This window comes from Procambarus clarkii, chromosome 34 (genome assembly GCF_040958095.1).
Source record: "Procambarus clarkii isolate CNS0578487 chromosome 34, FALCON_Pclarkii_2.0, whole genome shotgun sequence".
Classification (NCBI taxonomy): domain Eukaryota; kingdom Metazoa; phylum Arthropoda; class Malacostraca; order Decapoda; family Cambaridae; genus Procambarus; species Procambarus clarkii.
The window spans coordinates 12,939,614-13,011,702 of NC_091183.1; positions in this window are offsets into that span (position 1 = coordinate 12,939,614).

The window sequence follows — 72,089 nt, forward strand, 5'->3', positions numbered from 1 at the left end:
AGGTACTAGGTGTCGAATGGAACACGACAACATATCAGTAGACAATCAAGTCGGTGGAGCCAGATACCACTAACTTAACAATGAGAAAATTGCTATCAGAAGTCAGCAAACCCTTCGACCCATTAGGACTATTAAGTCCAATCTTAATTAATGGGAAGTTGATAATACAGGAATGTTGGCAACAAAAGATAGGCTGGGATGATCTTCTAACACCTACCTTACAAGAAAAATGGCAAGGGCTAGTAAAAAATTTAAGTATCCTAGAGTTTGTCAAGTTCCCTCAGAACACAGTAGTAAATGAAAGAGAACCAATTAAGCTACATGTATTTTGTGATGCCTCAGGAAAGGCTTATGGCACAGTAGCTTACCTGGTCTCAAATGGGCAAGCCAATTTGCTCACATCAAAGACCAGAGTGGTACCTTTAAAGAAAATATCATTGCCACAACTGGAATTAACAGCCTTACTGTTAGGTGTAAGATTGGCTCATTATCTGATCAAGGCCTTAAGCCACATCCACTTTGAAGAAACAGTAGTATGGTCAGATAATGAGGCAGTGCTACAGTGGGTTAAAAACAATAACAGTAAGAATCCTTACGTGAGTAACCGCGTTAAGGAAAATACGAGAGTTGTCAGCAGGGTATAAACTAAGATATGAACCCACCAAAGAGAATCCAGCTGACTATCTCTCCCGAGGTCTGACTTTACGGCAATTAACAAAGGCAGAGATGTGGTTCAATGGACCTCAGTGGCAAATCAGCGACCAGTGGCCTGAACAAAAGCCACAAGTCATTGTGACCAATGTCACTGTTCCCACTGAGAACCCAGAACTACCTCGGACTTTGGTAATTGATCCTACTCGGTACTCTGAACTGAGCAAACTTATAGGTGTCACCTAAGTAGTGTTTGATTTTCTAAAGAAAATAGGAATCAAGCATAAATTCCCTAGTGCCCTAAGGTACTGGGTCAAAAGTGCTCAGATAGACACATTCGGGACAGAATTTGACAATGTTCCTAAGAAGCTACAACATGATCTGGGTCTCTGGTTAGACACTGACAATTATAACATAATCAGATGCGGAGGCCGCTTACAGCATGCTGACATAGATCTGGAAGCAAAAAATCCAATATTGCTCCCTCGTCACCACATAGTAAGCAAACTAATTGTGTTACATATACATAAATACAGCACTCTGCATGGTGGGGTATTAGATACTCTCACGGACTTAAGACAACAGTACTGGCTACCCCAAGGTAGGCAGACAGTAAAATCCATAATAAAATCCTGTGTTATTTGCCGGAGATATGATGCCACAGTGTGCCCATATCCCAGCCCTCCTCCACTTCCGAAGGAGCGAGTTGTACATATTCGTCCCTTTGAGACTACAGGAGTAGATTTCACAGGAGCACTAACACTAACAGGCACTGAGGACAAGAAACCACTAAAAGCCTATATCTGTCTTTTTACTTGTGCCACAACAAGGGCAGTCCATGTAGAAGTGACTCCCAATATGAGTGCCGAAGCATTCTTACAGGATTTCCGCAGGTTTGCTTCACGTAGATCCTGTCCTAAGTTATTGATCTCAGACAATGGGTCTAACTTAGTGGCAGGAGAAGCATGTCTGAGGAAAATCTGGAGACACCCAAAGGTACGCACAGCCCTAAATCAAAGGCAGTGGCAATGGAAATTCATACCTCCCAGAGCACCATGGCACGAAGGCTTCTATGTACGCATGATTGGTACGGTGAAACGTTCTCTACGGAAAACCCTACACCATCAAAAGATTGACCTATAGGAGCTTCAAACTGTAGTCATAGAGATAGAAGCACGAGTTAATAACCGACCACCTACCTACCTCTCTGATGATGTTTTGCAGCATGAACCATTAAGTCCAGCTCATCTGATGTATGGGAGACCTCTCAAAACACTTGTGTCCTTACGGACGAGGAACCAGAGGATCCTTCATATGTCCAAGAGAGTGATTTGGTTCAACGTTTCAAACATCTATCGGGGGTGATAAGTCGGTGGAATGACGTATGGACTCAAGAATACCTTACAGCTCTGAGGGAGTATCATTACAGGGCAAACAACCCCTATAACAGAATTAACTTGAACCCTGGTGACATAGTTCTGGCGGATAGTGATGGGCCTCGCTCAGAGTGGCCTATAGGTCAAATAGTCTCTGTTCATCCAGATAGCCAGGGCATCTTGAGAATAGTGAAAGTCAAATGCTGAGGCAACACTACTCTCAAAACTTTAGAGAAATTAGTTCCTTTAGAACTGGCAGGAAAGGAGGACCTTCAACGACTTCCAGCACCCGATACACGAGTATGGGACATACGTCCAAAAGAACTGCAACACAACAATATAAACTCAAATTAAAGCAGCACTATGATTCTGAAGGAGAAGAATAAAGTGATCGCAGTCCTTACCGGGACTTCGACTCGTGTTCTTCCCCCCGGAATTATGTCGGAAATCTGACACACATAATAACATAGTATTCCCTTTGAGTATCCCATAAAGAATAGAGAATGGGTGACTCTGTGACATCAGAGACGACACGTATATTTACATTATCTAAATTCTATTTATATAGCAGTCTCGTGTCTAAATTGAATAAAAAGGAGTTCAATAAGACTGAATATAATTACTAACACCAAAATATAGCTTGACTCCCTTGTTATTGTAAAATTAACTTTAGAAGTGGAAACATCCCATCAGGGGCATCGGTCGTGCAGAGCATCACCTTACAAAAAAAACACATCAACAACAAACACGCTGAGAGCTCCAGAAGCTGATTTAACTCCCTAGACACCAAAATTACGTGTCAACAACCAGCAACACAGCCTCTCAACAACCACAGCAACGACCGTATCCGTCTTACCAAGTATTTGTAGATTAAATCTGTGCACAATTTAGTTACAATAGGTAGATGGTTAAGTTGTTTGAAGAACCCCAACAAGACGTATGTGTACACCATTTAACACCCTCATATTCCATGTCATACCTGTAATTATATGTTTAGGGAACTTTATTAATTCCTGGCATCCCATACAGGTAATTGTGATTTGGAGTAGCAAGAAGCTGGGCAGCCAGTTGGACCTTACACATAATTTACCTAGCTGTATGCCAAGCCTTGTAGCCTCCAGCCGCCATTACGTGGCACTCAGAGGCACAGGGCCACACCCATCTTTGATGCTACAATTACACAGTCTTAGCAGGCCCCTTCAACAGGAACAGCTAAGCCCTCTTTAGTTACTGTAGAAGTAGTACTCATAATTAGTAATTATTACTATAATAATAAATTAGACCACCATATCTGGTATGATATAATTATATTGAAAAGTAAACAATTTGTGGTTTAAGAAGGAGCCATCTTAAAGTTGTTTTAGCTACAAATTGTCCCCGCAATTATGTGAGATAATTTCAGGCAGTTTTAACATGTATATACAGTTCACTCAATTAATTACTTATTCACTAAGAAAATAAATAAGATAACTTTATCTTATTAAAGTCAATTTAAAAAAGAGAATATCTGCCTGGAGTTTTTCCCCACAAAAATGCTTTTGATACAGTACTGCACAGGAGACTTCTATTCATTCTTGAAAGTAAGCGGAAAAGCCCTGGCCTGAGTGAGGAATTACTTAAAAGGCAGGAGCCAGAGAGTAACATTCAGGGGCGAGAAGTCAGATTGGCGAACCATAACGGGTAGAGTACCACAAGGATCAGTGCTTGGACCAGTTCTATTTCTGATATACGTGAACGACATGTCTGCAGGAGTCGAGTCATATATGTCAATGTTTGCAAACGACGCTAAATTAATGAGACGAATTGTGACAGATGAGGACTATAGGATCCTCCAAGAGGACTTGAACAAGCTGCAGAGATGGTCAAAGAAATGGCTAATGGAGTTAAACACGAGCAAGTTTAAATTTATGGAAATGGGACTAGGTGACAGGAGACCAAAGGGTCAGTACACAATGAAGGAAACTACCTACATGTGACGATTCGAGAAATGTACCTGGGAGTGGACATAACACCAAATGTAACTCCTGGGGCACATTTAAATCAGATAACGACAGCAGCGTACTCTACGCCAGCCAAATTTAGAGGGTTATTCAGAAATGTAAGTAATGAGGCATTTCTCAGGAATGTCAAACTGAGGGTCCCATGAAGGCCATATGGGTCACACTTGTGTTGCCATGAGGGCCCCACACGACAACTAATTGAAGTCATTTAATACAAATTATTGCAGAACATTTTTATTACTTAAACTAAGAAACATTCAATGTGCATTCAAATGGTTTAGCGGCTAGCCACATTCATAAATACAAAGTAATGAAGTAGTTTAACAAGAATAAAAACACGAAATTTTGAGCAGCAACATAGGCTTCAATGCAACAGCAACAAATACATTGTTAAGAAATTACAACAGTTCAAAATTAACATTTATTTACGACTATTCAATCATATTTAGTGTTTTGTCCTGTGGCTTGATCCTCTTTCTAATGACAATTTGTGTAAATGTGTAATTTGTGTAATGACAATATTTTCAGCGTTTTGTAACATGACAACGGTGGTTGAGAGCACGGCCATTGATACTGTTCCCTGTTTTTTGTGATCAAACAAAGCACATAATCCTATTTTAGAATCTTTGAACACTAATTTTGGTGATGAATAATGCAGTGAGACTGTGCAAAATAATGAATCTGGATGCGAGTTTCCTATTTTTGTTTGTTAGTTGGCAGCAACACCGTTATGTCTGTCATCCATATTTTCAGCACCGTCGGGAGATAAGCATGCAGAACCTGCTCGACTTTCTCAAAGATGTCCTGGCTTCTTGTAGTGTCATGCATGGGGATCAGTCCAAGCAGTTCTTCAAAAATATTAAATGTCAAAGGGCCCTGATGAAGACCACAAGCTGTGGTCCACAGAAACATTTGTCAAATATTGTCGAGGCGGCCTTCAACTGTTGCTTCATATCACCTGATATTTCATCAATACGTTCAACAACAGTGCTCATGGTTGATTAAATTTTTGGAATAACTGTGCTTTCTCTGGACTGTTTTTGAGCCGTTTTTCTCAAAAACCATTTCTGCTCTATAAACAAAACAAAAACGTTTCTATTAACGTTCTTTATTTGAACAGTTTTTACAAGGCATTGCTCTACAAAATCTCCTTCACTCATTTGCCACTCATAGCGATCATTCAGCCGAGTTCATAGCTTGCAGTAACAGAAGTCACGCTCTCTTTCTCAATTTTCGTAAAAGAAGTCTCTTGCTGTATCAAGTTAGCCTTCAACTGAAACACGCATCGTGCGGCTTCATTTTTATCTTAAGATCGGTGATTCGTTTTTTAATATTTCAGGTTGTACTCTTTTTGCGTGGCAATGCTGTTGTTGCAAATTAAACAATGTACCTTGTTATTTACTGTTGTGCAAAAATACTGTAATTCCAATTTTCTTGAAACACTCGCCCTTCTGCGTTCAGTTTACATTTTCTCTTAGCTGGAGGAGCACTAGCAATTTTAAAGATGATGTGGAATCTGAAAAATAAAAAATAAAATTAAAAATAAAATCACCGATTAAAAAAACTGAAACAAAATTTTGGCCAACAGCTTAACAGTTAACATCATATCAATTTCGAGAAGTCTTAACTCGCTTGCCTCACAGCTGCATTCGTGTTTCATTTGTGCTTTTGAAATATATTAAAAGGTGAAGTTTAATAATAAAAACTGCAATTATGGCCGTTAAATTACCAAATTATAGTATCTTATGTGCGGGCCGCAGGTGTGCTTGCCAAGGGCAATATGTTTGACATACATGATTTCGAGTGCTTTACTCTACCTCTGTATGTTTCTCTGCAGCCCCATCGTGTAGCCCCATCTACAAAGGCAAATTAGAAAACTGGAAAAAAGATTCAGAAATTTGCGACGAGGCTAGTCCCACAGTTGCATGGGATGGGATATGAAGAGCAATTGTAATAACTGAACATGATGACGTTAGAAAAAAGGAGGAAGTGAGAAGATATGAAACAGCAAATAAAATATTTAGGAGAATTGACAGAGTGGAAATGGACGAAATATTCACACGGAATTCAAACAGAACAAGATAATTTGGGTGGAAGCTGGAAACTCAGATGAGTTATAAAGATGTTAGAAAGTTTTCATTTAGCGAGAGCGTAGTGGGAAAATAGAATGAACTAAATGGGCAGTTGTGAAAGCAAACACTATTCATAGTTTTAAACCTAGATATGATGGGGAAGTATGACAGGAGTCATTGCTTTAAACAACCGGCAGCTAGAAAGGCGGGATCCGGGAGCTAATACTCGATCCTGCAGGCACAAATAGGTGAACACACACACACACACTCGCTACTCAGTCAACAGCGCTCGGGGGGTCGTAGTCCTAACGGCCCGGGTTCGATCCTCGGCGGTGGCGGAAACAAATGGGCAGAGTTTTTTTCCTGTAATATATACCTCGGAGTTAGACAGCTACTACGAGCTGCTTCCTGGAATATGTGGGTGTGTTACAGAGAAATATAAGCAGTAGACATAATATAAGAAAAATAAATTGGTTAGAAAGTCAGGGTCCAAGAGCTAATAGCTCGATTCAGCAGAAACAAATTATAAATACAAATAGTAAATGCACACACACCAGATATATTTTCTCCGCTCATTAGCCATAACATGACACAGCATGTATCCCTCCAGACAAGCGTGACATTAAGGACACAGCATGTATTCCTCCAGACTAGCGTGACATTAAGGACACAGCATGTATCCCTCCAGACTAGCGTGACATTAAGGACACAGCATGTATCCCTCCAGACAAGCGTGACATTAAGGACACAGCATGTATCCCTCCAGACTAGCGTGACATTAAGGACACAGCATGTAGCCCTCCAGACAAGCGTGACATTAAGGACACAGCATGTATCCCTTCTGACTAGCGTGACATTAAGGACACAGCATGTATCCCTCCAGACTAGCATGACTTTATGGACACAGCATGTATCCCTTCAGACTAGCGTGACATTAAGGACACAGCATGTATCCCTCCAGACTAGCATGACTTTATGGACACAGCATGTATCCCTTCAGACTAGCGTGACATTAAGGACACAGCATGTATCCCTCCAGACTAGCATGACTTTATGGACACAGCATGTATCCCTTCAGACTAGCGTGACATTAAGGACACAGCATGTATCCCTTAAGACTAGCGTGACATTAAGGACACAGCATGTATCCTTTCAGACTAGCGTGACATTAAGGACACAACATGTATCCCTTCAGACTAGCGTGACATTAAGGACACAGCATGTATCCCTCCAGACTAGCATGACTTTATGGACACAGCATGTATCCCTCCAGACTAGTATGACTTTATGGACACAGCATGTATCCCTTCAGACTAGCGTGACATTAAGGACACAGCATGTATCCCTTCAGACTAGCATGACCAGGTAATCTGGTGGTGGAGGGCGCTGATATATACGAGTCAACATCAGATCTTAAGCCATGGCAGTGAATTACCATACATATATGTTGTCTTAAGGACACACGCGCTTCTCTTAGCAACCTGTCCTCCTGCATAGAACGTCGCTTTTTGCTCTTAGGCGTCACATAAGGCCATAATTTATCGTACCAGAAAATGGAAGCGGCTAGCGAAAGTTACGTACTGTCCCGTTTTCTGTTTTGGTTCATCAGGTAGGTTAGGAGAGGACACTTTAAAGTGACTGTTTTCATGACGTTGGGAAACTTTAGGAGTACGGGCTGCTCTTAGATCTCTACATTCTCTTGTGATGCATGGCAACAACGGCAGGTTACAGTATTGCAACATGATCTGAGTTATTTTCTCATTATTATTATTATTTTCCTTGAATAGTAATATTATTATTACTATTTTCATCATTATTGAGAAGCACTCTACACTTCAATAGTGTTTCAGTAAAGATGGAGAAAAGACTCAACACATGGGTAAGTGTTTTATTAAACCAAATTTGGGGATGGAGACACTTTCTCTCACCACCTTCACAGGAGGTAAGCTTCATATATAAATTTGGCTTAATTATACAGTCCCATATATATTGAAGAACACATTCTCGCCGCCTTTTTTATTATTATCATTATTATTGTTATTATTTAGGAAATCTACTGGGGCTGTGAGGCGACTCAAACCCGCGACCAAGGCACTGCCAGCCGCATACTCTACCACTGCACCACCACTGACTTGAAAAAGTCACATAACCTGATTTCAACTGAAATCACAGGAAATCTGGAGGCCCCTCCTGAAGCCAACAATAAGTTTTGCAGCACTGGGCAACAGACTAGCACTAAAATCTTACAGCAGTGTGCAGTAAACTCTTACAGCAGTGTACAGTGGAAGGAAGTGTGCAGTAAACTCCTACAGCAGTGTGCAGTGGAAGGAAGTGTGCAGTAAACTCCTACAGCAGTGTGCAGTAGAAGGAAGTGTGCAAGAAACTCCTACAGCAGTGTGCAGTAGAAGGAAGTGTGCAAGAAACTCCTACAGCAGTGTGCAGTAGAAGGAAGTGTGCAAGAAACTCCTACAGCAGTGTGCAGTAGAAGGAAGTGTGCAGTAAATGTTTAGAGCAGAGTGCCACTCCCATCTTGTCATCCACTACCCACTGCCTGGGTGGTGGCTGGCAGGATGGGAGTGGCACCGTGGGTGATGAGGAGGTGAGAGTGAAGAGTTCTGTGAATCGAATCACTTTTGTCTATATGTCCTTACACAGCTGAGTGTGTTTTTTCCGAGAGCTGGGTTACACACTCACACACACAGTACCCCATATCTCTATGTGCATGCTGGTACACTCTCACATATCTCTATGTGCATGCTGGTACACTCTCACATATCTCTATGTGCACGCTGGTACTCTCACATATCTCTATGTGCACGCTGGTACTCTCACATATCTCTATGTGCACTCTGGTACACACTTACGTAATTATGATACAAGTGTAGAGGAAGCAGAGAGGCATGTGAGTGGTAACCAACGGCATGTCAACTCTTGCAGAGAGTATGACTCCCTATAAAGTATGACTTATTATAAAATATGACTCCCTATAAAGTATGACTGCTTATAAAGTCTGACTTAATATAAAGTATGACTCCCTATAAAGTATGACTTAATACAAAGTATGACTGCCTATAAAGTATGACTGCCTATAAAGTAAGACTCCCTATAAAGTATGACTTAATATAAAATATGACTCCCTATAAAATATGACCCCCTATAAACTTTAACATTATATTGGTATAATCACTGTCCAATAACAGTCCTTTCCAGAGGGGCCTCGTAGCCTGGTGGATAGCGCGTAGGACTCGTAATTCTGTGGCGCGGGTTCGATTCCCGCACGAGGCAGAAACAAATGGGCAAAGTTTCTTTCACCCTGAATGCCCCTGTTACCAAGCAGTAAATAGGTACCTGGGAGTTAAGTCAGCTGTCACGGGCTGCTTCCTGGGGGTGGAGGCCTGGTCGAGGACCGGGCCGCGGGGACACTAAAAAGCCCCGAAATCATCTAAAGATAACCTCAAGAAGAAGATAACCATTGACAAGAGTCATTTTTACCCCACCTAGGAAGAACGAAGACGGCTCAAGCTGTAATTTAAGATAAGAAGGAACAAGTTTTAAACACAATCTTGCGTAATATTTGGATGTAAAGGGGCAAATTGTGGCAGCTTGCAAACCAAAATGACACCCAGGCCGACGGCGACACATCTGGGGCTTGATGGCGTGCAGACACATGCCTCTGTCTCATATAACGTGAGGGGGGCTCAGGTGCTCAGCCAATCAGCGTAAAGCTGATTGGCGACGTCATCAACGGCATCGAGCCCGCCCAGGGAGTGGAGCCCGGCTCACTGTTCCTCTAGACTTCGGACAAGGAGGGGGAGGTTGTGTCCATGGGCGCTCTTTCTAAAATCGGCAGATTTGGATTTTATGTGGAGAGTTGAGCCCTGAAGAGAGAGGCCACAGCACTCCGACCACATTGAAGCCCCAAGCAAACCATTCTGGATAAGGTCGTTCGAGTATCGTCGACGAAAGGACCTACTGAGAGCATAAGAGACCATATCAGACCAGATTCAGTGGAGGGAGTTGCATTTGGACCTTGGTGGGTCAACGCCAATGGGCTGACCTTAGAAGCATTGTGACAGTCCTGACCAGTAAACGTCGGAAGTAGTAACAACTCTGTGGGTGAATCCACAAGGAGTAGTTGTTGAAGAGGCTATTGAAGACACGACAAAGGTCACCATAAGCAAGCGCTTCCTGTGATTTTCGCAGGTAGAAGTGGAACATCGACTTTGACCTTAGCATAACATAGAAAATTCAATAAATTCTAAGTTTTTCAATTTCAATCAACCTTTATTGACCAGTTGCATATGAAAAAGGCTCCATCTGGATCAAGTTTCAGCATCGCAGCCTAAATAGAAAAGGAGGACATATTAAAAATTATTTTAAAAAAATATTTAAAAATTAACATCAAACACAAGTGTCAACTAAAATCATGTCTTTGACAGTCTGCTATCACAACAACATCTAATAAAGGCCTAAACTTCATAGTTTTAACGAAATAAAAAAAAATCCTGATTATTACCCCTTTTTTTATCTGGTGATTTGCATGGAACTTATAAATCTTACAGAACGCATGTCTATCTGTAAGGGTGCCAATAGTGGAGGAAATCAGTCGACATCAACCTCAGGTGTCAGAATCTTAGACATCATATTGGTTCAAGTAATTAATTCACAACTAAAATTTGTGTCCTCTTTCATTTACTAAGCAATTTTCATGAAACAATCACCATGTACTTTTTCTGCCTCTACAACGTGTTCTTACTATTTGTTTCATAGTTCCAATTATTTATTTTATAAATACTTGTATACACCATTTTGTTGTATAATTTTGGTGGGTAACTTGTAAATATTTTTAGTAGTAAAACTAAACATATTTTAGTTAAAACTCTGAGATTAAATCCTTTATTAGATACTATTATGATAGCTGGGTGTCATAGAAATGATTTCAGATGACACTTGTATTTGGTTATAGTTTTTGAAAATTATGAAAATTCTTTGAAAAATACGTTTTTTTTCCTCCCTTTCTATTTAGGCTGCGATAATAAGACTTAGAACATTTGGAACCCTTTTCATATACAACTAGTTTAACATATACAACTTTTCATATACAAGTACTATATATACAACTAAAATTTAACAACTTTTAATTTCCTTAATTATGCCACCTTAATGAAGGTCGAGAGCGGCTGTTGATTGAGGCTATCCAAGACATATAATTTATTTTATGTATTTAATTGGTCAATAAGTGTACTTTTCAGTTTTAAACGCTGTGTTTATATGAACCTTCATTATAACTATGCCATGTCATTTATATGTGAAAGCCTGACAGAAAGGTACAGACCACTTGAGTACAGAAACAACGATTAAATAAAAATGGGGGAAATTGCGTTTCTCTTCAGACTATTTCCCGACACAACAATGACATCATCTTTCGTGAAGGCACGTCGGTCCGATTCGACTCCGCTAGGGCTCTTGACGTGTCGCTGACACATCTGAAACCTAATCTGCATTAGGTTTCTTCGTCATTACTACTGCCAAACTCATCGATTTCGAAATCGGGGAATGTAGCCTCATGTTCAAGAGGACTAGAGCAGAGAAATTGATGTCATTTCTTCCGCGCTGAACACAGGTGAGAACCCCGATGATCACAGGAATAGTTGGATAACCATAGTGTCCAAGGTAGATACCTGCCACTTTTTAACCCTGTCGCTCTACCTCCTGCTCTCTGGGTACAGAAAGTAGCCCCCCACTGTTTTGGGGCTGGGGTACACAAAGGTTTAGCGCCGACTTCATTACAGAGCTGACAACAAGAATACTGTTACGAGAGCAGTGACGGAGTGTCACCATTGGGGCTTGACGAGGGTCTCCCCCTTTGTCTACCCCGTCACAGGAAGAAATGGGGGGCTTGTCCTAGGTGGTAACACCAGCTAATGTCACCCAGAATTAACGTTGAAATTTAGTGGTAGTATTAAAGCTGACCGGCAAAATCGAAATGAAGATAGACAGGGTACAAGCGGTTATTCAAACTCGTGATGAGGTGTTGGATTACTGCACGGGAAAACAACTTGGTCAGGTGACAAGCCACATGGAATTCAAGCTAACAAGCAGGAAAGTACCAGCTAGCCGTAGGGAGTTACTGGCGAAGCTAGAGACGAGGGAAGACGGCAAAGAACTAGCAAAAGCTGAGGGCACAATGAGTAGGGTTGACATAGTGAAGAGCGACGATAAGTTAAGCTCACCTTCGAACGGGAGTGGGCGTAGTATCAAGCTTGAAATCTTGAAGCTTAAGTATGAAGCCCAAGCGCGATGCCAGGAAGCTGAACATAAAGCCCAACGCGTGGAGCGTGAATCTCAAGCCCGGATCCAACTCCTACACCCACAGGAGAACAGAAAGATTGAAGGGAACATCGCGTTGGAAGAGAGGAGAATTGAATGCGGACTAGTGAAACCCAGAAGAGAACACCAAACCAACCCACCAGTGCCACTCATTAAAGAGAGAAACATCCCAACATTTGTGCCACATGAAATCGTGGAGTTCTTTGAGCAGCTACGGTGGCCAGGGTGATAGGTCACGGTGAAGGGATGAAGGTCACCGGTGAAGGGATAAAGGTTACCGGTGGAGGGATGTCCCGAAGATGAGTGGGCCCAGTTGATCCAGGGAATATAACATATTCCCATGAGGGGCTTATAACATACTAGCAGAAGACAAATGCATGGATTATGAAGCCGTTAAGAAGGCAGCTTACAGAAGGATGTTTAGTAGAGACCTAGTGAGAACTCCGGGGGAGAACATTTGCCGAGACAGCCCGAGAACTAGAACAAAAGCTCCACAGGTGGTTGAAGGCTGGGGGAACGGAAACATATGAGGATCTGAAGCAGTTTATTGTGCTGGATTAATTAATGCACCCCGACGCGAGGCTACAAATCTAGGAAGCCGGAATTAAAGATTTGAGAGAGGCAGCTGATAGAGCGATATGTTAGGCAAGGCACACTGTATTCACAAAGAATACTAGAGATAATATAATAAGCAGTATGCCTGACCAGCTCCAGCAAGCCCGAAAAAGCAAGGCTTCTTCAAATCACAGCAGCTGGCAGAATAGAAACGAGTTTCAAACAACAGTAGAGGAAGAGGAGCCTCTAGAAAAAAGTCGGAAGTCTAGTTGCGAAAATTTAAACCCTAATACACGGAATTTTAACAGAAAGTTATGGAGGAAACAGAAATTACAATGCAGGATCGTACAAATCAACTACTTGGTCTACGGGACGAAGGAATACTTTGTGGATGACCTGATATAATTGTGGAAAGCAGAGACATTGTGCCTACGAGTGCGACAAATCCGCAGCCGACTCGGACCGACGTGCCTTCCCGAGAGATGATGTCACTGTTGTGCACGGGGAATTGTCTGAAGAGAAATTCAGATTTCATTTAATCTTTGTTCCTGTACTCAAGTGGTCAGTGCCTTAATCTCATCCAGCCTACTGAAATGGCATAACCGTAATGAAGGTACATATAAACACAGTATCATACTTTATAAGAAGGGAGGGAGTATGGCAGGATTGACCTGTCCCCTAGTCAGCACTCTCTGAGGCTTGAATTTTCCATTGTCTTGTGCCGACTGTCTGGTGCCGCTCGCCTGTAACTGTTCTGCTGTTCATGTTGTTCTACTTTGTACAGCTCTCTTGTTGCATCTCCTTATAAAGTATGACTCCCTATAAAGCATGATTCTCAATAAAGTATGACTCCCAAAGTATGACTGTCTACTAGGTTGAGAAAGTAAGTAGGTGATTGTACGCTATTACAGTCGGTACAAAAGTAGTTGATTGTGCTCTACTACAGTCGGTACAAAAATAGGTGATTGTATGCTACTACAGTCGGTTCAAAAGTACGTGAGTGTTGGTTTCTACAGCCAGTTCAAAAGTGTACATTACTTCGGTCAACTGAAAACTCGGAGATTGTACGCTACTACTGTCGGCTCACAACAAGCTGATGCACATTTCTTCAGTCGGCTCACAACTAGCTGACAATACGCTTCTAAAGTTGGCTCACAACTTGCTGATTGTACCCTTCTACAGTCTGCTCGCAACTAGCTGACTATATGCTACTACTGTCAGCTCAAAACAAATTTATTGTACGCTTCTATAGTCGGCTCACAACAAGCTGATTGTACACTTTTACAATCGATCCACAATTAGTTGATTGTATACTACTACTGTCGACTTAAAACTAGCTGATTATATGCTTCTATCGTCGTGTGACGAAATTAACACCACGTGTGGAGAGAGAGAGAGAGGTATGGCGATAGCAACGCCATCTGTGGAAATGCACTCCAACTCCAAGGCTTTTCGGTGCGATGAGGTCAACGCCATCTGTTGGCGGAGGTGTGTCAAGGATAGCGCCATCTGTGGAATGCTCCTGATCATAACTCATTTGGGAGGTAGGTCGCAGACAATGCGCTCTGGTGTTGGAGGTGATGATATCAACGCTATCTATTGTGTTCACCCAATCATATTTTCCTTTCCGTCGGTAAAAGGCTGTCATCCTATGTTATCCTTTTGTACTTACTGCCTTGTTAATGACTATTATGTCCGCAGAGGTGATGAGGAGTCACTGAGGCTCTAGCCTCAGTTCACCCAGGTCAGTCCAGAACTCCTGACTTGTTCCAGCGTGGACAAGTGGCCGCTGAAGAGACAGTGGTTTGTCTTTGAAGTGTTATTGGTTGGACCTACGTACCCGGGATAGGCCAAGTGGAGTTACGAGACGTCAGTACTGGCTGTCACTTGAGTAGCTCTGCTCGCATGTTGCTGGATACTTCTGCCAGGGCGTTTGTTTAGACCCCTGTATGTGATGTTTGTGACCCCTTGTCAGAGTGTTGCTGAAGTCCTCTGCCAGTGTGTTGCTGGAAAGACAAAGTGGGGTGTTTTGGACACTGTGACGTTGCGGTGTAGGACTGGCCTATGTTGTGTTGAGTGGGGTGAACTCGCCTGTGTGAAGACCATTGAACGTGGGTGACGTATAATAGAAGACAGAGTAGACTCACCAGGATAAAAGAAGACTGCAGAATTTATTATATTATTGTCCTGTGCGAAAGTGACACTCGTACTGTACTTGTGTGTATATATAGTGATAATATGAGTTTAATTGGTGAAGGTTAAGATTAGTATTGTTTAATTTTTTTATTTTCACTGTTACTTTCCTACAAACACAGCGTAACTGTCCCTATTTTCCACTTGTTACAACTTTGTAATAAAGTTATTACACTTTATATAACATCTTTTTATATGTTATTACAACGCATTAGAACGTTGCTAGTACTTGTTAGGTGTAAAAACTTGTTCGAACGTTATAGCAACGTGTTAGTTTCATCCTGTGTTTAGCGGATTGCTACTGACAATTCTTGACTACATACTATTGAAATTACTGATTACTAATGATCAATGAAGACGAGGTACTAAGCCGATGAGCAGTGATTGAAATAAAGAACCCGGTTTCAGAGTGAGGCCGTAAGAAGTCGACTCGCAACTAGCTGATTGTGTGCTACTGTAGTCGACTAATAACTAGCCGATTGTACGCTACTGTAGTCGACTCACAACTAGCTGATTGTACACTACTACAGTCGGCTCACAATTAGCTGATTGTACGCTTCTACATTCGAATCACAACTAGCTGAGTGTACACTACTACTGTTGGGTTACAACTAGCTGATTGTACGCGACAAGTCTTCTCACAACTAGCTGATTAATCGCTAGTTTAAAGCTATATGATCGTATGCTTGTACCGTGAACTAGCAATTAGGTTATTGCATGCTACTACAGTCGACTCGCAAATGTTTGATTGTACGTAACTACAGTACAGTTAGCTCACAACAACCTGACTGTATGCAGCTACAGCACAGTTAGCTCACAATAATCTGACTGTACGCCACTACAGCACAGTTAGCTCACAATAATCTGACTGTACGCCACTACAGCACAGTTAGCTCACAATAATCTGACTGTACGCCACTACAGCACAGTTAGCTCACAATAATCTGACTGTAGGCAACTACAGCACAGTTAGCTCATAATACCCCGACTGTAGGCAACTACAGCACAGTTAGCTCACAATAACCCGACTGTAGGCAACTACAGTACAGTTAGCTCACAATAACCCGACTGTAGGCAACTACAGTACAGTTAGCTCACAATAACCCGACTGTAGGCAACTACAGTACAGTTAGCTCACAATAACCCGACTGTAGGCAACTACAAGGAACTCACCACCAAGACTGGCCTCAACAATCCCACGCTCCACCACGCACTGAACTGTCCAGTTTGGCTCTCAATAAAGTTTCAATCTCAAAATATTGCACAAAATTGTCTGAATTTCTTCCTCTGACGACACGAACAATATTGGGAAGTTGGTGTGAAGTATTTCCTGGTATTGGTCATGGAGAGGTGGTTACTTTTGTCACCCCTGTTATTGGTCCTGGTGAGGTGGTTACTTTTGTCACCCCCTGTTATTGGTCCTGGTGAGGTGGTTACTTTTGTCACCCCTGTTATTGGTCCTGGTGAGGTGGTTACTTTTGTCACCCCTGTTATTGGTCCTGGTGAGGTGGTTACTTTTGTCATCTCTGATATTGGTCCTGGAGAGGTGGTTACTTTTGTCACCTCTGTTATTGGTCCTGGTGAAGTGGTTACTTTTGTCACTCCTGTTATTGGTCCTGGTGAGGTGGTTACTTTTGTCACCCCCCTGTTATTGGTCCTGATAAAGTGGTACTTTTGTCACCCCTGTTATTGGTCCTGGTGACCATGTTACTCAGACATGTTATGTTATAATTTTGGTGGAAAGTTTCTACATCCCTCACCTGTAGGTGTCCCTCACCTATCAGTGTCCCGCACCTGCCAGTGTCCCTCACCTTATCACATTAATCTTGATTAATATTGCATGATCAAGTGCTTGAGGTTCATCCGTCATGTGCCTGACGCCTCTGATATTTGGCGTATTATATCTTTTGTATATTTCTATGCCTAAGTTTTCCATGATAATTACTCGTTCCACTTATATTACCCAAACTCTTTATTTTCCCAATAGTTCAATCCTGTCGCCAGGGAATGCTGAACGAGATGAAAACTCTTTCTTGACACTATAACTGGTTTCAAACTTATTAAACGCCTAGCAAAATTATCTTCAATAGCTCTGGACATCCACTTTCTGCCTCTGACATGTTTAGGTAGAATTACACACATGACAGAGATTCAATCCTTATTCCTAATCATCTCTATGATAATCTAAATATTTTCAACAAACTTTACTCCTTCAATTGGGGGTGCTATATTAAGCTGGATTAGGGCATGGCTATACCAAAGGAAACAGAGAGTTAGTATAAATGGAGTCAAGTCAGAGTGGTAAAATGTTGTAAGTGGGGTGCCTCAGGGCTGTCCTGGGACCTCTGTTGTTTATAATACATATAAATGATTTAGATTCAGGTTTGAGTAGCAACATTTGCAAATTTGCCGATGATACGAAAATCGGTAGGGAAATTAATTCGGAGGAGGACTCACTATCACTTCAAGTTGATCTAGATAGGGTATTGAAATGGTCGAAGGATTGGCTGATGCAGTTTAATGCTGATAAATGTAAAGTTCTGAGGTTAGGTAATGATGATAGGGTTACAAGATACGAGCTAGATGGTGTGGAGATTACGAAGTCGAATTGCGAAAGGGATCTGGGAGTTATGATTAGTAAGAATTTAAAACAAAAGGATCAATGCATAAATGTTCGTAATAAGGCAAATCGGACACTTGGATTTATTAATCGCAGCGTTAGTAACAAGACAGCTGGTGTGGTTCTCAAGCTATATCTTGCTCTAGTTAGGCCCCATTTAGATTATGCAGTTCAGTTTTGGTCGCCATATTATAGAATGGATATAAATTCACTTGAACGTGTCCAGCGTAGGATGACTAAGTTAATTCCCCAAATTAGAAATCTTTCATATGAAGAAAGATTAACAAATTTGAAAGATTTTCTTTCTCTCTTCTCCCTTTTTCTGTTCATTGTCTTCTCCCACGCTCCCTTGCTATCCTCTTCTTTTTCCTATTACTTCTCCTTCGGTGGTTATAATAGGAGCTGCCTCGTATGGGCCAATAGGCCTGCTGCAGTTTCCATTACTACTATCCCCTACACCTGACTTTCCTCCTCAGCTCTCTCTTGCCTATTTATTGCCTGTCCCTACCTCCTCATCACAATCGACTTGAGAATGGTCCAGGACGGACCGAAACGTCGTCGTCCCTTCAATTTCTAGTGTGTGGTCTGGTCAACAAAGCTTAAGTTACATTCGCTGGAAAGGCAAAGAGTTAGAGGTGACATGATAGAGGTTTGCAAGTGGGTGAATGGACATAACAAAGGGGATATTAATAGGGTATTAAAAGTATCAACACAAGACAGAACACGAAACAATGGGTATAAATTGGATAAGTTTAGGTTTAGGAAAGACTTGGGTAAATACTGGTTCAGTAACAGGGTTGTTGATTTGTGGAACCAATTGCCGCGTAACATTGTGGAGGTGGGGTCCCTCGATTGTTTCAAGCATGGGTTGGACATGTATATGAGTGGGATTGGGTGGTTATAAATAGGAGCTGCCTCGTATGGGCCAACAGGCCTTCTGCAGTTGCCTTTGTTCTTATGTTCTTAATTTTCTGCGTCATTTGCAAGTGTTTAGAGAGCAATAATGGACCTGATCCCATTTTCGGCCTTTATATAATTCACGTTGTCAATTATACGTCATTTAACTCCACGAGAAACAAAACTAGTGTAATTTTTCTTATCAGGGCTCCTTAATATATCAGGTGTCCCCAACTTATCAAGGCCAACCTCATCAGGGAGCTGCTGATAAAATAAAATAAAAATCTTTTTAACTACTCTTCACCGAAACTAATACCAGAGCCCAAGTGGAGCACGCACTGGAGTCACCCGGTAATGAACCTAAATATGGAGAAGGGCCTAACGTCATACAAATGTGGATTCGGCTCAGAACTGGCCCCTTGTCATGTATTCACACCCTGAGCAACAATGACTTACCCTTTCTCTTCATATCCCCCTCTCCATCCGGCCCGTAGGTGTCATGAGGGGGCTTTGTGGATGGCTGCCGGAGTGTGATGCTTCGTGGGGCAGTCCTCTGTCCTTTTCTGGCCTTGCACTCTTGCTGCTGTCTTCTCTAATTGTGCTGGATCGCTTTTCCTTTTCCTTATGTTTCGTTTTTCTCCCCCCTCTTCTCCTATCTGCTTGTCGTTTCCTGCCGACCTTTTGCTTGTTTTGGATTATTTCTTTGGACTTCTTCTGTTTTGACGCCCGGGTGCTTGAGGAAGCATACTCTTGCACCCGTAGAACTGTAGTACCCAACGTCTCGAGCGAGGGGAACCTTTTATTGTCAATCCCCCATTCGTCGCTAAACCCGATCTCGACGGACTGACGGTTCTTAAGGTGGCGTTTGTGGGGCGTATACTCACGACGCACCCCTAGGGGGCCCCGGCATGATCGGCGATAGCTTCCTGTTGGGTGTCCTGCCTCTAATTGTGGCTCCATGGTGTGTATGGGGGCACATTCGTGGATGAATTTATCACTTTTCGTCTCTGTCGTTGAATGTTTCCGTTGTACCCTCTCAGGCTCGTGGGGTGGGCGACCAAGCCCCCGAGTCGGCCTGTATTGGAAGACCAGGCTCTGTAGCTCCCGCTGCGTTGGGCCCCGACCTTGCTCCTCCTTTGACCGTCCTGACTTCTTCCCCCAGCTCCACTCCCTCCTCTGTGGTTGGGTCGAGCCTCAAGCCCCCGGTGGTGACCACTTCGTCCCCTGGTGCGGTTAAGTCTCTCGTTGTGACTACTGCGCCTTTTGACCCCTCTCTCTCTAGGGGTTTTCAACGCCGTTCGCGCCCAAGCCGCACTCGCTCGATTCCTTCCCCTGCTGATGCGTATCAGGCCTTGTTTGGTCCTGCTTCATGGGCCAAATACTTTGATCTCCTCCCTCTTGATTCTGCGCCTCCTGACGATTTCTCCCTCCATCGGCATCTTGTAGATTCCGTGGATGCGTCTGTTACTTTCAACCCCACTTGTCTCGGTACACGTGTCGCACGTGTCGTTGCTGCTCCTTCTCAGGATGCAGCTTCCCGCTTGGCTGCCTTATCTTGCCTTGGCGAGATCCCTGTTCGGGTCTCCAAGAACGTTCAGATGAATGCCAGTGTTGGCACTATTCTCCTCCCACCCCATGTTGTAACCGGTGTTCGGAATCTGCAGGATTGCCACGATGATATTCGGCATATCCTTGATGCCCAAGGCCATTCTGTCCTCCAGGTTAACTCGTTTACTCGTCCCCCTCGTGGTCGTCGCCGTCAACCCCTTTGCGTTGTGAAGATTACCTTTGATGGTAGGACCCTTCCATCCTCTGTCATTCTTGCTGGTGCTAGGTGCTCTGTCCAGGAGTATATTCCTTCTCCTCGACTTTGTAACAAGTGCTGGATGTTTGGGCATGGTGCCCTCCGCTGCTTTGGGACTGTCTCTCTCTGTCCTTTGTGTGGGAGTGAAGGTCACTCTAAGTCGGAGTGCACTTCTTCCCAAGCTCGCTGCCTCAACTGCGGTGAGGCCCATCCTACCTTCTCCCGTGCATGTGTCCATTACAAGCTTGAGGCAGCCGTCCTCAACCTGAAGCACCGGGAGCGTTTATCTTTTCCTGAGGTGAGGCACCAGGTTCGCCGGCTCTCGCCTTATACTAACATCTCTTATGCTCACGTGTTGCGCTCTTCCTCTCCTCGTCCTTCCCCCCTTCCTCAGACTCACAACCGTTTCCGGGCCTTGGACCCTGATACGCCCACTGCCCCCTCCTCTGTCCCTTTGTGTTCTGTCCCGAGGGGTCCCCCTCCTGGTCCTCTGTCTGGGGTTCCCCTTCTTTCTACCCTGTCTGTCATTTCTCCTGTGTCTTCTTCCTCGTCCCCTCCGATCCTCCTTCCCATCCTCTTCCTCCATCTATCGGCTCTCCCTGCCGCCTGTCGGTGCAGGCTGATGTCCATCGCTCTCCTAACGGCCGTCGTGTGTGCTCTCGTTCAGCTTCTCCTGTTTAGACACTGGAATCCGTTGCCCGGTACGTAGTTGCTGGGACACCAGTCTCTTTAAGTCAGAAGCGTAAGCCTGGCTCCTCTCCTTCCTCCTCCCCGGCGGGTAAGAAGGCTTCGCTTTCTTCCTCAGCTCCTACTTCTGGCTCTGTTGCTCCTTCCCCTCCCGTTTCAGTGATTGCACCCCCTGTTCCTGCTATGGAGGTTTCTTTGGCCCCTGCTTCCCTTTCGGTTCCTGCTCTTGCTGGGGGTGCGCTCCCCTCTTTCTACTCCCCCTCTTCCTGCTGCTGTCCTTGACTTCTCCTCTCCGTTGTCTCCTCCTCCTCCTCCTCCGGACCCCGCCCGCCCACCTCTGATCTGTTCTCCCGTTTCCTTCCCTCCGTCTTTGCTCAGTTTACCCATGCCCCCTAACCCTGACTTTGCTGACCCTGATCCCGACCCTGATATTCTTTAACGTGCTCTGTTGCTCTTTCGCCTTTGTTTCTTCCTTGTTCTCTGTTTTTGTCCTTTCTCTTCTCGTCGTTGTCCATTCTTCAATGGAACGTTCGAGGTTATTACGCCAATTTCCTCGAACTCCAACTTCTGATTTTGCGGTTTTCGCCCCTTTGTGTCTGTCTCCAGGAGCCGATGCTTGGTGCTCGTCCTGATCGTTTTCGTGGCTATTCCTATCTCCCCCCCCCCCTAGCCGTTGCTGGAGCTTCTAATTCTTCTGCTCTCTTGATTCGTGCTGATGTTCCCTTTGTTCCTTTACTTTTTCCTTCGCCTCTCCATTGTTCTGCTGCTCGTATTTTTGTGGGGAAATGGTACACAGTTTGTTCCATTTATCTCCCCCGAGTATCCCGCTCTCTCTTCCTGATTTGAAACACCTCCTAGACTCCTTGCTGGAGCCTGTGCTCCTGCTGGGTGACTTCAATTGTCGTCATTCTCTTTGGGGTGACGTTCTGACGAATACCCGGGGTCGCCTTCTTGAGCCGTTTCTCCTCTCTTCTTCCCTGTCTCTTCTGAATTCTGGTGAGCCCACTCATTTGGACTCTCGGACTCGCACCCTTTCTTGTCTTGATCTTTCTCTCTGCTCTTCTTCTCTTTATTTAGATTTCACGTGGCAGGTTCTTGATGACCTCCATGGAAGTTATCATTTCCACATCCTTGTTTCCTTTTTCTCTTTTCGCCCTTCCCTCTCTTTCCCTAGGTGGCAGTTTGCTAAGGCGGACTGGACCCTATTTACCCTCAGTGCTACTCTCTCTGACCTCTCCCTTCAACCTCTCCATCGTGCTCTCCTCCTTTTTCATGACACTGTCTTCAACGCTGCCCTCCGCTCTATTCCTCGCTCTTCCTCTCGGGGTCCACGGAAGTGCGTTCCCTGGTGGAATGCGGACTGTGCTCGGGCTGTCCGCTGTAACCCGCCAAACACACACCGAAACTACGGCGTTGGTACAACGTTCGAACAAGTTTTAACACTTCCTAACCAGTTATGACAACCAATATAGCAAGTTGTAACAACGTTTTAATACGTCATAAACACGTTAAGCCAAGATGTAACAACTTTATTACAAGTTGTAACAAGCGGAAAACAGTTTCGGTTTGTGTTTCCAGGGAAGCGTGCAGCCTGGAAGAGGCACCGCCATAGGCAGACGACCGATTCTTTTCTTTTCTTTCGGAAAGCGAGTGCGGTGGCCCGTAGGGCCATCCGTATGGCTAAACGTGAATGTTGGGCATCTTATGTCTCAACAATTACGTCCGAAACCCCTCTGACCCAGATCTGGAGGCGTATCCGCAAGATAGCGGGTAAGTTTGTTCCCGATGTTTCACCGGTCCTTCACCTCCATGATACTCTTGTGGCGAACCCGTTGCAGGTCGCTTCCGAACTGGGTTCCCACTTTTTTTCTGTTAGCTCTGGTCTTCATCTTCCCCAATCTTTCCTTCTTCGTAAACCTGTCCTTGAGTCTCGTCCTTTAGATTTCTGAACTCATCTTCAGCTTCCCTATAATGATCCCTTCTCTCTCTCTCTGAACTTCGTTCTGCCCTGGCCCTCTGCGGTTCTACGGCGGTGGGCTCCGATGGTATTCATTATGAGATGCTTCGCCATCTCCCTCCGTGCACGTCTCAGTATTTACTGAGTCTGTATAATCGGATCTGGGAGTCGTCGTCAGTCCCTGAGGACTGGCTCGATGCCGTTGTCCTCCCTGTTCGCAAACCGGGGTCTCTGGGTACTTCCCCTAAGGACTTTCGCCCTATTGCTCTCACAAGTTGTGTCTGCAAACTCTTTGAACGTATGGTTAACGTTCGTCTGATGTGGTTCCTGGAACACCATCACCTCCTCTCCCCTTCTCAATTTGGTTTCCGCAAGTGCCGCAGCACGACAGATGTCCTGGTGAACTTGGAGGTCTATATTCGTACTGCTTTTGCTGCGAAGACCTCTGTTGTTGCCGTCCTTTTTGACCTGGAAAAGGCTTATGGCACCACTTGGCGATATCATATTCTATCTCAACTTCATTCTTTTGGCCTTCGTGGTCATCTCCCTCTCTTTCTCCGCAGCTTCCTCTCTCGTCGTTCCTTTCGGGTGCGCCTTGGTACCGCTCTCTCTGCCTCTTTCCAGCAATACGAAGGTGTGCCCCAGGGTAGTGTTCTGAGCACTACTCTTTTTCTGGTTGCCCTCAATGGTCTCCTTTCCTCTCTTCCTTCTGGTGTCTTCTCCGCTCTCTATGTCGATGATCTTACCCTTTGCTGTCAGGGTGATGATTCGCGTCTCCTTCAGCGCCGGCTTCAACTTGCAATTGATGCCGTGTCATCTTGGGCCACCGATCATGGCTTCAAGTTCTCTACTTCTAAGACTTGTGCCATGACTTTTACGCGGAAACGGGTCGTTCTTCGTCCCTCTTTGTCACTTTATGGTCATCCCCTTGAATACAAAGATTCCGGGAAGCTTTTGGGGTTATTCCTTGACACTCATTTGTCTTGGTCTCCCCATATCTCTTACCTCCGTGTTGAGTGCTCTAAGGCCCTTACCCACCTTCGGGTCTTGTCCCATACTTCTTGGGGGGCAGATAGGCGCACTCTCCTTGCTTTACATTCCTCTCTCGTCCTGTCTAAGCTCGATTATGGTTGCCCTGCTTACTCGTCTGCTTCTCCTTCTACTCTTCGCAGTCTTGATGCTTTGCACCATACTGGGTTGCGCCTCAGTTCTGGTACCTTTCGTTCGACTCCCATCCTTAGCTTGTATGTTGACACTGGCTTCCTGTCTCTCCAGGACCGCCGTGATCGCTACTGTCTTCGCTATCTTGCGCGGTCCTTGCAACATCCTTCCTCTCGCCTCTGTCGTGCTTTGACTTTTACCCCTCCTGCGGTTCCTGTTCCTCTTCACCACCTCCCTCTTTCTGTCCGGTTATCTCGCCTACAGGATTCTCTTTCCGTTCGTATTTCTGATGTTTCTCCTCGTGTTGTTCCTTCTTTGCCCCCGTGGAGAGTCCCTCTTCCGCGGTTTTGTACATCCTTGACCCGTATCACTAAAGCTTTTACCCCTCCTACGGTTCTAAAACGCCTTTTCCTCGAGCACTCTTCTTCTCACTCCCGCTCCGTTTCTGTCTTCACCGATGGGTTTTAGTCTGCGGATGGTGTTGGCTACTCTGTTGTTTTTCCTGATCACACTTATATGTGTCGCTTACCTCCGGAGACTGGCATCTTTACAGCGGAACTTTATGCTATTCTCTATGCTCTTCGTCTCCTGCTTTCTCGTTGTCAGTCTTCCTTTGTAGTTGTTGTTGACTCTCGTAGTGCCCTCATGGCTCTCGGGTCCTTTAATCCGGTTCATCCAGTAGTTGTCGAGATCCAGCATTGGCTGTTTCTTGTTCACAGTAAATTTAAGTCGGTTGAGTTTTGTTGGGTTCCCATCCATATTGGTGTGTCTTTAAATGAGCGTGCGGATGCTGCCGCCAAGGAAGCTGTCTGCTCTTGTCCCATCTCTCGTAAAGGTATTCCATATTCCGACTTTTACCCGGTTATCCATTCCACCGTCCTTACCCGTTGGCATGCTTCTTGGTCGTCTGTTACTGGTAACAAACTAGGTACTCTTAAATGTTGTGTTTCCTCGTGGCCGTCCTCCTACCACCGTAACCGGCGTTGGGAAACGGCTCTGGCGAGGTTGCGTATTAGCCATACTCGCTTAACCCATGGTCACTTCATGGAGCGCCGCCCTGCTCCTTATTGTCCTAGTTGCATTGTCCCTCTTACGGTCGTGCATGTCCTTCTTGAATGTCCTGACTTCCAGGACGAGCGTGTGTCTTGCTTTCCGACCGCCCCTTGTGGTCACCTGTCCCTCAATAGAATTCTTGGTGACTCGGATACTTTTGATATCGTTCGCCTTATGCGTTTTTGTTCCTGTATTGGCATCCTTGGTGATATTTAGCGCCCTCTGATTATTCTGCACATTTGATGGTGCTACATAGCCTTCCCGGTTTGGTGCCTTCTTTTGATAATTATTTACTTACTTTCTCTTCATATCTTAGGCTGACCTCCTACTGGTTCCCCTTTGTTTTCTTTATGCTGTCGCCCGGCCTGCAATTACTTCTCTCTCCTCTTAGAAACCCTCACAAGAACAAGGGTAAATGCAGATGTCTAACAGACAAACATTTATTACAAGCGTATGGAGAATAAAAATAAAATAATATTACCATGTAATGGTTCTACAAAATTGCATCACACTTCCATAAGATCAGTACTCAATCTAATTGTCTGTGCTAGGCTTCTGCTTGTTCCTCTTCAGCAACCCCCAGTGCTTGAAGCAAGTGGGTTGCTTGGGTACGACAAGTTTAATGTACTCACCTTGCCGTCTGGACTAGGCTTACATGTGAATTAACACCCCCAAAAATATCAACGCTCTCACCTTTCATTGCGTCAGGCATACTACATGAATCCATCTCCCACACATATATCGAGAACCGCTCAACCCTCTCTATTTCGTCCTGAATATCAACATCTCTCATTGACCCACAAGTCTCCACCTTAATGACTAATCTTCTTGTGAATCACTTATGAAACCAGCCATCATGGATCCTCACACAGATACACTCCTCTCGCAGAATCTCTTGTATCGATGCTACATTATCTATGAACGAAACGCGTCCATCATACGTGAACCTGTAATTCCGTTACCACAAAATACCAAAATAATCTCCTATCAAAACATGAAAAACATTTATTAAAAAAAATTCCTTTTACAATTCCATATTCACTCACCGGTCTGTACCGCAGGGTTACTCCCCCATCACAAGGCGAGTCCACCCCAGAAATCTCCGTCAGCTGCAGGGGGCTCTCCCCCTTAGTCAATCACTGACCCCAGCTGTATGAGTATGTTGCTTCCGCCTTCATAATGTCAATTCACTTAAAACTCGAAATATCATCTCATTTCTAATATACGCTCATAAACATTATATACGATCACTTAATTTTGTTGTACCAAATAACATACGACCGTTTTAATCGGCTCTTACAGCAAAAATATTGGAGCAATGACACACGTCGCAAGATTATCTATCTATATAAATAAAAATGGAAATGTTCGTTTGTTCAAAATCGCTAATTTCCGAACCTTCTTCACCGATTGCTTTGAAATTTTAACAGAATGTTACATTCGCATTAGGGCCAGGTTTTTATATACATAATATATAGATGTCAAGTCTGTGACAGAAAAAAAACATGCTTTTTCTGAAAAACTGTGTTTTTTCACTTGTTTTTCATGTGGGGGAAATCTTTCAAACCTCTTTACTGATTGGTTTGAAATTTTGACACAACGTTGCATTCGAATAGGAGCGTCTTTTTATATATATATACTATATTGATGCCACCCCTGTGACAGGTAAAACATGTTTTTTTGAAAAACAGTGCCATCTGTTGCACATAATAGCAACATTCACGCTATATTAAATATGTTATGAATTCCATTTCAATGTTTCCGATTGCACTGATAAATTTTGTTTTCATAGATTTTGATTTATTTTATTTTTTATTGAATTATTTTATGTGACATTGAGTTAGAATTGAGCTGTGTTTTTACCATACCCTTCAATTCGTAAGTATAAGTCTGTGACTGGATAAACTATGCTTTTCTTGACAAACAGCGCCATCTGTTGCATATAAGAGCAAAACATATGCTATCTATATAAATAAAAAAGAAAATGTCCGTTTGTTGGAGGTGGGGTCCCTCGATTGTTTCAAGCACGGGTTGGACAAGTATATGAGTGGGATTGGGTGGTTATAGAATAGGAGCTGCCTCGTATGGGCCAATAGGCCTTCTGCAGTTACCTTTGTTCTTATGTTCTTATGTTCTTATGTTCAAAATCGCTAATCTCCGAAAGTTCTTCACCGATTGCTTTGAAAATTTCACAGAACGTTCCATTCGCATCCGAGCGGGTTTTATGTATATATTATATAGATTTTTTTTTTTCTCTTTTTTGCAGGGATAATCCTGCGCGGGCCCTAAGCCTCTGGCTGGCCCACTAAGTGTTGCTTGTTTCTGTTTTACTTGGGCGGAGTATGAGTATTTATGACTCGTATGGTCGCTTCAGTAAGATTTTGCCATATGTGTTTAACAACTTCTTCTGCTCTGTTGAATCTAAGTTGAAATCTTAATGGGTTTGTAACTGCGCACTGTGTTAGATAATGTTCCAGTGGTCTGTCGGGCATTTCTCCACAGTGTTGACATTTCCTCTCATCTTCCGGAACCTGTAAGCCTATTTCCCATGCACATGGGTATCCAAGCCTGATGCGATGTAAGTGCACTTCTGTTGTTCTACTGCCCCCTTTCATCAAACTAAGTGGTACGTAGTTGGTTGAATTCTTGTACCAACCCGCAGATCCTGATGTTGCAACTGCTGTGTTGTGGACACTGTACATCTTTTGCATTGCCCTGTTTCGAATTACTTTCTTCATCTGTGATAGACTCGGTGGTATGTAAATGTCTACATTTCTCCTCTTAGTAGCAAGTTTTGCAGCTTCGTCTGCAATGTCATTTCCTATTATTCCCACATGACTTGGCACCCAGTTGATAAGTACCCGTCGGCCTTGTCGTTTGAGTGTGTGCATGAATGATAAGACATTTGTGATCAGATGGATGTTATCACATATGTGTTCTTGTTGCAAGGTTTCAATGGCGGTTCTCGAATCTGTATGTATGATAACATGTTGTCGGTGTTCAGCAACAGCATGTTCCAAAGCCTTTTGAATGGCTAGCATCTCCGTTTGTAAAGTCGAACACCCATTTGAGAGCCTCTAACTATTTACAGAGTTTCCTGCTTTAACTGCAGCTCCGGTTTCTTGTCCCTGCTGGTCTACTGATCCATCTGTGAAGTAAGTGAAGCTGTCGGATGCCATGTTTGCTTCTATATGCATCTGTGCAATGTTACGAAGCAGATGAGGACTTGTCTGGTTCTTCTTTCCTTCAAGAGCCATAATCTGAAAGTCTGCTGGCAGAGATTCCCAAGGGGCTCGTATAACAAAGTCTGCATGTATTTCGTCGACACCCCTCTCAGTGACTATGTTTGTCATATCGAATGTATAGATGGTGTATATCGCACAATGGGTCCACCTGTTGCTATTGGTGGCTCTTCTGTCCAGAGTTAGTGCTCCAGTGATTACATCTTTAAGTGAACTGATTCTAGGTCTAGTCAATATCTTGGTCAGCATGCACGCAGCAATCCCTTTTACCCTTATTTCAATCGACGTTAGCTTTGTTTCAAGTCTTAGGTTCAGTATTTTAGTCCATCTGGGAGCTCCCGTTATGATTCGCAATGCATCATTTCGAAGAACCTCAACGCTTGCCCACTGACCAGGAGAAAGAGTGAGTAAGGCAGGCGCTGCATAATCAACTAGGGAACGAACGACGTGTATGTAAAACATTCTCAACACTCTGTGTCCCGCTCCTAGACGGGGCCCTGTGATTGCTCTCATTATATTTATTCGTGATTTTGCTTTCTCCTTTAGATATTGAATTTGCTTATTGAATGTCATTTTAAAATTAATCCACACTCCGAGATATCGATATTGTGTAACCCACTGAAGGTTAATGTCTTGAATGCGTAGGTGCCTGTCTGGAGTGTTGCCACCTAGTCTCATTGCCTTAGACTTCTGTGCAGATATTTTTAGCCCTAAAACACTGCATTCAGATGTTACTTTATCTAAAGCACCTTGAGCTTTATTTAGAAGTGAAGGACCTGTAACGACTAATGCTATATCATCAGCATAGCTGAGCAATTTAACCCCTTCTGTAAATGTCATGGTAACAAGGTTTTCCACAACGATGTTAAAAAGACTAGGACTGAGGACTCCTCCTTGTGGAGTCCCATTCTCGTGCAAGTGGTAGTCCGACACTTGTCCTTGCAACTTTATTCTGGCATACCTGTGACTTAGGTAATCTTGAATCCATGCTAGCATTTTTCCCTTTACACCTTTTTTAACTAAGGTGTGTAATATTGCTTGCGGGCTTGCAAGTTCAAATGCTTTTTCTAGATCAAGGAAGATCACTATAGCTGGACCCGAGTTAACTGTTCCTAGTAATGTTGCTATGCAGTTTGCAGTACCTACTCCTCGAGTGAAGCCAAATATGTGTTTATGAAGGTCTCCAGTCTTCCACAGTAGCCTATTTAAGACCATCCGTTCTGCAGTTTTACTAATGCATGATGTTAATGAAATGGGTCTGTAATTGCCAGGTTCTTTCGGCTTAGGAATCGGTATGATGTCTGCTTTCTTCCAAGAGGTTGGTAGTTTGCTTTGCTGCCAAGATGCATTGATGACGTCCAATATTCCTCGTTCTCCAGCAGGACCTGCATGTGCGATCATTGAGTATGTAATGTTATCAGCACCTGGTGCAGTGTCCTTACCACCTTTTTTGGCTCTGATTAGTTCCTGTTCGGTGAAGGGACAGTCACATTCGTCATTGATAGCTATGCCCTCATGAATGACTGTCATCCTCTCTTGTTTTAAGTGTTCTTGCTGCCTTCGGACCATTGCAGGAAGCTGATATGAAGCTGTTCTTTCTGCAAATTGGAGAGCAAGTCTCTCAGCCTCCTGCAATGGTTGAATACATGCCTGTGGCCGGGCTGGACGACCTGATATAGTTTTAATCAGACCCCATATCTTGCCAAGACTACTATGTTCATTTAGAGTTTGACACCACTCAAACCATCTTGCCTCCTTTACTTCTCTAGAAACTCGTCTTGCTTCAGATATCACCGCTCTTAGCAGAGTTCTTCCTTCTGGTGTGGGGTTTCTCTTTAGATGTTTTCTGAAGATGTTGACTCTGTGGTTCTGTTCTTTAACTTCATTACTATAGAACCAATAGTTCTTTCGTTTTGTGTTTCCTGTGATAATGATTGGAATAGCTTTGTGTGCAGCAGCTGCAATGGCTTCCTGCAGATTGGTCTCGTGTATGTTGAAATCCTCAGGTGGCGTGTACGTTGCATACCAGTTTCCAAGTTCTTCTTGGTATATTTTCCAATTGGCCTTTCTTAAATTCCACCTAGGCTGTGGAGGTGGTGTAGGAGGTCGTGCTAGGTTTAGTGTTGTGACAGTAGCATAGTGGTCACTGGTGATCACCGGGTCTACTTCCCACTTCGCCTGTTGCTGGAGTGCTGTTGAGATGAATGTAAGATCAAGGGAACCTCCTAGAATGTGAGTGGGTTCCCCAGTGTTGAGAAGTGTAATTTCAGGTACTTCTCGCAGAGCTGCAGCTAAATGGCGCCCATCTGCATTGGCTGGCCCAGTTGCACCTAACTCTTGATGATGAGCATTAAAATCTCCAGCAATAATTACATTTTCCTGCGTAGCCAAGGCAAGCACTGCCTCTGCTTCTAGTTTATGTCTAGGGGGCTTGTAGACGTTGTATATGAGGAGCTCAAAATTAGCCAAATTCACTGTTACTGCTAATACCTCTACTCCATCCCCACATGAAACTGAGCCTATTTTCTTGCTGGGTATGGGGTTTCTGACTATGGTCATTAATCCTCTTTGTCTCCCCTGCTCATACGGTATAACATAGTGCTGATATCCAGCTAATCTGAAGGATTTCGTGGCTGGGAAAAGAGTTTCTTCCAAAACGATTATATCTGCTTTCGTGCTGATTGCAGCCTCCTGAAGTGTATGTTTTTTATTTCCATGACCTTATATGTTCCACTGCAGTATCCGTAATTGTCGGAAAATCCGACACCATTTAATATCATACAGATAATAGCTGTGTTGTATAAACAAGTTAACCATAGAAAACGTAACTTGTAGTGGAATTACCGTCTAAAGAAAACGGGATATCATCACCACATACTATTATAAATCACCACCTATTATGGTGGGAATTATTCTTAAATACATTAGTCTTTGGACTTTACCATCATAAAAACATCTTATATAAATTAACTTAATTATCAATATTAAAGTAGAGTAAATGTGACCCTTCTATCACTTTCTGAAATCTGGACAATGTAAGCCAGGCGTCAGTGAGGAAGGAGGGCAGCCATTGTTGTGTCACATCCGAGACGCGTGGAGCAAATTCGGCTCCTATCATATCTGGACAATGTCGGCCAGGCGTCAATAGTATGGAGTGTTAGACGCAGCCATTGTTGAGACTAGACCAGAGGCTCACACGGGAGCAAATTCGGCTCCTGTTAATTTACTTGGACGTAGTGTTATGGAAACCAGAAGTGTACCATTATCAACACGCTGTCTACAAATCAAGTTAAGTGTTCTTTCCGAAACCCATTATCTATCATTAGTGGCCATTAATGTCATTGGGTAGGGTGAACTGGTTAGATCACGAAATTGCCTCATACTAAAGGTAATTAAGCCAGGTCTTCATGTTCCATGTACAGTTTTCTCTGAAATACTTGTCATATATAGGTTTCTGGCTTCACAGCTAGCGCACTTTTGACAGGTCAAGACGAGGAAGCAAGATTTTGTGCACCAGTTACTGGGTGATGGAAGCTACCTCAAAGAGGATAATTTGGTGTCTACACCCTAGTTATACCTGGTGGACTAACCTGCTGTACTATAAGATAAGGAACCTTTTCAATGTATGTAGTTAATACTGTAGTTTGATTGGCTGCATATATATAAATTTAATAAAACCCCCTAATGTGTAGAGGATCGATTTGTGAGATTAAGAGATTATTGCAGAAATACAGTCCACTTATCATTATACAAATTGCTATCGAAGTATATAAATTAACGTAAATATAAATTCATATAAATTAAATAAATATAAATCTCACAGGTCGGTTCCCGCAGTAATGGCCAGACGACGGGGTCGGTTGGTGTTGCTTGTTCTACTAGAACTCCTCTTCGGAATCGACCTCTATATTCTCCGCCTCGCAAGTCGTATTGCTGCAAATCGGACTGCATTGATTGTTCGTGGTCATCTTCGACGTTGTTGGAATCTGTGCATAACTGTGGTCCATCGCTATGTTGTTGGTAGTGCTGCAGGTCGGACTGCATTGATTGTTCGTGGTCATCCCCGGCATTGTTGGAATCTGTGCATAACTGTGGTCCATCACTCTGTTGTTGGTATTGCTGCATGCCGGACTGCATTGATTGCTCGTGGCCGTTTCTTGTGTTGGTGGAACCTGTGCATCTCTGCTGTTCAATACGTCTTTGTTGGCGTTGCTGCATATCAGACTGCATTGGCTGTTGTTGTCTGTCTCTTGTGTTGGAAGAATCTGTTGATCTTGGGTGGTCACTGCTTCTTGCAGTTGCTGTTGTGAATGTTGATGTTCTGGTGGCTTGACTATCCGACTGTTGTTGGTAGTCTGTATGTCCATGTTGCGTTGTTTGTCCTCCTGTGCTCCATCTTGTCTCGGACTGTCTATTTCTTGTGTAACTGTGGTCTGCTGCACGATCTTGTCCATTATCACACAAGTGATGTCTTGAGTCTGTTGCTGTGAGGCGTTTTGCGTCATCTGTAGGCAATTGATAATAGTCTCTGCCATGATCTTCACGATGGTTTTCAGCTGGACCTCGGTAAAACTGTATATCTGGTGTGTTGATTCCGAAAGTAATTGTTTTCTGCTCTTTTGCATTTGCTGTATTTCTGCAACACTTTTGTGTATTTTCTGATTTGGAATTAACAGATTCGGGAAATTTTGCTCATTGAGAGTGGGTGTCTGTTGTTGCTGTGCACGAGTGTTCCAGACGTTGGTGTTGGTGTATGTATTGCTGGTCTGTGTGTTTATCCTGGCATGAGCTGTCTGCACTTTGTTTTTCCGTGCAGAGCAGGTTGTGCTCCAGGCATGATGTTTGCCTCCACAATTTGGACATTTGGCTGTTGTGGTCTGGTTTGCCTTGTGCTTGGCAATACAGTCTTTGGTTGGATGTCTCAGGCTGCACACTCCGCATCTCTCCTGTCCTGTGCAGCGTGATTGATGGTGGCCGTATTTCTGACACCTGAAGCAGGGTAGGGGTTCCGGGACGTATGGCCTCTGTCGGTATGTTCCCCAATTTCCAAGACTGAATGTTTCTGGCACATGTCCCATGACGGTCACCAGAACCTGACGTGTCGCTGCCTTGTCTACTTTTGTGCGGCATCGTTCCGCATTCAGGATTTGCTTGTGTTCTAGTACTGGATCCAGGGGAAAGTCGATTGGGTATCCCAAAAGAACGAACTCGTGTGCGTCTTTCTGAAGGGTCCAGCTTTACCAAGCATACAGGTTTCCCTTGCAGGACTCTTACTTTTTCTAAGTAATTTGCAGTCTGTTGGTCTTGTGGTGTCATTATTATTTCTCCTTTCAGGTTGACTGTAATGGAAAGTTTGAGCTCTGGTTGTTCTTTTTCCAATGCCGTCACTACTCCATATGCTGTAGGAAAGTGGTCTGTCTGCATTATCTTGAATTTTGGAAGATGTGCAGAGGCTGGCGATGTCTGGCGTGAGACGGGTGGTGTCCTCTCCTGTCTCATACTGTTGTCCTGTGGCTGGGCTGTGGAGAGAGGAACATTGTCTGACACTGGCTGGTGTGAGACTGGTGGTGTCCTCTCCTGACTCATACTGTCGTCCTGTGGCTGTGTTGTGGACAGAGAAGCATTGACTGACACTGGCTGGTGTGTGACTGATGCTGTCCTCTCTAGGTCCATTACGTCTGCCGTCTTGCTGGTAGAAGCAAGTGGTAAAGCCTCGATAGCAGTTTTCTTCGGTGCCTGCTGCACATCGGTCCACCGTCCCTCCTCGTCCGAAAGCTGCTTCCATTTCCTCTTGCTCTTAGCCTTCCCCATGACTCTCTTCACGTAGTGAGAACCGAATCACTGCCCTACCTAATGCCCGAGACACTCCTAGGCCTGGAGAAATTCATTCCCCTCCAACGGAGGTCGTAGAATGATTCCCCCAGGTGGAATCAGGGATACCTAACACCTAAAAGAGCTGTTTGGTCTACCTTTCCCTGTCAGGCTCAGTACACCTTCTAAGGTGCCCCCTTGTGGCACTGCCCGCAGGGTATCGCCTCGCCCTTCAGGGTAGGACTCTAAGTGACCTGGTCAGTAATACGGTCCTCAAAAAAAAGAAAAAAATTGCGGTACGAGAGTTTGGGTCGCCTGCGTGCTGGGTTGCGCAGAATACCAGTCAGCTGGGCAGCAGGTAATCAACAGCGTTGTACCTCTGTCAATTGTAGACAAAATCGGAATTGTTTCCTTAAAAACAAGATATTGTCTGGGTCTTGGAGTACTGATGTATTCTTCCTCACAAAACCGCGACGAATGGAGCTGATGGGTGCTCAGAATCGTGAGTTTTTCCGGGAACAAATCCGTGTGCGGCCAGCTAGCAATGGCGCCGGCAGCGAGCCCACTCATTTTATAGATGTCACGTCTGTGACGGGGAAAAACAGGCTTTTTTGAAAAACAGTGTTTTTCATGGGAGGAAAATCTTAGAAACCTCTTTACCGATTGCTTTGAAATTTTCACACAACGTTGCATTTGAATAGAAATGTTTTTATATGCCTACCATATGCATGCCACACCTGTGTCAGGAAAAAAATATGCTTTTTTTTGAAAGACAGCGCCATCTGTTAGACGTGAGAGCAACACATGCTGTGATCGCCGAAAGTTCTTCGCCGATGGCTTTGAAATTTTGACACAACGTTCCATTCGAATATGCGCATGTTTTTATATATCGACTATATAGATGCCACACCTGTGTCAGATAAAAATATGCTTTTTTGAAAAGTAGCACCATCTGTTGCACATAATAGCAACTCACACTCTACTAAATATGTTACAATTCCACTTTAATGTTTCAGATTGCATTGATAAATTTAATTTTCATAAATATCAATTTATTTTGATTTGCATTTAATTATTTTGTGTTACATTGCGTTGAAATTTAGCTGTGTTGTGTACCATTTCATAAGCGTAAGTATTGATGCCACACCTGAGACAGGTAAAATTATTAATTTTTTAAGAAACAGCGCCATCTGTTTCACATAAGAGCAACACATGCAATACTTAATATATTACGATTCCATTTGTTTCTGATTGCGTTGACAAATTGAATTTTCATAGATTTCAATGGATTTTCATTTTGATTGAATTTTTGTGTGTGACATTGCGTTGGAATTGAGCTGTGCTCTTTACCATACCGTTCTTTTCCTGTGTATAGTTTATTTTTTTATATTTTCATTGTTTCTCATTTCGTATTTTTATCTCTTTGTCTTATGGGAACATCAGATCATTTGATGTTCCCAATTTTCTGATGGGAACATCGGATCGCTTGAGAATGCATCGAACAAGGGAGTGGGGAATGTAGGGGGATGACAAGGGGGACGGGAGTGGTGGATGGTGGGGAGGAAGAGGGGACGGGGGATGGGATAATAGTGGGGAGGGCAAGGGGAAGGGGCAGTTGGGGACGAGGGGACAGGGGAATGGAGAGTGGTGGAGAGGAGTGGGGGTTGGTGGAAAGGACTAGGGGACGGGGGAGGGGGAAATGGTAGGGAGGACGAGGTGATTGGGGAATGGGAGATGGTGGGGAGGAGGGGGGGACTATGGAGTGGGGAATAGTTAGGAAGAGAGACGGATGCTGGAGTGGGGGATGTTGGGGAGGGCAAAGGGACGGTGGAGGGTGGGGGGAATAGTGGGGAGGACGAGGGGACGGGGGAGTGGGGAATGGTTGGTAGGAAGAGGGGAAGGGTGAGAGAGGAATAGTTGGGAGGATGAGGGGACGGGGCAGGGGGAATGGTGGGGAGGACTGATAGATATGGAAAGGTTGCTGTGGCTCAGCAACGCACATGCATTGCTAAGCCACAGCAACGCATGGCCGGGTAGAGCTCGTCTATATAAATAAAAATGGAAATGTTCGTTTGTTCAAAATCGCTAATCTCCAAAAGTTCTTCACCGATTGCCTTGAAATTTTCACACAACGTTCCCTTCGCATCCGAGCAGGATTTTAAATACATATTATATAGATGCCACGTCTGTGACGGGGAAAAAAAACATGCTTTTTTGAAAAGCTGTGTTTTTTGGGTGTTTTTCATGTGAGGGAAATCTTCGAAACGTCTTTACCGATTGCTTTGAAACTTTGACACAGCATTGCATTGAAATAGGCGAGTGTTTTTATATACCTACTATATACATGCCTCACCTGTGACAGGAAAAAACAGGCTTTTTTGAAAAACAGCGCCATCTGTAGGACATCAGAGCAACACACGCTGTAATCTCAGAAAGTTCTTCACCGATTGTTTTGAAATTATGACACAACGTTCCATTCGAATACGTGCATGTTTTTATTTACCTACTATTTAGATGCCACACCTGTGATAGGTAAAAACATGCGTTTTATGAAACACAGCGCCATCTCTTGCACGTAAGAGCAAGACACGGAATACAAAAATATGTTACGATTCCATTTCAGTGTTTTCGATTCCATTGATAAATTGAATTTTCATAGATTTTGATTTATTTTCATTTTGACTTAATTATTTTGTGTGACATTGCGTTGGAATTGAGCAGTGTTGTTTACCATACCGTTTATTTCGTGGGTATAGCTTATTTGTTTCTTTTTTCATTGTTTTCCATTTCTTTTTTTAACTGTTCTTTTTATTTTTTAGTGCAATTGGTGATGAAATTGAGCTGTGAACGATTGATCTGCATTTGAGTTGAAATATTTCGTTAGTATTTTTTATTTTGAAAACAAGAAAATGGACAACACGTTTATTTCGCAGCTGCAAATGTGCAACAAACAGCTATGAATCCACCAGCTACAACGGTAACTACTTTCTTCACGTTATGTCGAAATGACACGTTTGCGAAAACACTGCTATATTCGGAAGTGCCTACGTATTACACATGGAATGGCAATAGAAAATCATTTGAACGGCGCAAACGAGGAGAACGAGTCGACGAACAACCTGACATATTCAAATAAACTACGATAGGCAGACTGTACATCGCGCATCCCAATCAAGATGAATGCTTCTTTACTCGCATGCTGCTGGTAAATTTCCCCGGTCCAACGTCTTTCCAGCCATTGAGATTTGTCAACAGCGTAACACATGCCACTTACCGTAGTGCATGTCAAACTCGGAATTTATTGGAGTACGACCGACACTGTGATGTATGCATTAATGACGCGTCCAACACATCACTTCCAAATCTAATTCGTGCATGGTTTGCAATCATATTGACCACCGGCTCTCCTTCATCTCCAACAGAGTTATGGAATAAATATAAACCGCACATGGCTGAAGATATTATCTGTCGAATACAAAGGAAAATTCATATATGAACATGGATTTCCCAGCAGAAATCTACAACGAAGCGTTGATAATGATTGAAGATTTGTGCTTAGAAATCACGAACAAAGTTTTAAATCAGTTGGAAATGCCATCACCAAATCAATCTGCTGCTGCTTCGTTCGATGTAGAATTGCGTCGTGAACAAAATTATAACACGGGTGATCTGTTGTCATATGTGCAATCAAATATTCCTAAGAAAACGCTTGAACGAAAATGCATTTACAATCAAATAATTCAAACTATCAATAACGGGTTTGGAGAATGCTTCTTAGATGCGCCAGGAACTGTAAATCCTTCCTAATTTGATTGATTCTGGCAGCATTTCGATCCCAAAATGGCATAACCTTAGCTCTTGCATCGTCCGGATTAGCTACGACGTTGTTACCAGTTGGAAGAACTGCTACTTTTGCTTTGAAATTGCCATTGAACAGGCAATTCATTGAAACTCCCACGTGCAACATTTCCAAAGCATCCGGCATGGGAAAAATATTGCAGAAATGTAAACTTATTGTTTGGGATGAATGCACAATGGCCCACAAAAAATCGCTCGAGGCTCTTGATAGATCATTGCAAGATTTGCTTGGAAACATCAGACCATTTGAGAACGCATAAACATTGTTTGCAGGAGATTTCGGGCAAACATAACCTGTAATTCCTCGATACAAGTTCGTCGACACTGTTGAAGAAGCAGATGAAGCGGTTAGTTCTCCAACAGAATTTTTGAATTCACTCGATCTGCCAGGAATACCATCACACGTACGGCATTTGAAAATCGGCGTGCCAATTATCATCTTGCGAAATATCAATCGCCTAAAGCTTTACAACACCACGCACCTTGATACCGCGTCTATAACTACAGATGAAGCAGTTAGTTATCCAAAAAAACTTTTGAATTCCCTCGATCTGCCAGGGATACCATCACACGTACGGCAATTGAAAATCGGCGTGCCAATTATCATGTTGCGAAATATCATTCAGCTAAAGCTTTGCAACGCCACGCGCCTTGCAGTAAAAAAAATTAATCAGCAACGTCGTAGAAGCAACAATCTTGACAGGACCTTTCAATGGTGATGATGTCCTCATTCCTCGCATTCCTATGATTCCAACAGGTATGCCATATCAGTTTAAGATATTGTAATTTCCAATTCGATTGGCGTTTGCAATCAACAAAGCTCAGGGCCAATCTTTAGAATTGGTCAGTTTATATCTAGACACGGATTGCTTTCCACATGGACAATAATATGTTGCGTGTTCTACAGTCGGCAAACAAGACAATCTCTATATCTCCACAGACAATGGAACAACAAAAATATTGTATACCCACAAGCATAGTGAAATTAAACATATTAGAAACGTGCGCTTTCTCTTTTCTTTCTTTTCCATTTTACCAGACTGAGCCACAGCAACGCGTGGCGTGTACAGCTAGTATAAATAAAAATGGAAATGTTCGTTTGTTCAAAATCGCTATCTCCGAAAGTTCTTCACCGAATGCATTGAAATTTTCACACAACGTTTCATTCGCATCCGAGCAGGTTTATATATACATACTATATAGATGTTACGTCTGTGACAGTAAAAATAACATGCTTTTTCTGAAAAACTACTTTTCATGGGTTTTTCATGTGAGTAAAATCTTCCAAACCTCTTTACCGATTTCATTGAAACTTTGACACAACGTTACATTCGAATAGGCGCATCTTTTTATATATTTACTATATTCATGCCTCACCTGTGACAGGAAAAAAAGTTTTTTGTAAAACAGCGCCATCTGTTTGACGTAATAGCAACACACGCTGTAATCTCCGAAAGTTCTTCCACCTATTGCCATGAAATTTTGACACAACATTGTATTCAAATAGGCGCGTCTTTATATACCTACTATATAGATGTCACCCCTGTGACAGGAAAAAACATGTGCTTTTGATTTACAGTGCCATCTGTTGCACATAATAGCAACATGCACGCTATACTAAATATGTCACGAATTCCATTTCAATGTTTCCAATTGCATTGATAAATTTTATTTTCATAGATTTCAATTTATTTTATTTTTTATTGAATTATTTTGCGTGACATTGTATTGGAACTGAGCTGAGTTGTTTACCATACCGTTCATTTTGTAAGTATAAGTTTAGATGCCACACCTGTGACAAGTAAAACTATGCATTTCTTGAAAAATATCGCCATCTATTGCATGTAAGAACAACACACATGCTATACTAAATGTTACAATTCCATTTCAATGTTTCTGACTGCATTGATAAATTTAATTTTCATAGATTTTGATTTATTTTCATTTTGATTTAATTATTTTGTATGAATTGCATTGGAATTTAGCTGTGTTGTTTATCATACCGTTCACTTCGTGAGTATAGTTTTTTATATTTTTTCATATTTTCATATCATTTTTTAACTGTTTTTCTTATATTTCAGTGATGGGAACATCAGATCACTTGATGTTTCCAATTTTCAAATGGGAACATCAGACTATTTGGGAAGGTATCGGATGGGGGAGTGGGGAATGGTGCTGAAGGACGAGGAGACGGAAGTGAGAGATGGTGGGGAGGACGAGGGAACTAGGGAGGGGGTAATGGTGGGGAAGGACGAGGAGACGACGAAGTTTGGGATGATGGGGACGAGGGGATGGGGGGAATGGTGACTGGTCGGGTGGACAAACGGACAGGGGAGTGGGGCTTGGTGGGAAGGAAGAGGAGATGGTTGTTACGGCCCTCTCGGGTCGCAACCGGGTTCTTTCTCTGATGTTAGTAGAGTAAGGGTATCTATCCCAAGCTAGTAGTGGCTTTCAAGGGATGTGATCCGTAACGCAAGTAAATTAAAGGGGAAGGGAAATAAAGGCAAAAACTTAACAATATAATTATTACCGTCACCATAAATAATATATAAAAGGTTACACAGGGGGGGGGTTAAACACTATTATATACAACATAGTCTTCCTCTGACTCTGGACGTTCACGGTGCTCAACAAGGCTAAGCTCTTAGTCCTCTTGTGGCCTTACGATGAATCCTTCGATCCTCTTGAGTCTACCCTGGCCACAGGCCAGCCAAATCACAGTTCCACTGGGGGCACTGTCGTGGAGGCCGTCAACCACAAATCCAGCCGGTAGCTGGCAGGTTCCAATCAGCAACGCTGGTTAGGCCACTCCACGATCGATACTAAGGTCGCGAGCCCTAGTCAGGAGCCTCGTGTGATCCCACAGGTCACTCTCCTTTCCACAACACCCCAGTGGTTAAGCGTCTCCACCAGTCAGTCCCGGGTATGACAATCCCTCAACTGCCACTTCACAGGCAGGCTAACACCACAGTGTTCATCCTGGGGGGCGACTCACAGCTGCTGCAGCAAATACTTGGAGACAAGACGGCTGCCTTGGGTAGACTCATCCAACTTCCATTACAGCAGTCCCAGGTCGACTCTGTAATCAGACACGTCATCATTAATAGGGACACACTAGGGCACCTTACTTACAGGCTTAGACACAAACGCCCGCCTATCCATCCCATAGATGGCGTTGCTGTCTAAGCGTCACCTCACCAGAGGTCAGCAGCGGCTGTGTTGTGAGCTGATGTTATGGAACCGAATCCAGCGACCGAGCACGGAGCAGTGACGACCGCGCCATCTGTGGGTCAGCTCCCAAAACCCCCTCCAAATGGACGACGACACCTGGTGAGGACGAAGTGTACCGGCCACAAGGGCCAGTTTCCAGTCCTGTTCAGCTCACAACACCGCCGCTGCTGACCTCTGGTGAGGTGGTGCTCAGACGACAACGCCATCGATGGAGTGGATACGTCGGGCGTTTGTGTCTGAACCTGTAAGTGAGGTGCTTTAGTGTGTCCCTGTTATTGATGACGTATCTGCTTACAGAGTCGACCTGGGACTGCTGTAAGGGAAGTTGAGTGAGTCTACCCAAGGCAGCCGTCCCCACACCAAGTGCTTTGCTGCAGCAGCTGTGAGTCGCCTCCCGGATGAACACTGTAGTGTTACCCTGCCAGTGAAGTGGCAGTTGAAGGATTGTCGTACCCGGGACCGACTGGTGGAGACGATTAACCACTGGGGTATTGTGGACAGGAGAGTGATCTGTGGTATCACACGAGGCTCCTGACTGGGGCGCTACCCTAGTATCGCTCGTGGAGTGGCCTGACCAGCGTTGCTGATCCGGAACCTGCCAGCAGTCTGCTGGACTCGTGGTTGACGGCCTCCACGGCGGTGCCCCAGTGGAACTGTGTTTTGGCTGGCCTGTGGCCGGGGTAGACTCAGCTTTTCTCAGGATTCGTCGAGAGGCCACGAGAGCACCGAGAGGATCCAGAGTCTTCAGGAGAAGACGACCATGTAGATAATTCCCCTGTGCAGTGTTAATACCCCTCCCCCTGTGTAACTTTTTATATATTATTTATTGGTGAAGGTGTTAATTATAATCTTAAGTTTTTGCCTTTCTTTCCCTTCCCCTTTTAATTTACTTGCGTTACGGATCACATCCCTTGAAAGCCACTACTAGCTTGGGGCCGGATACCCTTCCTCTAACGACATCAGAGTACGAACCCAGTTGCGACCCGAGAGGGCCGTAACATAATTGGCATCCCCAGCGGGATCCGTCCCCTTGTTAAGTATGTTTGACAGGGGTGGTGAAGTGGCGTAATCCCTGTATATACTTCCCCCTGTGTGTGACGATTGGGACGTTATACGTCCCGTGCGGTGCTCAGAGTGACTAAGTGCGATATTGTGCAGTGCGGTGCTCGCTGTGATTAAGCGATTAAGTGCAATATTGTGTAGTGCGGTGCTCGGCGTGATTCAGTGCAATATTGTAGAGCGAAGTGTTCGTTGTGATTCAGTGCAATATTGTGTAGTGCGGTGCCTGAAGTAATTACGTGCAATATTGGCAAGTGAGGTGCCAGGTGCGATAAAGTGCAATATTGACGTAGAACAGTGCTCAGTGCGTTAAGTGCTAAAGTGAAGCGGTGTGCTAAGTGCTAGTTAAGTGTTCCATCTGTGACAATGGCAGAAAAAGCTACCATCGATGACCTGGACGATGTGCAGGCTTTTCTGAACAGAGAGGACTGTCTTGCCAGATTAAAGTATCTGAGCAAACCGGAACTTGTGCTAGTTAGTGCCTACCTGGAGATCAAGATCCGTGCCAGTGATTCCCGTGTGGAGATCTTGTCCAAGGTTCACCGGCATTTGAAGGCAGAAGAGAAACAGGAAGGCGAGGCACCTATTATAAAGGAAGATGAGGAAATAGCTTCCACTGAAAAGGAAGGAAAGAGTAGTGATGTCGAAAGTGACGAAAGTGAACTAAATATAAGTGTGCTTACTGTGAAAATGCGTGAACTAGAGATCCATCGTGAAATAGAATGGAAAAAGCTAGAAATCGCTAAAGAGAGAGAAGAGGAAGCGAGAAAGAGAGAAGACAAGAAATTAGAAATGGAAAGAGAGCGATTAGGAAAAGAACTAGAGACAAGACGTTTAGAATTAGAACGAGAAAGAGAAAGAGAAGAGCGAGAGCGAGAAAGAGAAGAACGAGAAAAAGAACGAGAAAGGGAAGAGAGACGAGAGAGAGAAGAACGAGAAAGAGAAAGAGAAGAACGAGACAGGCAAGAACGACGGGACAGAGAGGAAAGAGAGAGACAACATGAACTAGAAGTATTGCGGTTAGGTGGTGGTCGGAGGCAAACAACGGACACCAGCAGTTTCGATCCGGTAAGGAACATAAAAATGGTCCCAAAATTCAACGAGAGAGAAGTTTCGAAGTTCTTCGCAGCCTTCGAGAAAGTCGCTGCCTCTTTGGAGTGGCCAAGGGAGAATTGGGCCATCATGATACAGTCAGTCTTGACTGGGACGGCCCAAATCGCCTACTCCACGTTATCCTTTGACGACTCCGGCGATTTCGACAAGGTGAAGAAGGTCGTGCTCATGACGTACCAATTGGTACCTGAGGCTTACAGGCAGAAGTTCAGGAACCTGAAAAAGACCTCAGAACACACTTTCACCGAATTCGCCACTATCAAGGAGCGACTTTTCCAGGAATGGTGTGCCTCTCGGAAGGTGGAGACCAAAGAAGACCTCAAGCAGCTCATACTGCTAGAGGACTTCAAAGATTGTTTGTCGGGAGACCTGAAGACGTACTTAGAGGAACAGCAGGTAGAGACCTTGAGTGCGGCAGCCACCATGGCTGAGGAATACATCCTGACTCATAGGCCGTCTGCTAAGTACGTCCCGAGGAATTACCAGCGCCGGTTTGACAGACCTCATGACGAAGAGGAAAGACCCGTCCCACAAAGCGCTAAGAAGATGCCCCCAAGTAGCCCTCGAAGGACGAGTCCTAGCAGTCCGAAACACCGTAGTCCAAGGAGGAATATGGTGTGCTGGACTTGTGGGCAGAAAGGGCATGTAGCTGCTATGTGCCGAGGCAGAAGAGGTGGCGGCGCACGTAGGGAAGTGATGATGATGAGCTGTGTAACACCACCAGCAGGAAGCCAGTCGACGACTACGCAGGAAGGACCAAGTTTGTTCGCCCCTCACACTTCAAGCGGGTACGTAACGAGTGATCATACTGGTAGATCTGTTGTAGTGCTCAGAGATAGTGGAGCAGCCCAGTCCCTGATCGTGAGAAACTCGTTACCCGAGGGAATGAGTGTGGAAGGGAGACAAAAGGTTGTCCTGGTTGGGTTTCCTAGGACGCAGTATATCGCCCCCTTAGTGCCAGTACATCTCGACTCGCCTTACTTCAGCGGCACATGTGCATTGGCAGTAGTCGATACCTTGCCTATAGCTGGGATTGACGTGGTACTAGCCAACGACTTGGTATCAGATTGGAGCACCAATCATCCCAAGATCGCGGACGAGTCTGCTGGAACAGCAAGGTCTGAGGTAACAACAGGCAATGGTAATGTCCAGGTAAAGACAGACCCGGATTTAGGTATGTTTAATCCTTCCTCTCACCTACAGATTGACGACAGAGTCAACAATATTCTAGCAGAGTCTCGTGATTCTCTCGACAAGGAACATGAGGTTACGATGGCAGAAGTACCTGAGCAAGAAGAGAGGCCTTGTGTGCAGGCACCCACGGATACCAACGAGTCTGGAGCGAAGGCGGATGTGTACTTGCGGTATGGCAAGGTACAGCGTTCATTGAACCGGCCAGAGATTCCCCAGACGTCAGAGGTATGTGAGGTGTGTTCGAAAGGTCTAGTGCCCACTTTGGTCCAAACCAGGCTAGTGGATATTGCCGGCTATGGACATGACAGGCTCAGGAAGCTTATCCCTAAGTTAACCAAATGTTTCTTGGCGGTATTTTGTTTTATTCTCGTATGTGTTCTCAGTAAGGACCAGTGGGCGACCCGACAGATGGCTCCCAGGAACGTCGTGACGGGATCCCAGGGATTGGAGATTTGCACTGCGAGTGTTGCAGTCAAAGGAGGGACCTGGAAAGTGATAGTAGATACAGGAGGTACGCGATACGATAATATGAGTGACTGTTTCCGACAGGTTGACACCCCCTGCGTGATAGCTGAGCCTCAATGCAGCATTATGCAGAACGTTGGTCGACCTGACGGTGGCAGAGCGAATGCCATCTTCGATGTACGAACAGCCCCGTTGGAACTAGGTGTGAGCCCAGTAGAGGAGTCTGCTGTGAGTACTGATTTAACTATCGCTGTGACTCTAAATGATCCGACCCCTGTATTCCAGGTTCCCGTCTCCCTGAAGGACTACCGGACCGGCACCAGAAATGCCGTCTGTGACCAGCCATCATCGGTGCCACGACAGAGGGAAGTGTCGAGTCGCCCTAGATCGGGTCGATATCGATCCTTACTCGATAGATGTGAGATGATGCCCCCCCTCGCAGTGGAGAGGTGGAAGATTACGTCAGGCAGGTCATTGCCTTCTATCTGCAAGTTCCCGTTGTGCCGGAATTGCCCTTAGGACAGTTTCGCGGACAAGGCAGCCTCGCCGCTCCAGTTTATAAAGCATGTGAGTCCATTTGGAGTTGTGTCCCTGTACTAATTTGGTTTGTCTTCTTTTATAGAACCCCAAACCAAATTCTTTTGGTGGGGAGGTGTTACGGACCCGAATCCAGCGTCCGAGCACGGAGCAGTGACGACCGCGCCATCTGTGGGTCAGCTCCCGAAACCCCCTCCAAATGGACGACGACACCTGGTGAGGACGAAGTGTACCGGCCACAAGGGCCAGTTTCCAGTCCTGTTCAGCTCACAACACCGCCGCTGCTGACCTCTGGTGAGGTGGTGCTCAAACGACAACGCAATCTATGGAGTGGATACGTCGGGCGTTTGTGTCTGAGCCTGTAAGTGAAGTGCTTTAGTGTGTCCCTGTTATTGATGACGTGTCTGCTTACAGAGTCGACCTGGGACTGCTGTAAGGGAAGTTGAGTGAGTCTACCCAAGGCAGCTGTCCCCACACCAAGTGCTTTGCTGCAGCAGCTGTGAGTTGCCTCCCAGATGAACACTGTGGTGTTACCCTGCCAGTGAAGTGGCAGTTGAAGGATTGTCGTACCCGGGACCGACTGGTGGAGACGATTAACCACTGGGGTATTGTGGACAGGAGAGTGATCTGTGGTATCACACGAGGCTCCTGACTAGGGCGCTACCCTAGTATCGCTCGTGGAGTGGCCTGACCAGCGTTGCTGATCCGGAACCTGCCAGCAGTCTGCTGGACTCGTGGTTGACGGCCTCCACGGCGGTGCCCCAGTGGAACTGTGTTTTGGCTGGCCTGTGGCCGGGGTAGACTCAGCTTTTCTCAGGATTCGTCGAGAGGCCACGAGAGCACCAAGAGCTTGGCACCGAGAGGTTCCAGAGTCTTCAGGAGAAGACGACCGTGTAGATAATTCCCCTGTGCAGTGTTAATACCCCTCCCCCTGTGTAACTTTTTATATAGTATTTATTGCTGAAGGTGTTAATTATAATCTTAAGTTTTTGCCTTTCTTTCCCTTCCCCTTTTAATTTACTTGCGCTACGGATCACATCCCTTGAAAGCCACTACTAGCTTGGGGCCAGATACCCTTCCTCTAACGACATCAGAGTACAAACCCAGTTGCGACCCGAGAGGGCCGTAACATAATTGGCATCCCCAGCGGGATCCGTCCCCTTGTTAAGTATGTTTGACAGGGGTGGTGAAGTGGCGTAATCCCTGTATATACTTCCCCCTGTGTGTGACGATTGGGACATTATACGTCCCGTGCGGTGCTCAGAGTGACTAAGTGCGATATTGTGCAGTGCGGTGCTCGCTGTGATTAAGCGATTAAGTGCAATATTGTGTAGTGCGGTGCTCGGCGTGATTCAGTGCAATATTGTAGAGCGAAGTGTTCGTTGTGGTTCAGTGCAATATTGTGTAGTGCGGTGCCCGAAGTAATTACGTGCAATATTGGCAAGTGAGGTGCCAGGTGCGATAAAGTGCATCAATTCGCATCCGAGCAGGTTTTTATATACAAACTATATGGATGTCACGTCTCTGACGGGAAAAAAATGTTTTTTTGAAAGGCTCTGTTTTTCATGTGAAGGAAATCTTTGAAACCTCTTCACCGATTACTGTGAAATTTTGACACAATGTTGCATTCGAAAAGGCGAAAGTTTTTATATACATACTTTATACAAGCCTCACCTGTGACAGGAATTATTTTTTTTTTTAAACAGTGCCATCTGTTCGACGTTAGAGTAACACACGCTGTAATCTCCGAAAGTTCTTTACTGACTACTTTGAAATTTTGACACAACGTTCCATTCAAATATGCATGTCCTTATATACCTACTACATAGATGCCACATCTGTGACAGGTAAAAATTTTTTTTTTTTTTTTAAACAGCGCCATCTTTTGCACGTAAGAGCAGCATTTGCAATACTAAATATGTTCAATTCTATTTAAATTTTTCCGATTGTATTGATAAATTGAATTTTCATAGATTTTGATTTATTTTCATTTTGATTTAACTATTTTGTGTACCATTGCACTGGAATTGAACTGTATTGTTTACCATACTGCTCATTTCATGTGTATAAGTATAGATGCCACACCTGTAACAGGTAAAACCATGTTTGTTTGTTTTTAAATAGTGCCATCTGTTGCACGTAAGATCAACAGTCGCAATACTAAAATGTTATAATTTCATTTCAAAGTTTCCGATTGCATTGATTAATTGAATTTTCTTAGATTTCGATTTATTTTCATTTTGATTTAATTACTTTGTGTGACATTGCATTGGAGTTGAGCTGTGATGTTTAACATACCGTTCATTTCATGGGAATAGTTTATTTTTTTTTATTTTTTCATTGGTTTTCATTTCGTTTTTTTTAACAGTTCTTCTTATTTTTCAGTGATGGGAACATTAGATCCTTTGATGTTCCCAATTTTCTGATGATAAGAAAATCAGATCAGATCACTTTGGAATGCATCGGATGAGGGGAGTGGAGAGGACGAGGGGAAGGGAGTGGGGGATGGTAGGGTGAATGAGGGGATTGGGGTGGAAGGTAATGCTGGGGAGGACGAGGAGATGGGTGAGTTGGGGATGGTGGGGATGAGGGAACGGAGAATGGTGGGGAGGACAAGGGGACAGGGGAAGCGGGGGATGGTGGGGAGGAATAGGGGACAGGGGGGGAATGGTAGATAGGGCGAGGGGATGACGGAGTGGGAGATGGTGGGGAGGACGAGGGGATGGTGGAATGGGTAATCGTGTGGAGGACGAGGGGACGGTGGAGTGGGGAATGGTGAGGAGGAATAGACGACGGGGGAAGGGGGAATGGTGGGGAGGACTTGGGGACAGGGAAAGGTTGCTGTGGCTCAGCAACGCACATGCGTTGCTGAGCCACTGCAACGCGTGACCGGGTACTGCTAGTACTACCAAATATAATTCCTAGAGTAGAGGAGGCATATCCACTCTTTAGCTGGCAAGCAATATGGGCAAACCTTCATGATAAATTTATTGCCTCAAAACCACGCAAGCTATTGTATCGCTATATTCATGAGACCCTCGCTATTAATGATAGGTTGTTGATGTCGGACATAAAGGACAACAATAAGTGTGAGCAATGTACTGAAATTGAGAATAATATGCATATGATACCTGGTTGATAGGCTTCTGGGAGTTCTTCTACTCCCCAAGCCTGGCCCGAGGCCAGGCTTGACATGTAAGAGTTTGGTCCACCAGGCTGTTGCTTGAAGCGGCCCACAGGCACACATACCCACCACAGCCCGGTTGGCCCGGCACTCCTTGAAGGAAACAATCTAGTTTCCTTCATTACTTGCCATATATTTTATTTCTGTGAGCAGAAAGTTGTTCTTTTAAACTGGATTAGAGACAATCTAATACTTGGTCCACATAAAGCTTTAAGAGTGGAGTTAATGAGGTTTTTAATGTTTCATATTGACATAAAATGCAGGAAAAATAAGAATACAATAATTATGTTCTTTCTGATTATATTTTGTGTGTGTGGCAGGCAGGAGGGTTACTCAGTAGACAAAACATTGAAGTTCTTGCGAGGCAAGATCAAGTATAACATTTGGGGTTTACGGCCCATGCTCAGTCATGATATGGAAATTTTTTTTACTGAGAATTATATATAATATATATATATATATATATATATATATATATATATATATATATATATATATATATATATATATATATATATATATATATATATATATTTATATATATATATATATATATATATATATATATATATATATATATATATATATATATATATATATATATATATATATATATATATATATATATATGTAATAATTTCCCCTGTAAATTAATGTAAATATAATCTCCAATATTGTAAATCATTAAAAGAAAAGTAAGTATAACATTTTGGGCTTTAAAGTTCATGTTCTGTGATAATGAAACACTTGTTTATTGAGAATTATACTACTGTATATGTAATGTTGTATTGCTTTTATAAAATTTATGTATATATGATTTATATTGTATTTAATAAATAAAGATAAAGAAAAAACTATCCAAGAGACACGTCACGATTAGTCTTCCCTCGGCTTCTTTACGGTTAGATCTCGAGAGTATTTCGGGGGTTAGCGTCCCCGCGGCCCGATCCTCCACCAGGCCTCCTTTTTAAGGCTAAAAGGCCTCCTTTTAAGACTGGGCTTGCTCACGCATTACTGAAAAATATTCTCACAGATTTTTTTCCACAAACCACAAAAAAAACTTTCTTGTGGAGCGCTGACGTGGGTTGCTCTCGTCAGACCCTCACACCACAAGTGACGTTTTATGACCGTTGCACAGGACATACTCCTGCGGTGACGTCATTTTTGCACACGGTACGTCGCATACTGTCGACATCTCACCACCAAGTTTTCTTAAAGATGCTCATCCGTGACTTATCTCCTCTCGGTCAAATATAATGACGGTTGCTGCACTAATTCATTTCCCTGAATTCGCTATATGATCAGGTGAAGAATAACTCTCAGTGTGGGGTAGGACCTACATCACGAGGCTACCTAGTTGGGTCTTTGTATGAGTCTGTAAATAACTATTTTGTGAATCCACGATGCTGAGTACTTTTATAATTACCTCCCAGAAAGAATGAGATGCTCGTGCCTTCTACAAGGGTCTTAACACGAGAGATGGACTCGCTCTCTGGTGCCCAGGAGGGGCTGATGAGGCTGTGAGGGAACGGATGGGTTCTTCACGGGCATCTTCAGTACGTTTTACAAGACGATCTTACATGTGTTTGAGTCAAGAGGGATAATGTTTGTGTCGTCCATCGAGACCTATGCACACTTGTTCAGAATCCCACACTTCACTCATAAGAGCTTCTTCCCATCTCATAACAGCTCCTTCACATCTCATTAGAGGCAGTTCCTTCTAATAAGAGTCACTATTTCTCTCATACGAGCCCCTTCGCCTCTCTAGAGCCCCTTAATCTTATAAGAGCCACCATTTATTTTATAAGAGCCTTCATTTCTTTTATAAGGGCCCCTAATCTCTCACAAGAGCATTACTTCTCGCATAAGAGCCACTAATTCTCTGATAAGAGCCACTACTCTCTTATAAAGCCCCTACTTCTCTTATAAAAGCCCATAATCTCTCATAAAAGCCACTTCTCTCTCATAAGAGCCATTACACTTTTATAAGATCTTACTACTTTCTCATAAGAGCCACCATTTTTCTCATAAGAGCCACTACTTCCCTGAAAAGAACCACTACTTCCCTGAAAAGAACCACTACTTATCTCATAAGAACTTTTAGTTCTTTCATAAGAGCCACTTCCTCCCTCATAAGAGCCACTACTTCTCTCATAAGAACAAATTGCTGTCCTCATAAAACCCACTACTTTGCTCATTAGAGTCATTATATATACTCTCAAATAAGAGCCACTATTTCTCTCATAATACCCACCACTTCTCTCATAAGAGACACAACTTCTCCCATAAGAGCCCTACTTTTCCTCATAAGAGCCACTAATTACTCTCATGAGAGCCACCATTTCTCTAATAAGAGCTACTACTCTCTCATAGGAGCCCCTTCACCTCTCAAAAGAGCCCCTTCTTCATATAAGAGCCACTATTACTATTATAAGACCCCCTACTCCCTCATAAGAGCATTACATCTCTCATAAGAGTCACTGCTTCTCAGATAAGAGCCACTTCTCTCTCATAAGAGCCACCACTTCTCTCATTAGAGCCCCTTCTCATAAGAGACCCTTCTTCTTCTTACAAAAGGCACTATTTCTTTCATAAGAGCCCCTTCTTCTCTCTAAACTACTTTCCTCATAAAATCCACTACTTCTCTCACAAGAACCACTATTTCTCTAGTAAGAGCACTACTTCCCTTATGGAAGCCTCTACTTCTCTCATAAGAGCCACTACTCTCACATGAGAGAAACTATTTTTCTCACAGAAGCACTAATTCTCTCATAAGAGCCACTACTTTTATCAGTAGAGCCAAAACTCCCTAATAAGAGCCCCTGTTTCTCTCCTAAGAGCACTACTCTCTAATAAACCACCACTACTTCTCCCATAAGAGGCAATACTTCTCTCATAAGACCCACTACTTCCCTCATAAGATCCATTACTTTCTTTATATATCCCACTACTTTCCTCATTTTCTCATTTCCTCATTAAAGCCATTAATTATACTCTCTAATAAGAACCACTATTTCACTCATAAGAGCCACTGCTTCTCTAATAAGATGAGTGGCGCTCTAGCTGCAGTGAGGTGAGGACGTATCGCCTGGCCGCTACAGTAGTTTGGGGTGACTGCCGTTTTCGTCGGCAGGTGGTGAGGGTGTCTCTACCCTCCCTGCTGTTCCTGGTGGTGTGGACGTGGCGCTTTTGTGATGGGCGGCCATTTCCCCCACCCCGTTGTGCGGGTAAATTCCGTGGGTTTGGAGTTTACTGGCCGTGCTGGATACCCTCTAGTGGAGTTGGTCATGAGTGACATGCTACATGTCCCGGTTATGGACGTCTCCAGAGTTGAGCTGGTAACTGCTAGACGTGTGGTCGTCGAGTTTGTTGGTGGGGCGGCGTACCGGGACTTTCTCCGACCTTACAGCTGCAGGATGGCAACGGGTCTGTGGCCATTTTGGATCGAAGCGGTGCCGTAACGTGAGTGTCCATGGCTCCCCCATGGAGTTTCCTGAGACCCTCCTCCGGCGTTTCTTCCAGAGATTTGGTACCGTCGTCAGCGTGCAGATGCACTCGCTGTCTTTTGGAAAATATGCGGGTGTGAAGACCAACATTCGTACCCTAGGCACGCGCCTGAGGTCCGACATTCCATCCTCTGTCCGACTTTTAGGGTACTACGTGCGGGTGTATTATGCCCGGCAACCCCACACGTGTTTCCAGTGTGGCATGTTGGGTTATCAGGCTGCCGGGTGCACTGTGGATCCGGTTACTCCCGTCAATTTATTCCGTGAAGAGGATTTCCCGCTTCCGTGAAGAGGAAGAGGAGGGAGTCCTCCTCCCTCTGGAGGAGGACTCCAGGGATGAGGGGGTGAGCGTCCGATTAGCTGATGTGGCTCCCACTGCATCGCCCGACGCTCCTCCGATTGTTGTGGACCCTCCTCCGAGTATTGCAGTGCCGTCAGTTGGTCTACCTGCTCCTGTCGATGTCCGCGCTGCTCCCGTGGGCCTTCTTGGTGCTCCCTGTGAGGCGTCGCCGTCTTCTCCCTCGTCTGCGGCTGCTGCGCCTGGCCCTGTGTTCGCGCCTCAGGTCCCTGATGTGCTGAGTGCTGGGGTGGCTGTGGAGCCTCCTGCTGTGTGTGGCCCGGTTCCCCCTGTGGTAGAGGCTGCTGCCGTTCTGCGTCGGGCATCGGTTCGTCCGGCTAGTGGTACCCATGTTTCTGGATCCGCTTCCGGCTCTGACGATCTCCAGCTGGAGCCCAAACGTTCCCGGCGTTCGTCTTCTGCCTGGGCCAATGTTGGGAACTTCAGTGACTGTGGGTCTTCGGGTGTTGACGGTGTGGAACCGGATGCGTTGCTGTCTCCATGGTTAGTGGTGGCGGAGGTCCATGTGCCTGCTGGTGCTGGTGCCCGTGTCTCGGGAGTGCCTTCTCCGCCTGGGGACTCTCCGCAGTGGGGAGTGGTGGCTTCCGCTCCCAAGGATGGTGTGGTTGCTGGTGCTGGGCGTGGCCTGGTTGTGACATTACGGAAGGATGCATGCCGCCCAGGTTCTCTGCAGTCGTCTGGTGATGTGCCCGCTCCCGCTGGTGCCCCGGTGGTGGTGCCCTATGTCCGGGTCCCTCCTGTGAGGGGGGTGCATGTTGGGGACCTGGAGGACGTGTTGCCGGCGTCTGTGATGCCGCCCAGTGACCCGGCGGCGATTGCTGAATGACTAGCCGGGGGAATTTCATGATGGGAGTGTTCCCATGATGTGGGGGATTGTGCCTGTTACTCACCTCAAAAGTGATACCATCTGGGTCCCCTGTTTGCGGGTGTTTGTTGATAGGGTTAGAGATGAAATGGCGTCCCCTGTGGATGAACATGACCCTTGGGGGTGGTTGCGTTGGGAGGCAACCGTTCAATGTGCGGTACCCACGGGTCTTGTTCCTGGGCAAGTATGTCAGCTGATTTCCTGTTTCTTTGCTAATTGTAGTGTTGTGTGCCCCTCTGGCGTTTTGTTTGCCCTACTGTATTTTGTGCCCGTGTCTCTCCCTTTGTTTGTTGAGGGTCCGGTGTTTTGAAGTGAGTGTTCTTAGTCATGTATTTGCTTTTGTGTTGTTACTTTCTCCTGTGTGTTCTATTCATGTATTACCATGTTGTGTTGTATTTGTTTTTCATTGTTTTCCTTTTGTTTGTATATATGGCTTGTTGTGTATTTTCTTGTATTATATTTTATTTTATACCTTATGATGTGTTTTGTTGTCGGTCCTTCCGGCCGGTGCTTGTTTGATTTGTTTTATATTATTCCTATGTTTTGTTTTATTGCTTGCATTGTTTGCTTGTTTGTTATTGTTTTATATTTTGTGTCTTGATGTATGCTGTGTTTCTCATGTGTTTCTTCATTTTTGCTAATTGCTGTCCTGTGCTGTTGGTCCTTCTGGCCGGTGCCTTCTTATTTTGTTTGTTTTGTTTTTTATGTTATTTTATTGTATTTATTGGATTTACCTTGTATGCTTGAATGTAAAAAAAAACTTCTCTAATAAGACACAACTTCTTACATAAGAACCCCTACTTTTCTCATAGGAGCCACTACTTTCTCTCATGAGAGCATCATTTCTCTAGTAAAAGCTTCTACTTCACTCATAAGAGGCATTACTTACCTCATAGTAGCCACTACTTCTCTCATAAGAGCCACCACTTCCGTTAAGAGAAACTACTTAACTCATAACGGCGACTACTTTTGTCATGAAACTCCCTACTCCCTCATAAGGTATAAAACAGCCATATAATTAGTTGGAGGCAAGGGAGGAATCCCGATCATATGTGGCATTCTTCCAAGAAAGGTAGTGGGAAATAAATGGATGTCGAGGGCACTTGGTGTCAATTGCCGGCTGAAAAGATATTGCAAATCATATGCAATATCTTTCATAGACAACTGGGAACACTTCTATGGAAGAAATGAAATGTATGCTCGGGATGGCGTGCATCTATCGAGGGCTGGGGTTGTTGTTGTTGCAAACTCGTTGGAACCAGTGGTTAGAGGCGTTTGTTTGGGTTTAAACTATTAGTAGATAGTGGTATGGGAATTGATTTGGAGGAAGGAAGTAATAAAAGGATGTGTTTGTTGGAGAAAATAATTGGCAAAATGATCAGGGAAAGAGAAGGGCCTCAAAATATCAATTCACTTAGGGTATATTGCACTAACAGTAGAAGTGCAATATAAAATAAACGATTTAAATGCTCTTGTCTGCACAGAAAAAATAGATATTATTGCACTTACTGAAACGTGGATGAATGTAGAAAATAGAGAACTATTAGATGAATATCAAATAAATGGATTTAAACTATTTCTCACAGATAGATATATTAGACGAGGAGGGGGAGTAGCCATATATGTTAGGGACAATTTGAAATGTAGCCTCAAAGAGGGAATCAAAACTGAACCACATACAGAAACTATTTGAATAGAATTAACGATAAAGCAAATAATATTATAATAGAAGTTATATATAGGCCACCAAATTTAGACAGAATGGAAGCGAAGCATCTATGGGATGAAATATCTAGAGCATCTAGATCTAACAATACTTAAGTAATGGGTGACTAATTTTAGTGGAATAAACTGGCTGAACAAAACAGGGAATAATGAAGCAGAAGATTTTCTAGAATTAATTGACGATTGCTTTCTTATGCAACACATCAAGGAACCAACGCGGGGAAAAAATATTTTAGATTTAGTGTTAACTAACTCGAAGCTAATTTTGGTTGTGGGAGATTCCCAGGTGAGGTATTTAGACAGAACGTTTTGTGCCAGAGATAGGGGGAACAGATTAAGGGTTTGCTATCCGGGAGCTGGAATTGGTGATATTGTTGGAAACATGAATGATATTATGACAGGAAATGGGAACAAACCCATTATTTGTATTAGTGCCGGGGGTAATGATGTTGGACGAGTTAGGAGTGAGGAACTAATACAGAGATTCAGGACAGCCATTGAATTAGTTAGGAGCAAGGGAGGAATCCCGATCATATGTGGCATTCTTCCAAGAAAGGGAGTGGGAAATGAATGGATGTCAAGGGCACTTGGTGTCAATTGCCGGCTGGTAAGATATTGCAAATCAAATGCAATATCCTTCATAGACAACTGGGAACACTTCTATGGAAGAAATGATATGTATGCTCGTGATGGGATGCATCTATCGAGAGCTGGGGTTGTTGCTGTTGCGACCTCGTTGGAAGAAGTGTTAGAGGTGTTTGTTTGGGTTTAAACTGTTAGTAGATAGAGGTATGGGAATTGATTTGGAGGAAGGAGATAATAAAAGTATGCGTTTGTGGGAGAAAGGAATTGGCAAAATGATCAGGGAAAGAGAAGGGCCTCAAAATAACAATTCACTTAGGGTATATTACACTAACAGTAGAAGTCTAAGAAATTTAAATTAATGAATTAAATGCTCTTGTATGCACAGAAAAAATAGATATTATTGCACTTACCGAAACGTGGATGAATGTAGAAAATAGAGAACTATTAGCTGAATATCAAATAAATGGATTTAAACTATATCACACAGATAGATATATTAGACGAGGAGGGGGAGTAGCCATATATGTTAGGGACAATTTGAAATGTAGTCTCAAAGAGGGAATCAAAACTGAGCCACACACAGAAAATATTTGGATAGAATAATACGAAAAAGCAAAAATATTATAATAGGAGTTATATATAGGCCACCAAATTTAGACAGAATGGAAGCAAAGCATCTATGGGATGAAATATCTAGGGCATCTAGATCTAACAGTATTTACGTCATGGGTGACTTTAATTTTAGTGGAATAAACTGGTTGAACAAAACAGGGAATAGTGAAGCAGAAGATTTTCTGGAATTAATTGACGATTGCTTTCTTACGCAACACATTAAGGAACCAACACGGAAAAATAATATTTTAGATTTAGTGTTAACTAACAGGGTAACACAAATTAATGACATCGAAATAGGGAGTGAGCTAGGGAACAGTGATCACAAAGAAATCAGATTTAGCATAGAATGGAATAGACCTGTAGGAGAAAATTCTGTTAAAGTGCCAGATTTTCGAAAAGCTGATTTTAATAGCCTATGAAATTTTTTGGGTCAAATTGATTGGAAAGTCTTGGGTATGGGGTGGGGCCCGGTCTTGGAGGGAGACATGCACCAGGCGATAGGTGACGTAAATGGGGATTTCGATGTGGATTCAATATATAACTTATTTAAGAATATTCTAAACAAAGCACAGGAACGTAGTATACCATACAAATTGAATAGATCGAATACTAATGACCCAAAGTAGATAACAAAGAATTTGAAGAACCTTATAGGTAAAAAGAGAGCTGGGTACAAAAGGATTAAAAATGGGGAGGTCACTTTAGAACAGGAATTCGTACAACTGGTTTGAAATGTTAACAAAGAGATAAGGAAAGCAAAAAGAAACTATGAAGTTCGCATTGCAGGGCAAGCAAAGACAAATCCTAAAGGGTTTTTTCAGTTATATCGTACTAAGACTAGGGAAAGGATAGGTCCATTAAAAACTGAGACAGGTCAAATAACAGATAGTGATGAAGAGATGAGTAGTATTTTTAATAAATATTTTGTATCTGTATTTACTAAAGAGGAACTTAACAATATGCCTTCAACTGAACAAGTCTCTGTGGGCGGGGACGAGGACAGGTTGACGAGTTTAACAGTTACCAGCGAGGATGTTCTTAAACAAATAGTAAAACTCAAACCAAACAAATCCCCAGGGCCGGATGAAGTGTTTGCCAGGGTGCTTAAAGAATGCAAAGAGGAGCTTTGTGAACCACTGTCAACCATATTTAATAAATCAATAGAGTCAGGCAGAGTGCCAGAGTTTTGGAAAGTTGCTAATGTGATACCAGTTTTTAAGAAAGGAGATAGATCACTTGCGTCTAACTATCGACCAATTAGCCTAACGTCTATTGTGGGAAAGTTACTCGAATCTATAATAGCAAATAAAATTCGTCTTCATCTTGAAAAACATAAATTAATAATTGAGTCGCAACAAAGTTTTATAAATGGCTGTTCATGTTTAACAAATTTGTTATCTTTTTATTTTAGCATTGTTGAGGCAGTTGATAGTAGTAAGGATTGCGATGTTGTGTACCTTGACTTTAGCAAAGCTTTTTGATACAGTGCCACATGAAAGACTGATTAAAAAGATAGAGTCTCATGGTATTGGGGGTGCTATATTAAGCTGGATTAGGGCAACTGGTACTCTGAGAGAGAACTCTATCAACATCAGAGGTCCGAGACTGTTCAACACGCTTCCACTACACATAAGAGGCATAACTGGCCGACCCCTCACAGTGTTCAAGAGAGAACTGGATAAGCACCTCTAAAGGATACCTGATCAACCAGGCGGTGACTCGTACGTCAGGCTACGAGCAGCCGCGTCCAACAGCCTGGTTGATCAGTCCGGCAACCAGGAGGCCTGGTCGACGACCGGGCCGCGGGGATGCTAAGCCCCAGAAGCACCTCAAGGTAACCTCAAGGCTATGGCTATACCAAAGGAAACAGAGAGTTAGTATAAATGGAGTCAAGTCAGAGTGGAAAATGTTGTAAGTGGGGTGCCTCAGGGCTCTGTCCTGGGACCTCTGTTGTTTATAATATATATAAATGATTTAGATTAGGGTTTGAGTAGCAACATTTGCAAATTTGCCGATGATACGAAAATCGGTAAGGAAATTAATTTGGAGGAGGACTCACTATCACTTCAAGTTGATCTAGATAGGGTTTTGAAATGGTCGAAGGATTGGCAGATGCAGTTTAATGCTGATAAATGTAAAGTTCTGAGGTTAGGTAATGATGATAGGGTTACAAGATACGAGCTAGATGGTGTTGAGAAGCTGTATCTTGCTCTAGTTAGGCCCCATTTAGATTATGCAGTTCAGTTTTGGTCGCCATATTATAGAATGGATATAAATTCACTTGAACGTGTCCAGCGTAGGATGACTAAGTTAATTCCCCAAATTAGAAATCTTTCATATGAAGAAATATTAACAAAGCTTAAGTTGCATTCACTGGAAAGGCGAAGAGTTAGGGGTGACATGATAGAGGTTTACAAGTGGGTGAATGGACTTAACAAAGGGGATATTAATAGGGTATTAAAAGTATCAACACAAGATAGAACACGAAACAATGGGTATAAATTGGATAAGTTTAGATTTAGGAAAGACTTGGGTAAATACTGGTTCAGTAACAGGGTTGTTGATTTGTGGAACCAATTGCCGCGTTGGTATATGAGTGGGATTGGGTGGTTATAGAATAGGAGCTGCCTCGTATGGGCCAATAGGCCTTCTGCAGTTACCTTTGTTCTTATGTTCTTATGTTCTTATGTAACGTGGTGGAGGTGGGGTCCCTCGATTGTTTCAAGCGCGGGATGGACAAGTATAAGGAACCAACGCGGGAAAATAATATTTTAGATTTAGTGTTAACTAACAGGGAAACACAAATTAATGACATCGAAATAGGGAGTGAGCTAGGGAACAGTGATCACAAAGATATCAGATTTAGCATAGAATGGAATAGACCTGTAGGAGAAAATTCTGTTAAAGTGCTAGATTTTCGAAAAGCTGATTTTAATAGCCTAAGAAATTTTTGGGGTCAAATAGATTGGAAAGTCTTGGGTATGGGGTGTGGGCCGGTCTTAGAGCGAGACATGAACCCAGCGACAGGTGACGTAAAAGGGGATTTCGATGTGGATTTAATATATAACTTATTTAAGAATATTCTAAACAAAGCACAGAAACGTAGTATACCATACAAATTGAATAGATCGAATACTAATGACCCAAAGAGGATAACAAATAATTTAAAGAACCTTATAGGTAAAAAGAGAGCTGGGTACAAAAGGATTAAGAATGGGGAAGTCAGGTTAGAACGGGAATTCATACTACTGGTTAGAAATGTTAAAAAAGAGATTAGGAAAGCAAAAAGAAACTATGAAGTTCGCATAGCAGAGCAAGCAAAGTCAAATCCTAAAGTTTTTTTTCAGTTATATCGAACTAAGACTAGGGAAAGGATAGGTCCATTAAAATCTGAGACAGGTCAAATAACGGATAATGACAAGGAGATGAATAGTATTTTTAACAAATATTTTATATCTGTATTTACTAAAGAAGAACTTAACAATATGCCTTCAGCCGAACAAGGCTATGTGGGTGGGGATGAGGACAGGTTGACTAGTTTAGCAGATACCAAGGAGGATGTAATTAAACAATTAGAAAAACTAAAACCAAACAAATCCCCAGGGCCGGATGAAGTGTTTGCCAGGGTGCTTAAAGAATGCAAAGAGGAGTTTTCCGAGCCACTGTCTACCATATTTAATAAATCAATAGAGTCAGGCAGAGTGCCAGAGTCATGGAAAGGTAGCTAATGTGGTACTAATTTTTAAGAAAGGAGAAAGATCACTTGCGTCAAACTATCGGCCAATTAGCCTAACGTCTATTGTGGGAAAGTTACTTGAATCAATAATTGCAAATACAATTCGTCTCCATCTTGAAAAACATAAATTAATAAATGAGTTGCAACATGGTTTTACAAATGGCAGTTCATGTTTTACAAATTTGTTATCTTTTTATTCCAGCATAGTTGAGGCAGTTGATAGTGGTAAGGATTGTGATGTTGTGTACCTTGACTTTAGCAAAGCTTTTGATACAGTGCCACATAAAAGACTAATTAAAAAAGTAGAAGCTCATGGTATTGGGGGTGCTATATTAACTTGGATTAGGGCATGGCTATTCCAAAGGAAACAGAGAGTTAGAATAAATTGGGTTAAGTCAGAGTGGGATAATGTTGTTAGTGGAGTACCTCAGGGCTCTGTCCTGGGACCTCTGTTGTTTATAATATATATAAATGATTTAGATTCAGGTTTGAGTAGCAACATTTGCAAATTTGCCGATGATACGAAAATCGGTAGGGAAATTAATTCGGAGAAGGACTCACTATCACTTCAAGTTGATCTAGATAGGGTTTTGAAATGGTCAAATGATTGGCAAATGCAGTTTAATGCTGATAAATGTAAAGTTCTGAGGCTAGGTAATGATGATAGAGTTACAAGATACGAGCTAGATGGTGTTGAGATTGCAAAAGGGATCTGGGAGTTATGATTAGTAAGAATTTAAAACAAAAGGATCAATGCATGATTGTTCGTAATAAGGTGAATAGGACACTGGGATTTATTAATCGAAGCGTTAGTAACAAGACACCTGGTGTGGTTCTTAAGCTATATCTTGCTCTGGTTAGGCCCCATTTAGATTATGCAGTTCAGTTTTGGTCGCCGTATTATAGAATGGATATAAATTCACTTGAACGTGTCCAGCGTAGGATGACTAAGTTAATTCCCCAAATTAGAAATCTTTCATATGAAGAAAGATTAACAAAGCTTAAGCTGCATTCACTGGAAAGGCGAAGAGTTAGGGGTGACATGATAGAGGTTTACAAGTGGATGAATGGACATAACATGGTGGATATTAATAGGGTATTAAAAATATCAACACTAGACAGAACACGAAACAATGGGTATAAATTGGATAAGTTTAGATTTAGGAAAGACTTGGGTAAATACTGGTTCAGTAACAGGGTTGTTGATTTGTGGAACCAATTGCCGCGTAACGTGGTGGGGGTGGGGTCCCTCGATTGTTTCAAGCCAAGTTGGACAAGTATATGAGTGGGATTGGGTGGTTATAGAATAGGAGCTGCCTTGTATGGGCCAATAGGCCTTCTGCAGTTACCTTTGTTCTTATGTTTCTTATATGAGTGGGATTGCGTGGTAATAGATAGGAGCTGCCTCGTATGGGCCAATAGGCCTTCTGCAGTTACCTTTGTTCTTATGTTCTTATCTTGTAACCCTATCATCATTACCTAACCTCAGAACTTTACATTTATCAGCATTAAACTGCATCTGCCAATCAGGCGCAGATAGTCTCAGTGAGAGGGTGTGTTAGCTGGAGCACTGGAGTAACATTATTACTGCAATAATTGAAGGATTAGTAAATGATTTGGTGAGTTTGGTTGGAGCTCTGAGAGCAGAGATGGATTTCCTGCGGGAGGAGGTACGACGGCTGAGACTTCGAGAGGAAACGAAGGAGGAGACCAGTGTTGACGAGACCTCATCGTGGAGAGTAGTGAAAGGCAGGGGTCTTAAGAAGACCTTGACAAGGCCGCCTACAGACGGCCTAAGGACGTCAAATTCATTTGCCGTGTTGGAGGACGAGTGCTGTAGTGCGCCTGCAGTGAGGAACGATGGAGCGCAGGCCCCTCAGGCTGCTCAGAAAGTTAAGACAGTACCGAAGCGAATTTTGGTTGTGGGAGATTCCCAGGTGAGGTATTTAGACAGAACGTTTTGTGCCAGAGATAGAGGGAACAGATTAAGGGTTTGCTATCCGGGAGCTGGAATTGGTGATATTGTTGAAAACATGAATGATATTATGACGGGAAATGGTAACAAACCCATTATTTGTATTAGTGCAGGGTAATGATGTTAGACGAGTTAGGAGTGAGGAACTAATACAGAGATTTAGGACAGCCATTGAATTAGTTAGGAGCAAGGGAGGAATCCCGATCATATGTGGCATTCTTCCAAGAAAGGGAGTGGGAAATGAATGGATGTCGAGGGCACTTGGTGTCAATTGCCGGCTGGAAAGATATTGCAAATCAAATGCAATATCTTCCATAGACCACTGGGAACGCTTCTATGGAAGAAATGAAATGTATGCTCGTGATGGGGTGCATCTATCGAGGGCTGGGGTTGTTGCTGTTGCGAACTCGTTGGAACCAGTGGTTAGAGGTGTTTGTTTGGGTTTAAACTGTTAGTAGATAGTGGTATGGGAATTGATTTGGAGGAAGGAGGGAATAAAAGTATGTGTTCGTGGGAGAAAAGAATTGGCAAAATGATCAGGGAAAGAAAAGGGCCTCAAAATAACAATTCACTTAGGATATATTACACTAACAGTAGAAGTCTAAGAAATAAAATTAATGAATTAAATGCTCTTGTCTGAACAGAAAAAATAGATATTATTGCACTTACCGAAACGTGGATGAATGTAGAAAATAGAGAACTATTAGCTGAATATCAGATAAATGGATTTAAACTATTTCACACAGATAGATATATTAGACGAGGAGGGGGAGTAGCCATATATGTTAGGGACAATTTGAAATGTAGTCTCAAAGAGGGAATCAAAACTGAGCCACACACAGAAACTATTTGGATAGAATTAAACGAAAAAGCAAATAATATTATAATAGGAGTTATATATAGGCCACCAAATTTAGACAGAATGGAAGCAAAGCATCTATGGGATGAAATATCTAGGGCATCTAGATCTAACAGTATTTACGTCATGGGGTGACTTTAATTTTAGTGGAATAAACTGGTTGAACAAAACAGGGAATAGTGAAGCAGAAGATTTTCTAGAATTAATTGACGATTGCTTTCTTACGCAATACATTAAGGAACCAACACGGGAAAATAATATTTTAGATTTAGTGTTAACTAACGGGGAAACACAAATTAATGACATCGAAATAGGGAGTGAGCCAGGGAACAGTGATCACAAAGAAATCAGATTTAGCATAGAATGGAATAGACCTGTTTGAGAAAATTCTGTTACAGTGCCAGATTTTCGAAAAGCTGATTTTAATAGCCTAAGAAATTTTTTGGGTCAAATTGATTGGAAAGTCTTGGGTATGGGGTGTGGATCGGTCTTGGAGCGAGACATGAACCCAGCGATAGGTGACGTAAAAGGGGATTTCGATGTGGATTCAATATATAACTTATTTAAGAATATTCTAAACAAAGCACAGGAACGTAGTATACCATACAAATTGAATAGATCGAATACTAATGACCCAAAGTGGATAACAAAGAATTTGAAGAACCTTATAGGTAAAAAAGAGAGCTTGGTACAAAAGGATTAAAAATGGAGAGGTCACTTTAGAACAGGAATTAGTACAACTGGTTAGAAATGTTAAAAAAGAGATAAGGAAAGCAAAAAGAAACTATGAAGTTCGCATAGCAGGGCAAGCAAAGACAAATCCTAAAGGGTTTTTTCAGTTATATCGTACTAAGACTAGGGAAAGGATAGGTCCATTAAAAACTGAGACAGGTCAAATAACAGATAGTGATGAAGAGATGAGTAGTATTTTTAATAAATATTTTGTATCTGTATTTACTAAAGAGGAACTTAACAATATGCCTTCAGCCGAACAAGTCTATGTGGGTGGGGACGAGGACAGGTTGACGAGTTTAACAGTTACCAGGGAGGATGTTCCTAAACAAATAGTAAAACTCAAACCAAACAAATCCCCAGGGCCGGATGAAGTGTTTGCCAGGGTGCTTAAAGAATGCAAATAGGAGCTTTGTGACCCACTGTCAACCATATTTAATAAATCAATAGAGTCAGGCAGAGTGCCAGAGTTTTGGAAAGTTGCTAATGTGATACCAGTTTTTAAGAAAGGAGATAGATCACTTGCATCTAACTATCGACCAATTAGCCTAACATCTATTGTGGGAAAGTTACTCGAATCTATAATAGCAAATAAAATTCGTCTTCATCTTGAAAAACATAAATTAATTATTGAGTCGCAACATGGTTTTATAAATATTATCATTGCAATATGGAAGTTGTAGTTTATATTATCATTGCAATATGGAAGTTGTAGTTTATATTATCATTGCAATATGGAAGTTGTAGTTAAGGACCTGGTGACTCTAGTGGGAGCCCTGAGGACAGAGTTGGACTTTCTGCGGGAGGAGGTGCGTCAGCTGAAAGAACAACGAGAAGTAACGAAGGAGGAGACCAGCAGTAAAGGGACCTCGTCTTGGAGAGTTGTTAAAGACAGGGGCCTTAAGAAGACTTTGATAAAGCCGCCTTCAAACGCCATAGCAACTTCTAATTCATTTGACGTTTTGGAGGACGAGTGCTGTGGAGAGACTGTGGATCGCGCAAAAGGGAAAGCAACGAAGAGAAAGGAAGCGCAGGCCCCTCAGAAAGTAAAGGAAGTACCTAAGCAAACATTAGTTGTGGGAGATTCCCAGATAAGGTATTTGGATAGAACGTTTTGTGCTAGAGATAGGGGGAACAGGTTAAGGGTTTGGTATCCCGGAGCTGGCATTGGTGATATTATAAACAACATGAATGATATTATGGCTGGTAATGGGAACAATCCCATTATTTGCATTAGCGTGGGAGGAAATGATGTTGGTCGAGTTAGGAGTGAGGAACTGATCCAGAGGTATAAAACAGCCATAGAGTTAGTTAGGAGCAAGGGAGGAATCCCGATCATATGTGGCATTCTTCCAAGAAAGGGAGTGGGAAATGAATGGATATCGAGGGCACTTGGTGTCAATTGCCGGCTGGAAAGATATTGCAAATCAAATGCAATATCTTTCATAGACAACTGGGAACACTTCTATGGAAGAAATGAAATGTATGCTCGTGATGGGGTGCATCTATCGAGAGCTGGGGTTGTTGCTGTTGCGAACTCGTTAGAAGAAGTGGTTAGAGGTGTTTGTTTGGGTTTAAACTGTTAGTAGATAGAGGTATGGGAATTGATTTGGAGGAAGGAGGTAATAAAAGTATGTGTTTGTGGGAGAAAGGAATTGGCAAAACGATCAAGGAAAGAGAAGGTCCGCAAAATAACAATTCACTTAGGGTATATTACACTAACAGTAGAAGTCTAAGAAATAAAATTAACGAATTAAATGCTCTTGTCTGCACAGAAAAAATAGATATTATTGCACTTACCGAAACGTGGATGAATGTAGAAAATAGAGAACTATTAGCTGAATATCAAATATATGGATTTAAACTATTTCACACAGATAGATATATTAGACGAGGAGGTGGAGTAGCCATATATGTTAGGGACAATTTGAAATGTAGTCTCAAAGAGGGAATCAAAACAGAGCCACACACAGAAACTATTTGGATTGAATTAAACGAAAAAGCTAATAATATTATAATAGGAGTAATATATAGGCCACCAAATTTAGACAGAATGGAAGCAAAGCATCTATGGGATGAAATATCTAGAGCATCTAGATCTAACAGTATTTATGTCATGGGTGACTTTAATTTTAGCGGAATAAACTGGTTGAACAAAACAGGGAATAGTGAAGCAGAAGATTTTCTAGAATTAATTGACGATTGCTTTCTTACGCAACACATTAAGGAACCAACACGGGAAAATAATATTTTAGATTTAGTGTTAACTAACAGGGAAACGCAAATTAATGACATCGAAATAGGGAGTGAGCTAGGGAGCAGTGATCACAAAGAAATCAGATTTAGTATAGAATGGAATAGACCAGTAGGAGAAAATTCTGTTAAAGTGCCAGATTTTCGAAAAGCTGATTTTAATAGCCTAAGAAATTTTTTGGGTCAAATTGATTGGAAAGTCTTGGGTATGGGGTGTGGGCCGGTCTTGGAGCGAGACATGAACCCAGCGATAGGTGACTTAAATGGGGATTTCGATGTGGATTCAATATATAACTTATTTAAGAATATTCTAAACAAAGCACAGGAACGTAATATACCATACAAATTAAATAGATCGAATACTAATGACCCAAAGTGGATAACAAAGAATTTGAAGAACCTTATAGGTAAAAAGAGAGCTTGGTACAAAAGGATTAAAAATGGGGAGGTCACTTTAGAACAGGAATTCGTACAACTGGTTAGAAATGTTAAAAAAGAGATAAGGAAAGCAAAAAGAAACTATGAAGTTCGCATAGCAGGGCAAGCAAAGACAAATCCTAAAGGGTTTTTTCAGTTATATCGTACTAAGACTAGGGAAAGGATAGGTCCATTAAAAACTGAGACAGGTCAAATAACAGATAGTGATGAAGAGATGAGTAGTATTTTTAATAAATATTTTGTATCTGTATTTACTAAAGAGGAACTTAACAATATGCCTTCAGCCGAACAAGTCTATGTGGGTGGGGACGAGGACAGGTTGACGAGTTTAGCAGTTACCAGGGAGGATGTTCTTAAACAAATAGTAAAACTCAAACCAAACAAATCCCCAGGGCCGGATGAAGTGTTTGCCAGGGTGCTTAAAGAATGCAAAGAGGAGCTTTGTGACCCACTGTCAACCATATTTAATAAATCAATAGAGTCAGGCAGAGTGCCAGAGTTTTGGAAAGTTGCTAATGTGATACCAGTTTTTAAGAAAGGAGATAGATCACTTGCGTCTAACTATCGACCAATTAGCCTAACGTCTATTGTGGGAAAGTTACTCGAATCTATAATAGCAAATAAAATTCGTCTTCATCTTGAAAAACATAAATTAATAATTGAGTCGCAACATGGTTTTATAAATGGCCGTTCATGTTTAACAAATTTGTTATCTTTTTATTCTAGCATTGTTGAGGCAGTTGATAGTGGTAAGGATTGCGATGTTGTATACCTTGACTTTAGCAAAGCTTTTGATACAGTGCCACATGAAAGACTGATTAAAAAGATAGAGTCTCATGGTATTGGGGGTGCTATATTAAGCTGGATTAGGGCATGGCTATACCAAAGGAAACAGAGAGTTAGTATAAATGGAATCAAGTCAGAGTGGGAAAATGTTGTAAGTGGAGTGCCTCAAGGCTCTGTCCTGGGACCTCTGTTGTTTATAATATATATAAATGATTTAGATTCAGGTTTGAGTAGCAACATTTGCAAATTTGCCGATGATACGAAAATCGGTAGGGAAATTAATTCGGAGGAGGACTCACTATCACTTCAAGTTGATCTAGATAGGGTTTTGAAATGGTCAAAGGATTGGCAGATGCAGTTTAATGCTGATAAATGTAAAGTTCTGAGGTTAGGTAATGATGATAGAGTTACAAGATACGAGCTAGATGGTGTTGTGATTGCGAAGTCGGATTGCGAAAGGGATCTGGGAGTTATGATTAGTAAGAATTTAAAACAAAAGGATCAATGCATAAATGTTCGTAATAAGGCAAATCGGACACTTGGATTTATTAATCGCAGCGTTAGTAACAAGACACCTGGTGTGGTTCTCAAGCTATATCTTGCTCTAGTTAGGCCCCATTTAGATTATGCAGTTCAGTTTTGGTCGCCATATTATAGAATGGATATAAATTCACTTGAACGTGTCCAGCGTAGGATGACTAAGTTAATTCCCCAAATTAGAAATCTTTCATATGAAGAAAGATTAACAAAGCTTAAGTTGCATTCACTGGAAAGGCGAAGAGTTAGGGGTGACATGATAGAGGTTTACAAGTGGATGAATGGACATAACCGGGTGGATATTAATAGGGTATTAAAAGTATCAACACAGGACAGAACACGAAACAATGGATATAAATTGGATAAGTTTAGATTTAGGAAAGACTTGGGTAAATACTGGTTCAGTAACAGGGTTGTTGATTTGTGGAACCAATTGCCGCGTAACATTGTGGAGGTGGGGTCCCTCGATTGTTTCAAGCACGGGTTGGACAAGTATATGAGTGGGATTGGGTGGTTATAGAATAGGAGCTGCCTCGTATGGGCCAATAGGCCTTCTGCAGTTACCTTTGTTCTTATGTTCTTATGTTCTTAAATGGCCATTCATGTTTAACAAATTTGTTATCTTTTTATTCTAGCATAGTTGAGGCAGTTGATAATGGTAAGGATTGCGATGTTGTGTACCTTGACTTTAGCAAAGCTTTTGATACAGTGCCACATGAAAGACTGATTAAAAAGATAGAGTCTCATGGTATTGGGGGTGCTATATTAAGCTGGATTAGGGCATGGCTATACCAAAGGAAACAGAGAGTTATTATAAATGGAGTCAAGTCAGAGTGGGAAAATGTTGTAAGTGGGGTGCCTCAGGGCTCTGTCCTGGGTCCTCTGTTGTTTATAATATATATAAATGATTAATATTCAGGTTTGAGTAGCAACATTTGCAAATTTGCCGATGATACGAAAATCGGTAGGGAAATTAATTCGGAGGAGGACTCACTATCACTTCAAGTTGATCTAGATAGGGTTTTGAAATGGTCGAAGGATTGGCAGATGCAGTTTAATGCTGATAAATGTAAAGTTCTGAGGTTAGGTAATGATGATAGGGTTTCATGATACGAGCTAGATGGTGTTCAGATTGCGAAGTCGAATTGCGAAAGGGATCTGGGAGTTATGATTAGTAAGAAATTAAAACAAAAGGATCAATGCATAAATGTTCGTAATAAGGCAAATCGGACACTTGGATTTATTAATCGCAGCGTTAGTAACAAGACACCTGGTGTGGTTCTCAAGCTATATCTTGCTCTAGTTAGGCCCCATTTAGATTATGCAGTTCAGTTTTGGTCGCCATATTATAGAATGGATATAAATTCACTTGAACGTGTCCAGCGTAGGATGACTAAATTAATTCCCCAAATTAGAAATCTTTCATACGAAGAAAGATTAACAAAGCTTAAGTTGCATTCACTGGAAAGGCGAAGAGTTAGCGGTGACATGATAGAGGTTTACAAGAGGGTGAATGGACATAACAAAGGGGATATTAATAGGGTATTAAAAGTATCAACACAATACAGAACACGAAACAATGGGTATAAATTGGATAAGTTTAGATTTAGGAAAGACTTGGGTAAATACTGGTTCAGTAACAGGGTTGTTGATTTGTGGAACCAATTACCGCGTAACGTGCTGGAGGTGGGGTCCCTCGATTGTTTCAAGCGCGGGTTGGACAAGTATATGAGTGGGATTGGGTGGTTATAAATAGGAGCTGCCTCGTATGGGCCAATAGGCCTTCTGCAGTTGCTTTTGTTCTTATGTAATTAGATAGTGGTATTGGAATTGATAGTGAGGAAGGAGGTAATAAAAGTATGTTTGTTACATAAGAACATAAGAACAAAGGCAACTGCAGAAGTTGACTTCCCCATTCTTAATCCTTTTGTACCAAGCTCTCTTTTTACCTATAAGGTTCTTTAAATTATTTGTTATCCACTTTGGGTCATTAGTATTCGACCTATTCAATTTGTATGGTATACTACGTTCCTGAGCTTTGTTTAGAATATTCTTAAATAAGTTATATATTAAATCCACATCGAAATCCCCTTTTACGTCACCTATTGCTGGGTTCATGTCTCGCTCTAAGACCGGCCCACACCCCATACCCAAGAGTTTCCAATCTATTTGACCCCAAAAATTTCTTAGGCTATTAAAATCAGCTTTTCGAAAATCTGGCACTTTAACAGAATTTTCTCCTACTGGTCTATTCCATTCTATGCTAAATCTGATTACTTTGTGATCACTGTTCCCTAGCTCACTCCCTATTTCGATGTCATTAATTTGTGTTTCCCTGTTAGTTAACACTAAATCTAAAATATTATTTTCCCGCGTTGGTTCCTTAATGTGTTGCGTAAGAAAGCAATCGTCAATTAATTCTAGAAAATCTTCTGCTTCACTATTCCCTGTTTTGTTCACCCAGTTTATTCCACTAAAATTAAAGTCACCCATGACATAAATACTGTTAGATCTAGATGCTCTAGATAATTCATTCCATAGATGCTTTGCTTCCATTCTGTCTAAATTTGGTGGCCTATATATAACTCCTACTATAATATTATTTGCTTTTTCGTTTAATTCTATCCAAATAGTTTCTCTTTGTGGCTCAGTTTTGATTCCCTCTTTGAGACTACATTTCAAATTGTCCCTAACATATATGGCTACTCCCCCTCCTCGTCTAATATATCTATCTGTGTGAAATAGTTTAAATCCATTTATCTGATATTCAGCTAATAGTTCTCTATTTTCTACGTTCATCCACATTTCGGTAAGTGCAATAATATCTTTTTTTTCTGTTCAGACAAGAGCATTTAATTCATTAATTTTATTTCTTAGACTTCTACTGTTAGTGTAATATATCCTAAGTGAATTGTTATTTTGAGGCCCTTTTCTTTCCCTGATCATTTTGCCAATTCCTTTCTCCCAAAAACACATACTTTTATTACCTCCTTCCTCCAAATCAATTCCCATACCACTATCTACTAACAGTTTAAACCCAAACAAACACCTCTAACGACTGGTTCCAACAAGTTTGCAACAGCAACAACCCCAGCCCTCGATAGATGCACCCCATCACGAGCATACATTTCATTTCTTCCATAGAAGCGTTCCCAGTTGTCTATGAAAGATATTGCATTTGATTTGCAATATCTTTCCAGCCGGCAATTGACACCAAGTTCCCTCGACATCCATTCATTTCCCACTCCCTTTCTTGGAAGAATGCCACATATGATCGGGATTCCTCCCTTGCTCCTAACTAATTCAATGGCTGTCCTAAATCTCTGTATTAGTTCCTCACTCCTAACTCGCTCAACATCATTACCCCCTGCAAGCCATTACCCCCTTTGACCCACTACTCTGTCATGAGAGCTACTACTTTCCTCATAAGAGCTACTACTTTCCTCATAAGAGCTACTACTTTCCTCATAAGAGCCAATACTTCTCTCATAAGAGACACTACTTCTCTCATAAGAGCCACTACTTTTCTCAGAAATGCTACTTCATCTCTCATAATAACCACTACTTTCCTTACAGGAGCCACTACTTTCCTCACTGGGCCAACTACTTTTCTCATAAGAGCCACTACTTCCCTCAAAAAACGCAGTTCTTCCCCTCAGAGGCGCTACTTCCCTCATAGGGCAACTACTTTCTATATTAATCTCTTCTCTCACATAAGACTTACTACTTCCCACATAAGAGCTACAACTCCTCTCATAAGAACCAGTATTTCTTTCATAAGAACCAATACTTCCCTCATAAGAGCCATTACTTCTCTAATAAGAGCCAATACTCTCTCATAAGAGCACCTTCTTCCCTCATGAGAGCCACTACTTCCCTCAAGAGCCACTACTTCCTTCCTAAGAGCCATTACTCTCTAACAAGAGCCACTACGTCTCTCATATGAGCCACTACGTCTCTCATAAGTGCCACTACTTCTCTCATAAGAGCCACTACTTCTCTCTAAAGAGACACCACTTCTCTCATATAATCCACAAATTATCTGATAAGAGCCACTACTTCCCTCATT